Source organism: Mizuhopecten yessoensis, unplaced genomic scaffold (assembly GCF_002113885.1).
Source record: "Mizuhopecten yessoensis strain PY_sf001 unplaced genomic scaffold, ASM211388v2 scaffold2461, whole genome shotgun sequence".
Taxonomy (NCBI): domain Eukaryota; kingdom Metazoa; phylum Mollusca; class Bivalvia; order Pectinida; family Pectinidae; genus Mizuhopecten; species Mizuhopecten yessoensis.
Window position 1 is genome coordinate 198,535 of NW_018404557.1, and position 72,089 is coordinate 270,623.

The following is a 72,089-nucleotide window of genomic DNA, read 5'->3' on the forward strand; positions in this document are numbered from 1 at the left end:
TGCAATAAGCTACTTATACCAGTTGTACCCCACCAATACGAGTTTAAGATCAGTTGTACCCTTCTTACATCTGTAATAAGCTACTCATACCAGTTGTACCCCACCAATACGAGTTTAAGATCAGTTGTACCCCTCTTACACCAGAGCTAGACCATTCACAGCTTCCATACCAGTGAAGCGCCATTCTACCCCTCTGGCATCAGAAATAGACCAATAGCTCGGTAAACCCGTCTCAAACATGTTGTTTGTGGGAGTTCTCTCTCGTAGTTCTATGATGCCACGGTTAGGCCTGCGCTGTGCCTGGCATTGATCCACGAGATACCAGCGAGAAGTGTGCTTCGATCTCAGTCTGTCACAAACTCGACGTAAACACCGCAACGTGATAAAATGTGAATTACGGCTGATCTTGGAGACTTACTTTTCCCCACCCCCGGGCGAGGAGTGTGTACCGCCCTTCCATGAACTACATATATATGATGCAAGCTGTCCCTATGCACACGCTCACGCGAGTTAATTCCGAACGCTCAGGATATAGACATCCACGGCGTTGGTCCCTCAAAAAGTGCCGGAAGTACCAAATTAACCCGGAGGAGGTACAGGGGCAGGCCGATGAAATGTTGGTGGCTGGGATAAGTTCTGTCAAGGTAGGCCTCTCTCGACGAAATGAACCATTTTATTTGCAGGATTTGGACACGTGTGACACTGGTCAGTTTTGAGGCTGACCAGTTATCTATATTAGAACTAGTTGAACACGATATTTCTTCACAAAATTGTGCAAACTTGAATGCCATAAACTACGATGTACTTGTAGGTACATGCTTTAAGGAAATGGCTTGATACCTTTCGCTGTGAAAGCTCCCCTAAAAACTTTAATTACCAAGAGTTAGATACCAGGACGTATTATGGTATCTACACTAATAGACAACTGAATACTCCCCTTATAGACGCAAGCCAGTTCTTATCAAGGTCCTGAATTTTGCTATCCAATATTTTGTCAGCACAAAAAAAATAACATACTGAATTCTGAAAAACGTAATAGATTTGTTGGATTTGCTTCTGAACATAAGTCCAGAAAGTAGATTTAGGTACTCGGTAGACGGACCACGTCAGAATTCGGCCCGACTCGGATCCTGATTAAGGTTTAGTTGTAGTTTTGTTTTGTTTTAGATTTAAACATCCTTACAATATCCAAGGTCATATGACGAAGGATACTCAGGCAAACATAATGAAGTGTTACCAGGGAAACGCTTCCAACGGTACACAGGGAATCATTACAACGGGAAGCCAGGGAAACATAAAGAAGGGTGTCCAGGGAAGCATAACCACTAATACCAAGGGAAACGTAACGAAGGGTAGCCAGGGAAACTTTAACAAGGGTAACCAGGGAAACTTTACCAAGGGTAGCCAGGGCAACTTTACCAAGGGTAGCCAGGGAAACTTTCTCAAGGGTAACCAGGGAAACTTTACCAAGGGTAGCCATGGAAACTTTACCAAGGGTAGCCAGGGAAACTTTACCAAGGGTAGTCAGGGAAACATAACGAAGGGTAGCCAGGGAAACTTTACAAAGGGTAGCCAGGGAAACATAACGAAGGGTAGCCAGGGAAACTTTACCAATGGTAGCCAAGGAAACATAACGAAGGGTAGCCAGGGAAACTTTACTAAGGGTAGCCAGGAAAACTTTACCAAGGGTAGCCAGGGAAACATAACGAAGGGTAGCCAGAGAAACTTTACCAAGGGTAGCCAGGGGAACATAACGAAGGGGAGCCAGGGAAACTTTATCAATCGTAGCCAGGGAAACATAACGAAGAGTAGCCAGGGAAACATAACGAAAGGTAGCCGGGGAAACTTTACCAGGGGTAGCCAGGGAAACTTTACTAAGGGTGGCCAGGAAAACTTTACCAAGGGTAGCCAAGGAAACATAACGAAGGGTAGCCAGGGAAACTTTACCAAGGGTAGCCAGGGGAACATAACGAAGGGTAGCCAGGGAAACTTTACCAGGGGTAGCCAGGGAAACTTTACCAAGGGTAGCCAGGGAAACATAACGAAGGGTAGCCAGGGAAACTTAACGAAGGGCTTCCAGGGAAACATTACCAATAATACAAAGGGAAACATTACCAAGGGTAGCCAGGAAACTTTACCAAGGGTAGCCAGGGAAACATAACGAACGGTAGCCAGAGAAACTTTACCAAGGGTAGCCAGGGAAACTTTACCAAGGGTAGCCAGGGAAACATAGCGAAGGGTAGCCATGGAAACATAATGAAGGGTAGCCAGAGAAACATAACGAAGGGCTCCCAGGGAAACATTACCAATAATACAAAGGGAAACATTACCAATAATACAAAGGGAAACATTACTACGGGTAGCCAGGGAAACATAACCAATGGCTTCCATGGAAACTTTACCAATAATACAAAGGGAATCGTACCGAAGGGTACCCAGGGAAACTTTACCAAGGGTAGCCAGGGAAACTTTACCAAGGGTAGCCAGGGAAACACGGTCCTTAAGCAGGAATAGGTATATACAGTTGTGGGACCGCACAACGCACCAAAAATAGCGTGCGCACACCGTGCATGCATCGTTCACACACCGTCCGCACATCGTCCACACATGGTGCGCACAACTGTGCGATTTAGCAATCATTCGCCCCGTTGTGCGCTTCTTTCCGCACAACTGTGCGATTTGGTATCATTTGTAGATCAAAATTGCGGAATGTCAAAAATACGGAAGGCTTGTATGCGATAATGTACACTGTGTATATATCTGTAATTTCTCATCACAATAATCAAGATTATACAATTTCACAATGCGTGTTACACAGTATTACAGCGACCGTTAGGCTGTCAAGAATGGGTTTGGCTCCAAGGTAACAGGACAGGTAAATAACAATCCGGAGTTTTACCTGACCAGTGCCTGACACACAGAGCTGCTATGCGATACCGTTTGACCGTAATGAATAGTATTTGTTATTTGCATTCGTTTGCCTATAGCTCCCCTTCACCTGGATTTTCACCCCCGCCCCCGGCCTTACTCGGCGAGTTACGTAAGTGCCCCAGGCGGGGGGAAGGGGGGGGGGACTACGGTCCAGGTACATGTACAAAGTGGTTATGTTTACCTTATACGGGATTGTGTTGTAATTTTACATGCGTCGATTAAGTTTGTTTAAATACACAGAAAACACAATTTCTAAATATAAGAATGTATAGACAGAAAGATAAGTTTATAGATGTTGCTAGAATATCGAATTATACATTGTATGTAAACATCAAGTGTATATGTGTTAACACGAAACCGTATAAATTGTTAAGGCATTCCTCAATTTACACCAACCACGATTGTTATCGCACAACGTCCGTCCATCGTGCGCACAGATGTGCGCAAGCAATGATCGTCCAGCTTTTTATTGTTCGCCCATCGTGCACACACCGTTCACACACCGTTCACACATCGTGCGCACACTGCACATCGTGTAACGTTGTGCGATCCCACAACTGTATGTACGAGAGTAAATTTAAGATAGAGACCACACGTGCATGTTCCGATTGGGCGGCTGATCGATTCTAGGTTTTTCAATGTCCCCTACTCAAGAGACACGGAAGAAAAAAACCAATCTTCAGTGAGCCCAGCATTAGTCGACTCTTACATACGATAACACACGGTTAAATACCGAATACCTTGTCTTTCCCAAAACGTACAGGGGGGGGGGGGGGGGGGGGGGAGGGGGGGGGGTAAGGTAAGATAAGGAAAGGTAAGGTAAGGCGTGTATACTAGCATACTAAACTATTGTATACCTATACTGTACATATAAGGTAAGGCGTGTATACTAGTATACTTAACCATTCCATATCTATACTGTACATATAAGGTAAGGCGTGTATACTAGTATACTAAACCATTCTATATCTATACTGTACACATAAGGTAAGGCGTGTATACTAGTATACTAAACAATCCTGTATATATATATATATGGTTTTACAATATCACAGCAACTCAGTTTCTTCACTTTTTTTAATATTTCTTGAACAGATGGCTCGTGTTGTCTTTGCAATAATAACCAACATCAACTGAACGTGTGTACCTGGTCTTGGGACGCATGGCTGTTACACAGGTTAAAATATAAAGACGTATGATTGTCATTTAATAATGCGTCTATCTTGTACTGACATGGATGTATTTTAAAGCGAATTATGTATAGTCTATCATATTGACATATTGTTATTTTATTATACCTACTGAAGAGTCTGAGTCTGCCCACAGACTTTCCGTTTGGTGTATGAATACATCAGAAAGTTAGTGCGGGAAGTAGGCCCGAAAAGGATAGTATTCTGTTCAGTTCAGGTTTATGGAGGTCATACTTGTAACATTTATCTCAAGGTGTTAATAACCCGATACACCACAACAGACCAAGGTTAAATCTTACAATTAGGTCATTATATAAATATAAATATGTGTGTGTGTACCATATAGTGACGTATATGTTTATTGTACTATACAGTTTGGTGGTATATTATATAGTAACGTGGTTATCTTATATAAATACGTGATGATATTAATATAAAGACGTGTGAATTGTAATGAGGATTATGTATTACTTTGCTGACAGGTGTATCTTATACCATAGTTACGTTTGTGTATTATACAGTGGCGTGTGTGTATTACATGATGACGAGTGTAAACTATAAAGCAACATTTTTATACAGTATAGTGAAGTGTGTATTGAAGAACGTTTGTGATATGTGATGTTATATTAACCACTTTATGATATTACCCTTATGTCAACGATTGTTGATGTCATCTCTATAATAACGTTGTGATAGTAACGTCGGATACTATACTGACCCTTACACGTCCTTAAAAGACCTTAGCTGTTGATAGGACGTTAAACAAAATAAAAACAAACCCCGATACAAACTGTTACTTGACCCAAATTCTATTTAATTCTATTTTTTATGACATTCAATGTTTATACGTGTGTGTATTGCATAGCGGAAGCGTATACACATGTATATGGTGATAAAGCGAGCATTCTGTATTAGCCCTGAATAAAGCTGAAAGCGGTGTAACAGTTATGTCGCTATACGAAATATTAGGTTTTTGGGCATATGCCCCAGGAGTGAGGCCATATAGAAACAGCGTATGATTAAATGTTAGCCGCAAAGAAATACTTAACGATTTATTCGAGAAAAGTGGAAACCCCAGAACGATTAATATATATGCAAAGCGTAGCATATGTTTCTGTGATATACATGCTGATGTTAAACACATATCCTGAACCGTCTCAGATCACGATACAAACACCCACTCCAATGTCCGAGCAATATCTGAGCATTGGTAAGACACGGAAATGCAGAAGATTTGGAAGAATAATTCATGTTTAACCCAGACAGATCCATCAACGTCCGGACAGACCGCCGTGCTCGCTGTATTAAGTCATTGGTGCTGTTTCCTACGTTCGTCTTGCCGGAATCAACTTGTCCGTCCCTTCCTCGGATCTATATATTAAGTTATAGCTTGGTTAATGTGCGTCGACTCCACTTTGATTTTACATTATGAAATAACACTGGTAATAAGTTGGAATTCTGCACTAGGATTGTATGTCCAAATACCATTGTTAGATGTCGGTTAGAGTAAGCTCATCATGCTGGCCATTTTCTTACTATTTACTATATACAGATGCACAAATGTAACAGGAAGTATGGCAAGCCAAGTTGTCATTTACTTAACCAAATTATATAAGATATCTTATATAATAATATAAGATATCTTACATACTTTATGATATATCTTATATACTTTATAAGATATCTTATAAAAAAAATATATGAGATATCTTATATAATTCGGTTATAAGATATCTTATAAAGAACGAGATTGGTTTGAGATAATAACACCCCACACTCGCCAACGAAAACGGATGTGACCTTACAACGGGAGCAGTCATTTTCAAACATTTCTTCTGTGTCGGTCTCGCGAGAGTCTCATCCTTTATAAGATATCTCATATCTTTTATGAGCTATATTATATAATAAATAAGATATATTATAAAGAAAAGTTTATGAGATATCTTTTATCTTTTATGAGATATCTTATAAAGTATATAAGATATCTTATAAAAGATATAAGATATCTCATAAACTTTAAATAAGATATCTTATATGTTTATAAGATATTATATATGTTAATAAGATATCTTCTATAATTTGGTTAAGTCCTGGATCAACATTGCTCCATGGATAAATGACAACTTGGCTTGCCATAAGGAAATATGGGAACATGGTGCATCGGTGGTTGTTTTTTAGTGAATACACATTAACTACAGGGTATATCGTCACAGCTTTGTGATAAGTACGTTTTAATTACAGGGTATATCGTCACAGCTTTGTGATAAGTACACATTAACTACAGGGTATATCGCCACAGCTTTGTGATAAGTACACATTAACTACAGGGTGTATCGTCACAGCTTTGTGATAAGTACGTTTTAATTTCAGGGTATATCGTCACAGCTTTGTGATAAGTACACATTAACTACAGGGTATATCGTCACAGCTTTGTGATAAGTACGTTTTAATTACAGGGTATATCGTCACAGCTTTGTGATAAGTACGTTTTAACTACAGGGTATATTGTCACAAATGTGTGAATACTACGTGATTGTTACTTGGTGCATCGTCACAGTTTTAGTGATTACTACAAATGTACCTGTTATAACTATAGGGTACATCGTCACAGCTTTGTGACAAGTACGTATTAACCACAGAGTACATTGTCATAGCTTTATAATTACTACGTGTTGGGTACACGGTACGCCGTCAAAGCTTTGTGATAAGTGCGTATTAACAACAGTGTGCATTGTCAGAGATTTATAATTACTACGTGATAGGTACACGGTACGTCGTCACAGCTTTGTGATTAACACGTGTGATGATTTACATTTGTCGCAAATATATCGTTTTTAATGTTAAATTTTCTCCCCGCTAAGTATGTATAATATTCCCAATAACTACAGTAATTAATCGTCAGTAACATGGACTGACTGTATGTAACATCCCATAGTCCCTATACACGCCTATAGATGGAGTCGTTAATATATATTCACCATTACACGCCATTGTCACTATATACATAACCAATTGGAATTACACTCATATCAGGTATGAATAGCATAGACAAATTTTCGATTTATATAAGTATTTGAATGCTTTCAGTTGTCATTCGCGCTATTTGGAATTAGCCACTTTTAGTTGGTATTCATATCGACTATGAATGACAACGCATAGCAGTTCAATGTTTATGCAGCGACCCGAGTGCTCCCCTTTATGTTCAAGGGACATCATAGTTCTTCCGTCGGCATACATTGCCATATGTCTGTTCAAATATTTTGGGGTAAATAGAAGATTTCGTTAAATATCATACTACAATATCTCTGGCTGTCGACTCTGTTATGTAATGTAATTGGTCTGTTTTCTCGTGAACGGTTCCCCACAGGGAGGCGTTTTCAATGTGTCGGCTGCTCGTGTTGTGTTTTCGGGAGGCAACATCAGTAGGCCGGCCACGTTGTCGGCCCCACTCATCCCCACTGTCTGACGTAATTTGGTTTACTCCGACATTTCACAGAACTGGTTACACCGACAGTCCGGACAGTCAATGACCACTATCCTCATATTTACAACCGAGCTGACCTCTGTCTGCAAACCAATGACAATCATTGACGCAATTCTCTGTTAATAGATAGCAATAAAGCAATCCGTCTCCAAAATGAGGCATGAGTACCGAGCGGAAGTCCTGTTCCTCTGAATCTCGTGGTTACATGAGAAGCATATTGCGAACAGGAGCTGTGTCTAACGAACAGTTGGTAGAACTTGGATGTGTCTCACGAACAGTTGGTAGAACTTGAGCTGTGTCTCACGAACAGTTGGTAGAACTTGAACTGTCTTTGTTGATAGACGCAACGGCGCAAGCAATTTTGGCACCGAGTAGAAATGAGTTTATTTGCAGCGAGAAAGATACGTTGGGTTCACTACGTCCACATGTCTCTCACTCGTCGTACACTGTACCGTTAGGGGAAAGCATTCATCAAAGTTATCCAAACCCTTTAAACGTCTAAAATAACTATTTCATATCAGGAGAAGTCTAAACATAAATACTTTGATTAATTCTCTGGCTTTTGTGACCAAATGTGACACGAGGGCAAGCACTGCCTGGAGATATGATGTTTTGTTTCCTGGTCATGTGGTGTGGTTAAACCAATCAGACGCAATGTAACATTACATGACGTATATGAATGATCCTGTGCAGCACCAGACGTTCTTTAGTGATATTAAGATTAAGGTACTACAACTCCAGCACAAGGGTTACTAATACACGCACTAAGCACGAGGGTTATGTAGTATAAATATCAAGAACAAGGGTTATCTTGAATAGGGTTCTAGAATGAGGGCTACGTACTAGGGTTACTAATACACGCATCTAGCCATAGGGTTACTTAAATGGATTTCTATCACGATAATATAGATTGCCCAAAAAATGAAAGCGCAAGAGAGTATCGTATAATGGGTTTTGAACACGAGTGCAACAAATATATGCATCTAGCATGAGGGTAATGTAAGAAAAACATCTAGAACGAAGGTTGTGTCATATAGATTTCAAGCACGAGGGTTACATTATATAGGATTCTAGCATGAGGGTAACGTAATTAAGGTTCTTACAACCAGGGTTACGTAACATAGGCTCTAGCACGAGACGTTCCATAACCTTGGTATCCACATGGAACACCAGACATTCTGAGTTCTGGTGATTTTTTAACTATGTCGTGAAATTATAGTCCTGACGTTTTCACTACCGGTAGATGCTATAGTAACGCTGATCGCCATTAGATTTGAGAAAGAAAATAACGTGACGTCACGCTGGACACAATTCCAATATAGAAATAGACATTTCTTCATAAAGAATTGCCTCTGAGTGTTCTACTAAAGATCTGTGTGGTCTTAACAAACTACATTGTGTGAAGTGTCTAGAGCGGGTCTATATAGCTAATCAGAGGATCGGTCATACCCCAATTACACAGTTGTAGCCGCTGCTTGTCTCTTGACGAAAGGTTCTATTGAACCGTACCCATACTTGTAGTGGCCTAAGTAATGGCAAATATATATGATTTTGTTGCGCCGTAATTGTTACTGGTTATATTACAGTTTGTCTACATTTTTTCTAGATAATCGTGATCTACGAGTGAACAGCGTTACCATATGATGCCTAGGTGAAGCGATAAGCATAAGGCACTTACTCCAAGACAGTGGCTAAAGCAGTCGACGCCTTCCCTGATCCGATCTTACGCTATAATGTGCTTGTCTCACACTCTTTCCAGTCTGGTGTGCCCACCGGAAACCAAAAACAGCATCGAGCAGCTCTGACACCACGCAATTTCTAATAACAACGCAGTTTATATTATTGAGAGAAAAAAACCTTTATATATATTTCGGCTCAACTTAATTATTGTATACATGTTAGCTCCAACATTGTAAAACTTTAGCCGATACCTGTTAACGTATGGGGCTTAGAAAATATTTACAATGTTGCGAAAATTCATATGCAATTTTTAAAGCACATTTTGACTTTAGATCTGATACAACTTATGTTATGGTAGATGATTAGATAGGTAGATATCCGCTAATGATTGAATGCAAGTGTAGAGATTATGCATTGACTTAAATTTATGTGTTGTTATTCGATGTCAAAATAAAGTGTACAAGTCAATGTATAATCGAATGAATCAACGCTATAAATACATTATCAAGAAGACATGCATATTTATTTATTTATTTTTTATCAAAATGTCACATAGAAGTTTAGCTCCTAAAATTCGTTCAACAGATACCTATTCCATTGTTGTATTTCGTTCAGTCGGTACAGATCCTCGGGATCGAGGTTGTTCTTTGTGTCTAATACAATAGCGGTGAATATCATCATCAGGTTGTGTGAACACGAACCAATATGATGACTTACACATTTGCATACCACAAACTATAATTGTACGAATCCAAATATAACAGTGATGAAATGGTCGTTTTCTGTGTGTAATGTCCGTGTTCCGTCACATATTTTCTTAGAATAAAAACATTAGAACGTGTTAACTTCACAAGTACGAATAGGCTAAAGGCAAGCCAATACAGAGTGTTCACGTCCGAGACAAAACTAGACAAGAGCCGCTAGAGGGTGCTTACTTCGCAAGTAAGAGTAGGCTAAAACCATTATAGAGAGTGCTTACTTCGCAAGTAAGAGTAGGCTAAAACCATTATAGAGGGTGCTTACTTCGCTAGTACGAGTAAGCTACGGCCATTATAGAGGGTGCTTACTTCGCAAGTAAGAGTAGGCTAAAACCATTATAGAGGGTTCTTACTTCGCTAGTACGAGTAAGCTACGGCCATTATAGAGGGTGTTTACTTCGCTAGTACGAGTAGGCTACATCCATTATAGAGGGTGCTTACTTCGCTAGTACGAGTAGGCTACATCCATTATAGAGGGTGCTTACAACAGAAGAGTAAAGTAAGCTAGCCGCTAGAAGGGGCTTATTCCAGGGGTTATGCTACAATCGTTATAGGACGGTTCGGCTTGACAAGTGGAATTTTCTCACTTCAGAAGACAGAGTAGGCCAAAGACCACCAAATAGTTCTTCATCAACGGTCTATAGAGATAGAGCTTACTATGTATGTTGAAGTTATATTCAAAACTAGATTGATTCTACGCCTCGTTAGACTCTACACAAATGATACATGTACAATACTTCAATCCAAAGGCAAACAAATACGCTCTCCATTCCTATGGCTTTTTCTATTTTAACCCACAAAATACGTATTGCAAACATATCACTATGAATGACATTTCTCGATTGACCATGATGTCATTACCATTTTAGTATTGCTAAGAAAGACGTTATCAATACTCAGTGTGTTCCCTCGCTTACGTTTATTGTCATCAGTATGCGTTGTTTTAGTTAATATTATACATAATGTTATGTCAACAATAAACGGTCTTTTACTAAAGAGATCATTTAAAAGAAACAGAAAAAATGCACGGACGCTATCTTTCTTACTTTAATATGTAACAACTGTTTGAAGTTAACGTTTAGTTTTTGTAAGTATATATTGAACTGCTCTGATATAGAGAAGTTATCGCTAATAACAATGCCAACTAATTACAAGAAAACTAAACACGTTCTATTTCAAATATACTTGACATTCATTTCAGAATAGAAATACCAATGTTTCACATCTACGATGTTATGAAACCCGGTTTCTTACAAACATATCCAAGATCAGCGCAAACGTCTGACGTCAGGACATAAATGGTCCCGAGTAGACATACATGTGTAGATTCGGTTTTATGGTGTTTATTCGCAGTTTGTATATTGTATGTAAATGGCCAATAAAGGCCGAAAGCTGTTTAACGCTTACTTTTAACATGAATTTGCACTTTCGTATGTTTTGTGTACATCTTAATGTTCATTTTTGTAACAGTTGGTGTGTTTCCAAAACACCGGGTTTATTTTTGTCCCTAAACATCGATTGCCCGTAAATAGAGATGACTCACGGAGGTTGGTAGCTCCGACTATGGTTTTATGTTATACTTTGTGGGAGACATACATGTCATACCAAGTAGGTTCTTAAAGATTTTACCTTTTATCTTCCACTCAAAGTTTCGGCTTCGTCCAAACTTGGACAAATGAGAGCCAGAGTGATCTGCTGTCAGCGTCTGCGGCTGTGTGGAGTACACCACGTCTTACTGATAAAGTATACATTTTAGTGAGCTGTATATCACGTCTTACTGATAAAGTATACATTTTAGTGAGCTGTATATTTCCGGTAACACTGTCTGTGGGAGGGTGTGGCATAAGTGCACATCTTCCTATTATGGTCACGTATTGTATTTTCTTTCCAATATTTAGATTTTAGAGATTTTTTGTAAGTAGAATTCATTAAATTATTACAAGGTTTTGCATTATATATCGGAGAACTCTATAGGTATATTAGCAGAAATGTTCTCTGTAATACGTTTGTGTTCTGTGAGAATAGGAAGTGAGTGTTGTTGTTATGCATACGGAGTTCTGAGGGAAAAAATGAAGTGTGGACTATAGTGTATTGCTACTTGTGACAATAGCTGGGTGGTTTACAGACAGATTACAAGATTTTATTCATATTGTTGCACATCAAAAATACATGGATTGACCTGCTGAAATCATATTTAGCGAGCAGTCTATTTCTGTGTGAAAAGAAGGATGCGTTTAGGTGTTTAAGAACACATTAAGTTTTACTGAAGTTTTTATAATATAAGCGAGAAGCTCATTTTCTTTGACAAAGTGTCTGTAAGTGTGTAAATAATCCAACCATTTGTTTACCCAACTTATTTAATGCTTTCTTTATACTGTGACGTCGCAATCAAAATGGTTTTAATATTTATGAAGTATGTAGTCAAATTTTAAAAATGATTTTACTGTTGAGAAATTATCAACTATGTTTTCATCATCCACTCAATATTTCACTCGAATACTAAACGAACTATTTGTCCAATGACAATCAACAGCGCTTTAACATCTCAACTTGGCAGTCCGGAGACATTCCGTATACTGTTAAAATTGGAAATTTTCGCGGTGTAGATATTATCTTGTTTTCTCGTTGATTAAATATGTGCGAGAAAATATCAACACGCGAATATAAATTGATAGAGTAAAGATTATAGAAATATATAGCGCACGTATATAACGATTTCAGAACATTTTCCACAACACGATCAGTTGAAAGAATCTAAACGGAAACATTTCCTCACGCGAGAAGTTCCACTTTTACGGAAATTCCTGGTACGTCCGAAATAGACCAACGTCTCTGCGTGGTGTGTATAACTTTCAACCAATGTAAGAAATAACGGAGATGCATAATTTGTCCAGACAATGAACATATATAGGTGTTGGGGAAAGAGGGGAGGGGATTATGTAAGGAAGCGCCCTGTGTTAGTACATGTACATGTAAACCGTTGAAATCTCAATAGCACGGATTGGTTCCAAAGTCTACATGCAATTGGTGATAAACAAAATATACGTAAAAGTCAAGGATATGTTAGAATCGGAAAGATTGGAACAAATGTGTCTGATTTTGTAAATAGCCCAGAGGAATTGTCAGTTACCGTACTAACTAGGTAATTCCGTCAACCAATCGACGCGGTTTTTACCGGACGCTCTGTAAGCACTATTACGTGGAGACTAAGTGAAGGTCTGATAGATTTTATGTAAAATTTGATTGGTACTATAACGTTTTGTACAAGTCGGTGATTCACCCGCGCTAGGATACAGACACAGATGTAGGCGATCTACAATATGGTGTCCGATGTCCTGAGGTTTATATATATAATGCTGTCATTTGAATGGCGTTCGGCTTCTATTCAATTGTTATATACATGGAGAACTCGGTTTCCTCTTACTTTACCTGTCATGCTTTGCGAAATACCATTTTCTTTATATATGCCAATAAATGTTTTTAAAACGACAGTCAACTGCCCAATATTACATAGAGAAACCTATGTACTGAACTATTTACTCGTATAAACTTACCCCCTTATCTGCTAGTAAGTTTGCTATTTACATGTGATACTGTGTAAGTACGACGATAGACGAAAGGATGGAAGCTGTCGGAAACAGGTCGACGGGATGTTGAACGAATTGGCAGACCTATGTATGTTACACACAAAAAAATGTAGTTAATATAAAAGTTGATAAGAATAATTCCGATGATTGAAACAATTTTTTTAACAGCAATTCTCAAAATATCTCACTCACATATAGCGGACTTGCTATACCCACGGAATTAGATTAATTTGTTATCTAAGTCCGTGCTATACCAGAGCATTTCCGACCTCATGAGAAATAGGTTCTTGTGCACGTAAGATTGTGACACTCATCTGATTATGTAACCTTTGTACCGCATAATGTTATTTTTATTGACAAAATGTTGCTGTTGTATCAGCGTTAATAATGAAATAACACTTACAAATGTACGTACAATAAGCAATGTCTACCTAATTACTATTTTTTTCTCTTATTTTGTGTGTGTTTATGTGTGGGTAAGCCTGAGAGGACCTTGCTGGTAGGGCTTTCCCCAACCCTTGGAAACCTCAGGATTCCCAGGCATTCTAATTATTTTGAATGATATGCTGTTAACGAGATCATTCTTTCTGTATTTAATAAACTAATTCAAGATTTATTAACTTCTCTCTTCATCTCTGTAGTTAACTGATGTATTTATGTGCATTTAAGTATCAATTAATAATTTGATTTGTATTTTGCCTACACTGTACATTTTTGTAACTCTTCAATTTGGAGGAAATAAAGAAATAATAATAGTTATAGCTATAAGCATACCCTCACAGTTGTACAAAATACAGAATTTATTTCTGCTAATGTTTACTACCAGAAACATTACATTCTCTAGAGACGTTGAACATGGAGACATTGCCATCAATGCGCGTTCCGATCTGCATCACCAAGGTCACACAGGTTATGCTATCAAACAAACTTTGTCGATACTTTAAACTGCAGTAATAATATTGAAGAATGATTTAATGACATACGGAAACAAAGCGAGCGCAATCTGTCAAGTATTAGGAGGTAAACCGATTATACTGCAACCAAGACACGTTGTATGGAGGCCCAGTAGAGTGAGCAATCCTTTTGGGAATGGTGTACGGAGGCTGGGATCAGCCAACGTGCATGAGACAACTGATTTCTTTGTACGGGAAAAGATTGATATGGTTTAACATGTGGACCGTTACTGTTCACGGAACTTTGAAATTGTAACGAAGTATAAGTTAGTATGCTGTACAGATTTGGGAGAGTTTGTAAGCGGGACAAGAGAGAGAATCTATTATCAAAACAGATTGGAAAAGAAAAAGGCACAAAGAACACATTTTAATAAAGACATAATAGGAATAAGATTATATGTAAACATGTTCATGACATGTGTAAAGTTTAAGGCTTGGAAGACTATTGATTTAAAAAAAAAAATATCGTGCATAGAGGTCGGGAATTGTGCATCGGATAGGGAGAGAATGGTATGTATAGGAGACCGGGGACAGTCTAACTTATACACACCTGGTCAGATAGTTTATGGAGACATATTTTCCTCGGTATGCAATTAGAAGTACATGTATCATCTACGTTATTTCAAAATGTCTGTAATAAATAGGTTTTGACGAAAATTCTCGATTTCTACAGTTACTGGAATCCATCTTCAACGGCTGTGAAGATAATTTCATACCTGTTAAGGTTTTCGACACAATATTATTTTATTCAAATATGTTTGTAAATCTCTAAATCACACAAAAGATTATTTGCGTGAATATAGATATTTTTGCACCTTACCAAATACATCCAAATAAAACACAATGATTCAAATTACTTTATATTACAAGGATTATGCGGATATATTTACATTTGCATGGCATTGTCACTATATAGCCTCTTTGAAAGCTGTGTCGTTGATGGGACTTTAATTACCATGCATCACGAGACACAATTCTTAGCGTGTTAATAAAACACTGACCGGAACTACAATATCTAATATAAATAAACATGACGGCTGCTGAAATATCGCTGGGCATTGTGAGATTTGACAATGTCATTGTAAATGTATGTGCAAAATAAAAAATAAAATAAAAAAACACTTTTATTACAACGAAAACAAATCCAAGGTCTGCAATATCGTACAAAATGCACATCGGTTGAAATCACCAATGCCGGCAATGGAAACAATTTTAACGCTCGTGCAATTTATCAGAAATATCGTGTGTTACACTGCACTGGTCAACAGGGGTTCGTTACAAATGTCTGAAATACACATATTCTATAGACCTACTGACACATATGTTACAGACCTACTGATATGAGTCACAGCACACATAAACATTTCAGACATTTGTAACGAACCTGTGCTCCGTCGCAAGATCACTCACTTCAAAAGTTATCAGTTTCACGCGTCTCGCATCTACGGTTCCTCAGTTTAATTCTGACGACATGTCAAATAACGAGGCTGTTATAGAATCTACCGACTGTTGTTAGGTTCCCATACAATCAACAAATAAATTCACGCCTGGACTCTTCACAAAAACTTCCAAAAATAACTCCCTCTTGGAGGGCAAGGTCGCATTTACGGTGTTCACTGTATTTGTCCATGCGCGAAATTTGTTCCGGGGGAAAATCGAAACAATTTAAAATATACATATCATACGATTGATACTGAATTGTGGAATGAAATTGAAGTGTTTGTTAAAATTTCAAAGTACTACTTTGTTTGCCAATCAGCACGCGACAATACGCTGTTCAAACTATTGAACGAAATTGTGTGGACTGTCGATAAGGCGGGCATTTTTAATTTTAAATATAAATTGTAAGTTAAAAAAAAGAACATAAGAGGCAGAGAAAACGTAAATATAAGTATTGAACTGTTTTTGTATGGTATTTATGATCTATTTGAATGACACAGCTTTGCAAGCAAACAAATCATAATGCGCTAGCGCGCATTATGTTGTTTGCTTGCAAAGCTGTGTCATTCAAATAGATCATAAATACCATACAAAAACAGTTCAATGCTTAAATAAGGGTGTTGTTTCTTCGTATTGTGTGACGTCATAATAAATGTGACGTTAGGATTACGTCGTTGACTACGACACCATTTCTGTCGACGTCATCAATATTTGGTAGCAACAGGACGTCGCCATTTTTAGTCTTGCTGATGATGGCAAGCATCCGAATGATTGAAGATTTGAAACGTTTTAGCCATGGCTCAGTATGTTATGGCCCCTATGAGAAGGCGAACGTCATTAATGACGGACGATCGGCCATATGCGAGAAGTAATGCATCTGCACTCCATGTTAAAATCAAACTAGATGATGAAGATTTGGGAGAAGATGACAAGTTGGAAGAAGATGAAAGCAATGAGTATGTAAATCTTAACGTTGGTGGTGTTTTGTTTCGTACAAGTCAACGAACGTTATCTAATATATCGGATACGAAATTGTCAAATTTACAAAAGTCAGATCCAAATTACAATGCAGCAAAAGACGAATATTTCTTTGATAGAAATTCTGCAATTTTCCCGTGGATACTTGATTGTTTTCGCCATAGAGAAATGCATATCCCTCGATCATTTTGCGCCGTTGTAGTACAAGACGAACTTTTGTATTGGGGACTGAAAGACAGTCGTTTAAGTGATTGTTGTATGAAGACGTATTTAGATAGCCTTGATGAAATTGCTACCAATGAAATTCTTCTTCGAGAGTTTAATGAAATACCCATGGATGTTTATGCTGTTGAAAGTAGCATCAATGGAAAGTCATCCTGCAGAACAATCATATGGAACTTCATGGACAAACCGCAGTCCTCTCGATGGGCTCAGGTAAGCGGTACTTGCTCTTTTTTCACCATAATTATTTTATTTTTTCAATTTATCAACTATCTGTTATAACAGGCTCATGCACTGTAACGTCACACTGCGAAAATTGACACTATGGCACCATACTTCGAGAATTTTTTAAGCAGATTACGTTTAGTCCGCGAAAATAGACCATACGAACAGGCTTCAATTTTTTCATCAAATCAGCATGCTCAATAATATGCACTCAATAATCAGCATGCTCAATGTACTTAATAAGTATACTCAGTTATCATTTACTAAGTAATCATTTAATTCATTCATCAGTATAGTCAGTATATTCGGCTTTCACTAGGCCTAACGCTACCCCAATAGGTCAGAAAATGGTTCGAATAATACTTTAAAATTAAATCTGTGTAATCTTATGATTCTAAACATTTTCTTCAGGTTGGTATTTACACAACCGATACGATTTGTACATGTGACGTTTCGATGAATAGTACGATATGCACACTGTCACCTAAGGTACAGCACATATCGTACTGTCATCGAAACTTAACATAGAAAATCGTATTGGTTGTGTAAAAAACAACTTCTCATAATAAATCGATGTATGCTTTTATATGAATAAAAATAAGTTTCATAGCTAAATAGGGTCTGCTCATGGCCGACAAACGGACGAAATCTCACTGCGAGTTAGCATTCTGTCTAAAAACAAATTACCTAGAATATTTGTTCCTGTAATTGAACCACCACGAATAGTCTTTGTCAAGAATCAAGACACATTCCAATTACAAGATCTGGATATTTAAATATCACTGAAAAACTGTCGAAATTTTATTAATTTTGATGGTGTGATGTTATGCTCAAATCCCAAACCACGAAATGATATGATGGAACATGTACTTCGTATATCAACAAAGTTTACAATATATTTCAGTATTTAAGTTCTCTATAACTTTATATTTGCCCATTATTACTATCACTCAATAGTGTTTGCTTCTCTCTTGCGTGGTAAACGTTACATACTAATTATAGTAGTATTGTGTAAAATTACAGAATAATCGTAGTAGTAAATCGTAAAGGTTACATAATAATTGTCGTGGTATAGAGCACAGAGCTATGACGAGGATCTAACACTAGGCACTGTTAAAGGCGAAAAAGGCCGCTTCTTTTATAACTTAAAAAAAAAATCCTTTTCTTTACAATCTGACCATACCAAAAGTATTTAATGGAAATAAAGCGCATATGATAAATAATACATGTTTACGTCTATAGGGCCATTATATTTTGTTACACAAATTTAACCTCGATTTCAATATACCTTTGGGAGATGATAACCCGGAAAGTATTTTTCATACAAAATCAAGATTACTACTTATTTGAAAAGAAATAAGTTATACGGTAACGCTTCAGTGTAACGTGAGGATACACAAAATGAAATACATTTTAAAGAGACGTGTTTATATTTCCTATCTAGTTTCTGGGATATCCTTTTTTACTGTAATTGTTATTTCTTTTTTTTATCACCAACGCATGTGTCTATTTATAGAGCTGATTTAGTTGAGTCAGGTTCCCTTGTTTTAGCTGGCCGGGTACCCAAAATGGAACGCCTCATCATATGAGTCCGGTTCTGAAACAATAAACAGCTTCAGATACTTTTCTTCATTTCAAGAACGTTTTGGTACTTTCTGACTTTTAGTCGTTTACTTATTTAAAACATTTATTTGAACAAATATTGTCTATGTTTAGAAATGTGATAGGATATTTATGTTGTCGTACTGTACGCTTTCCCGGTATTTTTATTTTCAGCTGAATTTATGAACAACATTTAAGAGGTAGGCAGATGAAATTTGCCCCACTTGCTTGAAACTACATCAAATTTGATTTAAAAAAGACAACAATCATTTGTGTTGCAAAATAAAAGTGCTCCATCATCTTTATGAAAAGTGTTCCATTTTCGGTACCGTTCCTTTCTGGGTACCCTCACGTTAGCTAGTCCTTTTGAATTTGATCGTTGACGCATATTCTGTAGCTATTTTTACGATATGAAGCTGGATGGGTGTTTGTGTTTCTACAGGTGTGGTCCTATGCCTACTTGACGCTCACGGCCTTGTCTATATTGACTTTCTTCATTGAAACGCTGCCTGAAGGACGGGTGAGGATAACCCACGACAACGGAACTTTTGTAGACACAGACATCAGCAACCATAAGATCAGGCTTCTCGTCACCACCGAACCTCATCCCGCTCTCATGGTCATCGATGTGTTTTGCATGATATTTTTCTCCATAGAGTTCATTGTACGTCTGATCGTCTGTCCCCGGAGGAGGCGACTGATGGGAAGAGCGATGACAGTATTTGACCTTCTTTACCTGATTCCAGTCTGGCTGACCACTACGATCTACTGGATAGACCGTGATTTCTGGCGATATTCCAGTCGTATCTTAGGATTCCTTGTCTTACAAGCGTTCAAGGTGTTGAGAGTGTTTCGTATTTTCCGGGTGATGCAGTACTTCCGGGGCTTGAGGATTCTGTGGCTAGCAGTGAAAGCTAGCGTCCGAGAGCTGATTCTGTTGGCGATGTTCATCTTGTTAGCTATAACCATATTTGCTTGTTTCATCTACTGCGCAGAGATCTTTAACGAGAATAGCTTTGACAACGCTGTAATCGGACTTTGGTGGGCTCTCATTACCATGACTACGGTAGGATATGGCGACTTCTTTCCGGAGAGTTGGCCAGGTTATATTGTTGGCGGTGTATGCGCACTAACCGGCATCATTCTGATCGGAATGCCTGTTCCAATCATTGCCAGTAACTTCCATGCATACTACGGACTGCGGATACCGGTGGAACAGGATAAGGAGGTACCTCAACAAAAGCATATTCCAATACGGAAACGGAAAGTGTCCCCAATCAGACCCGTTTAGCTATTTAGTGTTAATTCCAGTGAACGTGGCAATACATACATCACAAAAATTAAGTTTACCGTTTTATAAGAAAGGTGTGATATGTGTACAGAAGACAAGTTTATGATGTTGTGAATACCATGGCCAGGCCACATGGATACTGTATTGGTATAATTTGGTTTGGAATCATGTCGAATTTTGGTGAATTCATTATCATATGACTTCAGCTATAGATCTTATATTATTTAGTACAGAAATATTCATCGGAGAGTTTGGGGTGGAATTTCAAAACGTTTAAATCGTTTATAACAACAAGCCTTCCTCAACATGGATATATATATATATGCATTTCATGATGTATTACCAGTTGAATTTAGTATTGTCTGTTTGTACAGCTTGTATAAGTGAAGATACCTATAGACCACTGTTGCTCATTTATTGATACTGTAAATGCAAAATTTGTTGTATTTGTGAATCTTACGTTATGTATATGTACATGTAAAGGACACTCTGTCTTGGTCGAGCACTCCATGGTTGACCGTGATTAGTTGAAATTTGTGATACCTGATACTGATTTTATATAAACTGTCGAATTGTAAACACCATATAATAAATGTTGGCTTACACTTCCAATACCGAATGTACGGGATTTTTGTATCTATTATTTTTGGCCTTTGTTCGAATATCGTATACTACTACACCATTTCTATCAAATCTTCTTCGGTGATATCACAAAAGTCAAATTAAATTAATACATAGCTGTGATGATTCTTATTCTATGCCCATGTACTGACGGTTACTATGAACAACACTTACTATCACAGACAGTTATTATCCTGACGGTTACTATTAACAACACTTACTATCACAGACAGTTACAATCACCAACATTTACTATCACATACGGCTATACTCACTGTCGGTTACTATCATCAACGCTTACTATCACAGACAGTTATAACCCCTGACAGTTACTGCCACCAACGCTTAATTTAACATACGGTTATTATCACTGACGGTTACTATCAACAACGTTTACGATAACATACGGGTATTATCACTGACGGTTGCTATCAACAACGCTTACTATCACAGACAGTTATTACCCCTGACAGTTACTGCCACCAACGCTTAATTTAACATACGATTATTATCACTGACGGTTACTATCAACAACGTTTACGATAACATACGGGTATTATCACTGACGGTTGCTATCAACAACGCTTACTATCACAGACAGTTATCACGACTGACGGTTACTATCACCAACATTTACTTTCACATACGGTTATTATGACTGTCGGTTACTATCATCAACGCTTACTATTACAGACAATTATTACCACTGATAGTTACTATCACCAACGCTTACTATCACATACGGTTGTTATCACTGACGGTTAATATCACCAACGTTTACTATCACAAACGGTTATCATGACTGTCGGCTACTATCATCAACGCTTACTATTACTATCACCAACGTTTACTATCACAGACAGTAATTATCACTGACGGTTACTATCACCAACGCTTACTATCACAAACGGTTATCGTGACTTTCGATTACAATCATCAACGCTTACTATCACAGACAGTTGTTACCATTGACGGTTACTATCAACAACGCTTACTATCACAGACAGTTATTACCACTGACGGTTACTATCAACAACGCTTACTATCATATACGGTTATTATCACCGACGGTTACTATCATCAACGTGTATTATCACATACGGTTGTTATCACTGACGTTTACTATCAGTATCACCAACGTTTACTAACACAAACGGTTATCATAACTGTCGGTTACTTTCATCAACGCTTACTATCACAGACAGTAATCAACACTGACGGTTACTATCAACAACGCTTACCATTGCATACGGTTGTTATCACTGACGGTTACTATCGCCAACATTTATGATCACAAACGGTTATTATGACTGTCGGATATTATCATCAACGCTTATTATCACAGACAGTTATTACCATTGACGGTTACTATCACATACGGTTATTATGACTGTCGGTTTTTATCATCAACGCTTTATATCATAGACAGTTATTATCATTAACGGTTGCAGTCAACAACGCTTACTATCACAGACGGTTACTAATAACAACGCTTACAATCACAGACGGTTACTAATAACAACGCTTACTCTCACAGACGGCTATTATGACGGAATGTTACTACCCCCTACGCTTACTATCACTAACAGATATTATCATGGACGGTTGACATAACTGACGCTTACTATCACAGACGGTTATTATCACTGTGTATTATTATCACAGTGTATTATTATCACGGACGCTTGCAATCACCAAAAATGACAGTCTCAAACGGTCATTATCAGACTTTAACTATCACCAACGGTTACTATCACAAACCGTTACTTTCACCATCAGTTCTTATCATGTATGGTTATAATCACCAACGATACGTAGCACATACAGTTACTATCACCAACGGTTGTCATTGTTCACTACATATGGCATTCTCACAACTAGTGATCTACACCCAATATCCCCACACACTGATTCACAACACGCCGAATCTTCACACACTGGTTCACTACAGTCCATATCCTCATACACTGGTTTACAAAATGTGTATTCACACAGTGGTTCACAACACACCGATACCTCCACACTGGTTCACAACACACCGATTCCTCTCACACTGGTTCACAACACACTGATACCTCCACACTGGTTCACAACACACCAATTCCTCTCACACTGCTTCACAACACACCGATACCTCCACACTGGTTCACAACACACCGATACATCCACACTGGTTCACAACACACCGAATCCTCTCACACTGATTCACAACACGCCGAATCTTCACACACTGGTTCACTACAGTCCATATCCTGATACACTGGTTTACAAAATGTGTATTCACACAGTGGTTCACAACACACCGATACCTCCACACTGGTTGACAACACACCGATACCTCCACACTGGTTCAAAACACACCGATTCCTCTCACACTGGTTCACAACACACCAATACCTCCACACTGGTTCACAACACACCGATCCCTCCACACTGGTTCAAAACACACCGATTCCTCTCACACTGGTTCACAACACACCGATACCTCCATACTGGTTCACAACACACCGATTCCTCTCACACTAGTTCCCAACACACCGATTCCTCTCACACTGGTTCATAACACCCCGATACCTCCACACTGGTTCACAACACACCGATACATCCACACTGGATCACAACACACCGAATCCTCTCACACTGATTCACAACACGCCGAATCTTCACACACTGGCTCACTACAGTCCATATCCTGATACACTGGTTTACAAAATGTGTATTCACCCAGTGGTTCACAACACACCGATACCTCCACACTGGTTCTCAACACACCGATTCCTCTCACACTGGTTCACAACACACCAATACCTCCACACTGGTTCACAACACACCGATACCCCCACACTGGTTCACAACATTCCGATTCCTCTCACACTGGTTCACAACACACCGATACCTCCACACTGGTTCACAACACACCGATACCTCCACACTGGTTCAAAACACACCGATTCCTGTCACACTGGTTCACAACACACCGATACCTCCACACTGGTTCACAACACACCGATTCCTCTCACACTGGTTCACAACACACCGATTCCTCTCACACGGTTCTAATTCAAAGTGAGTATCTTGATGCACCATATGATCTGCCTGACCAGCCTTGTCAAGGTAATAGCTCTAATTGCCCAGAGTCGTCAGTACTTCCCTACTCGAAGAAGGTGTTAGCATATTCTGTTGGCACGTATAAAAATGCAAACGAGTCTGATATATAGTTCCAAAAAAATCTTTTCCGAGCAGATTAATAGCTTAAGTTTCTAAAAATCGTTGACGTTCTGGTCGAAAAACGACTCTTTGAATTCCAGGGCTACGATGCTTAAATCAATATGTTGTTCACACGTTATAAGTTTCCTTGAGCTGACTGTTTGAAAACGTTGCGATTTTTCTATATTTTGCAGTGTTTAATGGTTTATCGGGTTTAGGGATCTGTGGCTGTCGTGAGTGTGACACCTACAGAGGCGCGCCAGTCGGTGATCTTCAACAGATACTGGTAATACGTAACGGGACGGGCCTCGCTGCATCGTCTCATCCATGTCAGGGGACCGCCAAACACTGTTTACAAATGCTTTGGTAGGGGATCCATCATTAATTGAAGTTGTATTAGGGGGGTCATCATTGTAGTCAGATTATTAATTAGATCTCTGTGCACCATATAAGAAATGGCTACTGACGAGTCTGTGGTAAAGACCTTATCGTAAATAAGACTTGGGAAGCTACTTTTCTGTTTTAGTTGCTTTGAACTTTGAATTAATCAATGTAACATGTCGATACTCAGCTTGTCTTATCGATCACAATGTACACAGAAACAGCATCCGTACCCATCGTCTTTACACCGGGAACCAGCTGACGAGACGGAGGTTATACCCTCAGCAACCTCACTCATTCAAAATCATCAAAAACATTCTAGATACCTGCATGAACTTTTGATACAAGTAACTTAATATAAAACAGAATCTCTATAATACTGTAAGCGTCTTTGGGGCAAAAACATAAATTAAAATACAGAGATCGGAATATACGTGATCCTGGAATTTTTGCTACGATAATTTGATCGAAACTGAAACCATGTATCCCGTAATTCCGTGCTTAGTATAAACATGTATCCCATAAGTCCGTGTTAACTATAGACATGTACCCCATAAAACCGTGTTAAGTACAGACATGCACCCCGTAAATCCGTGCTAAGTACAGACATGTACCCCGTAAATCCGTGCTAGGTATAGACATGTACCCCGTAAATCCGTGCTAAGTACAGACATGTCCCCCATAAATCCGTGTTAAGTACAGACATGCACCCCATAAATCCGGGCTAAGTACAGACATGAACCCCGTAAATCGGTGTTAAGCATAGACATGCACCCCGTAAATCCGTGCTAAGTACAGCCATGTATCCCGTAAATCCGTGCTAAGTACAGCCATGTATCCCGTAAATCTGTGTAAACTATAAACATGTACCCCGTAAATCCGTGTTACAATGTAAGTACAGATATGCACCCCGTGAATTCGTGCTAAGTACAGACATGTACACCATATTCCGTGTTAAGTATAGGCATGTACCCCGTAAATCCGTGTTAAGTATTGGCATGTACCCCGTAAATCCGTGTTAAGTATAGACATGTACCCCATATTCCGTGTTAAGCATAGACATGTATCCCATAAGTCGGCGTTAAGTATAGACATGCATCCCGTAAATCTGTGTTCACTATAAACATGTACCCCGTAAATCCGTGCTAGGTATAGACATGTACCCCGTAAATCGGTGTTAAGCATAGACATGCACCCCGTAAAACCGTGCTAAGTACAGCCATGTATCCCGTAAATCCGTGCAAAGTACAGCCATGTATCCCGTAAATCTGTGTAAACTATAAACATGTGCCCCGTAAATCCGTGTTACAATGTAATTACAGATATGACCCCGTAAATTCGTGCTAAGTACAGACATGTACCCCATATTCCGTGTTAAGTATAGACATGTATCCCATAAGTCGGCGTTAAGTATAGACATGCACCCCGTAAATCTGTGTTCACTATAAACATGTACCCCGTAAATCCGTGCTAGGTATAGACATGTACCCCGTAAATCCGTGTTAAGTATAGACATGTACCCCGTAAATCTGTGTTAAGTATAGACATGTACCCCATATTCCGTGTTAAGTATAGACATGTATCCCATAAGTCGGCGTTAAGTATAGATATGCACCCCGTAAATCTGTGTTCACTATAAACATGTACCCCGTAAATCCGTGCTAGGTGTAGACATGTACCCTGTAAATCCGTGTTACAATGAAAGTATAGACATGTACCCCGTAAATGATTGTTAAGGATAGACATGTACCCGATAAGTCAGTGTAAAGTATAGACATGTACCCCATAAGTCCGTGTTAAGTATAGACATGTTCCCCGTAAAACCGTGTTAAGTTTAACCATGTACCCCATAAGTCCGTGTAAAATACAGACATGTACCCATAATACGGTTTAAGTATAAACATGTGCCACATACGTCCGTGTTAAGTACAGCCATGTATCCCGTAAAACCGTGTTAAGTATAGACATGTATCCCGTAAAACCGTGTTAAGTATAGACATGTACCCCATAAGTACGTGTTAAGTATAGACATGTACCCCATAAGTCTGTGTTAAGTATAGACATGTACCCCATAAGTCCGTGTTAAGTATAGACATGTACCCCATAAGACCGTGTTAAGTATAGACATGTACCCCATAAGTCCGTGTTAAGTATAGACATGTTCCCCATAAGTCCGTGTATAGACATGTTCCCCGTAAAACCGTGTTAAGTAGAGCCATGTATCCCGTAGATATGTGTTAAGCCCATAACTCCATGTTAAGTATAGACATGTTCCCCGTAAAACCGTGTTAAATTTAACCATGTACCCCATAAGTCCGTGTAAAATACAGACATGTACCCCATAATACGGTTTAAGTATAAACATGTGCCACATAAGTCCGTGTTAAGTATAGACATGTACCCCATAAAACCGTGTTGAATATAGAAAATTCCTCATCAGTCCGTGTTAAGTATAAACATGTGCCACATAAGTCCGTGTTAAGTATAGATATGTACCCTGTAAATGGGTGTTAAGTACAGACATGTACCCCATAAGTCCGTGTTAAATATAGAAAAATACCCCACCAGTCCGTGTTAAGTATAAACATGTGTCACATAGGTCCGTTTTAAGTATAGACATGTACCCAATAAATCCGGGTTAAATGTAGACATGTGCCCCATAGGTCCGTTTTAAGTATATATATGCACCCAATAAGTCCAAACGTGAACCAAATAAGTCCGTGTTAAGGTTTTATGCTATTTTGCTTGTTGTTGTCGTCTTATATTGTCATTTTATGTTATTATAGCGTCTCTGTGCGTCCAAAAGGATACATTGTCGTCATATGTTATTATAGTGACTCTGTGCGTCCAAATAGGATACATTGTCGTCATATGTTATCATAGTGTCTCTGTGCGTCCAAATAGGATACATTGTCGATATATGTTATTATAGTGTCCTTGTGCGTCCAAATAGAATACATTGTCGTAATATGTTATTATAGTGTCCATGTGCGTCCAAATTGGATACATTGTCGTCATATGTTATTATAGCGTCTCTATGCGTCCAAATAGGATACATTGCAATCATATGTTATTATAGTGTCTCTGTGCGTCCAAATAAGATACATTGTCGTCATATGTTATTATAGTGTCTCTATGCGTCCAAATAGGATACATTGCAATCATATGTTATTATAGTGTCTCTGTGCGTCCAAACAGGATACATTGCAATCATATGTTATTATAGCGTCTCTGTGCGTCCAAATAGGATACATTGTCGTCATATGTTATTATAGTGTCCATGTGCGTCCAAATAGGATACATTGTCGTCATATGTTATTATAGTGTCTCTGTGCGTCCAAATAGGATACATTGTCGTCATATGTTATTATAGTGTCCATGTGCGTCCAAATAGGATACATTGTCGTCAAATGTTATTATAGTGTCCTTGTGCGTCCAAATAGGATACATTGTCGTAATATGTTATTATAGTGTCCATGTGCGTCCAAATAGGATACATTGTCGTCATATGTTATTATACCATCTCTGTGCGTCCAAATAGGATACATTGCAATCATATGTTATTATAGTGTCTCTGTGCGTCCAAATAGGATACATTGTCGTCATATGTTATTATAGTGTCTCTGTGCGTCCAAATAGAATACATTGTCGTCAAATGTTATTATAGTGTCCATGTGCGTCCAAATAAGATACATTGTCGTCATATGTTATTATAGTGCCCATGTGCGTCCAAATAGGATACATTGTCGTCAAATGTTATTTTAGTGTCCCTGTGCGTCCAAATAGGATACATTGTCGTCAAATGTTATTATAGTGTCCTTGTGCGTCCAAATAGGATACATTGTCGTCAAATGTTATTATACTGTCTCTGTGCGTCCAAATAGGATACATTGTCTTCATATGTTATTATAGTCTCCCTGTGCGTCCAAATAAGATACATTGTCGTCATATGTTATTTAAGTGTCCTTGTGCGTCCAAATAGGATACATTGTCGTCATATGTTATTATAGTGTCTCTGTGCGTCCAAATAAGATACATTGGTTTAAACAATATTTATTACTTAAATTCATTTACAATACAATATAATCACATCAATTGAAAGGATCTGGCGACAAGATATAAAATCTTATATTAGGCCATCTCCTTCAGGTAACATTTAACAAACATTTATATTCTCTGACTGACCATAATTGTTTAACATATATAACACACATTTTAATCTAATTAGTATAATTATTAAGAAAGAAAGAAATGGGAAATAAAGAGTTATTTTTTTAGAGAGATAGAAGATAGAGATTTAGAAATTTGAGAGAGTGATGAGATTCTACAACAACACCTAGAATATGCCTGATGTCATAATGTACCTCTGAACTTGATAAACAATTTCAATATTTTCTATTTGAGACAAATTTGGGTCACCTTGAAGCAATATATCAATATTTATGTTTATATTTAGCTCATATATTGTATTAAGTCTATTTTGTCTATAGTTTGTACATTCTAATAAGAAATGAGATGCTGTCTCAATACTACCACATTGACATAGGTTTGACTCAGCAACATGGTTTTTGCACAGATCATAATTTAAAGAGCTACACCCAAGACGAAGTCTTGTATGGAGTACCTGGGCTTTACGGTGGCCATTGAAATAATAGGACGGATTTTTGATTTTATTCCGGTTTAAATATCTTACAAAAAAAGGTTTAGACGGTGAATTTCTGGTTTCATCAGGAATTGCATTCCATTCTCGTATGGCTGTAGGTAGGAATGAAGACTGGTAGGTATTAGTTTTACTGGATGGGGGATGCATATTTGAGTTTGACCTTAGTCTATAACCTTGAGAGGCACCAATACTTGGGGGTAGTATGCTCTGTAGATATGCAGGGGCGCGCTTATGATACATATTGTACAATGCTATCATCCTATGTTTATAACGTCTATATGATAAAGATTCCCATCCAGTTTCTCAAGTTATAAAATTAGTTGATGCAGATTTTGTTGCTCCTGTAGCAATCCGGCCTGCTTCCATCTGCAGTTTTTCAATATCTTGATTATCCTGTTGATTGCAATTTCCCCATACTATATCAGCATATTCTAACAACGGACGTATGTATGAAAAGTACATGATTTCAAGTGACTTCCTATCTAGTTGAAATGTAAGTGCTCGCAAAATGTCTATTCTCTTCCACGCTTTAGTAAGTTAATTTGTGATATGCAGATGAAATTTACAATTTTCATGTATTGTTAGTCCAAGATGTGTGTGTTGTGTGAATCGCTGTATTTGGACATTGTTCATTAGAAGAGGTGGATGGTCAGTTGTCATTCGTTTCTTGGAAAGAACCATGCTTTCAGTTTTCTCAGGATTAAAATTTACTAGCAACTGTTCAGCCCAGGTACTGATTTTAGATAGGTCTGAGTTTAGGATCTCTGCCGACCTCACAGGATCATCAACAATTAAAAATAACGAAGTATCATCCGCAAATAGAGGTATATTGGCATTAATTTCAGTTACTATATCATTAATAAATAAAATAAAAAGTAGAGGTCCAAGTATCGAAGCCTGTGGCACGCCAGCATGGATTAATTCTAGTTTTGATGTACTTCCTTCAATGATAACCTCTTGTGATCTTCCTGAAAGGTAACTCTCAAACCACGATAATAAATTTCCTGATTTTCCATTTTGTCTTAGCTTAAACAATAAACCCTTGTGCCACACTCTGTCAAAGGCCTTGCTTATGTCACAAAACACAACCCGAACCTCCTTACCATTATCAACAGCCTGGAAAATAGTGTTTATTATATCAGTTAATTGATAGGCTGAAGAATCTTTTGGAGTGAACCCAGACTGATGTATAGTAATACAATTATTTTCATGGAGATAGTTATAAACGTGTTTAAATACGCACTTTTCAAAAACTTTTGCTACACAACTTAAAAGAGATATTGGTCTATAATTTGAGACTAAGGATCTATCACCTTTCTTGAATACAGGAATAATTTGTTATTTCCCATGATGAAGGGAATATATTTGATACTAAACACTCGTTGAATAAGTTTGAAAGTGGAACAGACAATTGGTGACTAGCTTCTTTTAGTAGCTTAGGGCTTACCTGATCAGGACCACTAGTTTTATTAACATTAATTAGTTTAAGAGCATCTTCTACATCAGTTGGGGATATATGTATGTTTTCTAAAATGTATGGTGGTATTTGATGTTGTGGAAGTGTTGTATTTGTATCATCAATATTTGTTTGTTCACAGAAGAAGTTGTTAAATATATCTGCCTTTTCACTAGCCAAGCAATGCATTGTATTGTTATGTGTAATGGGTGAATATTGACTGACTGTAGTTTGCTTAAAAAACTGTTTCGCGATTTTCCACCAGCCACGTGGACTCAAATTACCCTAGCGCAGTTTGTTGCTGAGTTTGTTCATATAATCAATCTTTGCCTTACGAATTAGAGAAGTCACTTCATTTCTTTTTGTTCTGAATTCTGCCAAATATGCTGCCGTGTTGTTGATTTTAGCTGATTTGTGTGTATGATTTCTGTTTCTTATTTGTTTTCGTATTTCATTGTGCATCCATGGCTTATCGTTTGATCGTATGGTTACAGCTTTGTTGGGTGTTGATAACCTGGCTGCATCTACAATATTTGTTGTTATTTTTGTTACCTGTTGGTCAATACTTAAATTAGTCATATTCATGTTGCTGTCCCCAATTGTCTGCCTATACAGATTATAGTCTCCTTCTTCATACTTCCAAAGTCTTCTTTTGTATGTGTTACTAGGATATTTAAATTGCTTTAAGCTTACATAAACTGGGCAATGATCACTATAGATTGGGTCTAGAACACCAGCTGAGGAATTTTGGATATAGTTACTGATAATTATCAAATCAATTAAGGTACTTGAGTTCTCTGTAATGCGAGTTGGTTCTTTTATTAGTTGAGTTAGATTGAAGTTATTAAGCAAATTCTTAACATTTCTAGATTTATCTGGAATTAATATATCTTCATTAAAATCTCCTAAAATAACAAGATTTTTTATTAATATTTAGTGCTTGTTCAATTGACAATTGAAGTAGATCCCAGTCTTTAAAACGTGGATGAATATAGTATGTACCTATTCGTAAATACCTGATTCCTTGTTTAATTTCTATCCACAGAATTTCAAGATTATTAACCTTTAAGTCATTTCTAACTGTATATGGTATATGATTTTTTACATAAATTAGGACTCCGCCACCATGACGATTTCTATCCACTCTACTTGGCAGTTGAAAACCATCTATATATAATGTACCGTTGTCTATTGTATCATCTAACCAGGTTTGCTGATTGAGAATATGTCAAAACCATCCATTTCTATGGATATATGATCTAATTTATTAACAATACTTCGTACATTTAGGTGACATATTTTTAGTTCTCCGACAGAGCTTGGCACAGGGTTATTTGTGCTTGGTCCTGGATTGGTTTCAATATCATTAGCTAAAATGAGAAGAAGGAATGTGATAATAACAATATACAAGGAAAAAATCACAGCTATTAAGCAGCGATTGCTAGAATCATTCCAACCTTGATTTTGTTTAGTATTAGGTTGTTCAATGGTTCTTTTCCTCATTATAATAGTAATGTACAAAAAGCATAGCATATAAAGAGATTACAAAAATACATATCAAGCAGTGTAAACAAATGTTTCCCATTATGCCTCAGGGATTTTATATAGAACAGCCCAATCCTCTTTCGATGATTTACGATGTCACTACCCATTGTTAAAAGCAAACATATAAGAACGTCTGAGGATAAGGGCATACTAATTTAAAGGATAACATTTGGAGGCATCAGTTTGACCTAACAGACTTTTTATCGTTTAGGCCCTCGCACTCTCTCAAAGTGGAACATAAGAAATAAAGTAAAGAAAGAGTAGAGAAAAGAAATGTATTAATAGAAATACCAGACTCGGAGTTAGATTTAGAAACCGTTTTAAACAATATGAAATAAAGTATCTGTATGCAGGAATAAATATAACTAATTAATGTAATGCATCTATCTTTATGCAGTATAAAACAAACAAAAAAGAAAGGGAAAAAAAAGAAAAATAATCAGTGTAAAACATTATATACAATATTTCAAAAAATTCTATCAATTTTACTATAAATCCAGATCTACATCATATATGTCTTTAACTTATATATACCTAGATTCTATGTAATAAAATATTTCAATAACTATTGTCAATTTTACACCATGTTAAATTTACTGTGAGTATACATATACTTTAGAATAGCTGTCATTTGTACTCATTTACACCAAGCTACTAAATGACTTTAGTCAATTTTTTATTTGTTCACCTCATACTTCAGGGTATACGTACTACAGTACACTTTTTTAACAGATTTTGGAAGCCTTAATTGTTGCCATTTGCTATGTAGGATAGAACGTTATAAAATTCTCTGCCTCTATACTAAAACAATAAATCAAGGCAGCACATCATGTATGCAATATCATATGATATATATTCATATATAATATATCAATAGAAGGCAGCTGTCATAACTCGTGTGAAGGAGCAAAACAAAACTAAAAACACAGAACAAAAACCGTCCGATTCTGTTACGAGATGAGTATTTACTTGGTAAAAGGTCACCACGTGGAAAATCATTTCACAATTATTTGGCAATATGATATTAACATTTTGTGCGGTTTAAGGTTGTAATATCTCATTTTATAGTTTGTTTATACCTAATTTGCTTACCGTCAATCATTCCTTGTTATTGAAAAAATGGAGTAAAGTGTAACTCTTCAGAGATGGAGTTAAGAAATATGCGATCTGTCATCAATATCATCAAAACTCTTGGTTATAACGGTACATGTTTACGCGAGTGAAAAAATATCGGAAAGTTAAAAACCATTTGATGCTTTTTACGAGACTAATTCTTGGAGTAATGCAGATCATCATTCGAGTTTGACTTTAGATGGGCTAATTGTAATTTCATCGTATTGGTAATATAAAGAAATGAACATAGATCTATTCATAATATAAACTAACATGGAAAAACGTGGGTATGCTGCAGCACTGACAGTTACCGTCAGACTACGTATACAATGCTACATGCTCCGGAGTAATCATACATACTACTAGTCTGTTGTTATTTTACCTGAAAATTTTATTATTATTATTCATAACTCGTAATTGAATCGTTCATTTTATATATAGTACATACATTCTAAAAAAAAAGGTTGTGTCAGCAGCGCCATTACATATAACTAGTAATAAACATATCGACACTATTAGGTCACCATAATTCGACTATCTTGCATAGTATTCAGAGATTGATGCACCAGTGATTAGGTAGTTGATGAACAAAATGAGTGAGGTAAGTATTACCGGAATAATATCAAGTAGGCATATGCAATTAAAATGATGAGGATTTAAATTATAGTTTTTTCCACAGTGCATTTAAGAATGTAATAATATTTGTTCACAATAATGATTTAGGAACCACCAAGGTTTTTTTCTCTAACTGTTCCAGGGTTGTTTCAGAGTTTATACGATGAATCCGTGTTTCTGACTCCTTGATAAAAATGATACCATCCCTTGTCCAGGTGTCAGAACATTTACCGTCCTTTTTTAATTTTCGTGCTCGTTGAGCCCACTCGCCTCTTGTTTTTGTCAAGTCCTCATTTATGAAGATCATCCTGGACCCTTCTACTATTTGTCCTGGGTTGATGCCTTTTTCTTTTTCCTCATCATTTCCACTTTTAGATTATGGGAAATGAATTTGACAATAATTGGGCGAGGAAAGTTTTGCTTCTTTTGTCCTACCCGGTGACTACGTCCTAGTCCTAACTCTGGAATGTTTGCACCAATTTCCCTTGCAATGTCTAGGACAATTTTGTCAGTGTTTTCTTGGTTTTTTCTTTTATACCAAATATTATTATGCCATTCTTACGGCGGTACATTTCCAGATCTTCTACTTTGACTTCAAGTTCAGTTATCTTCCTGTCTTTATTTTTTATTTCATCCTGCAATTCTTCAATTTTATTTTGTAATTTACTGCTTCCAGCATTAGCAATGTTCTCAATGACATTTGGGTTTTGGAGTGCTGCAATTATGGCATTGACTAGGTCTGATTCACTTTTACCATTGGCGGCCATGATGACAGAGCTATCTTCTAATTCACAGTCTGTGTAGTCTGATTCACCTACACTTTCTGTGTCACCTTCTATATCACTTTCTTGGGGCTTTTGCCTTTTAGATTCTGGTTTTGATATTGGAGAGTCAATAATTGCCTCACTGCCTCTATTTTTCCTTTTACTTGGTTTGGTTTTTTCTTAGGCATATCACCTTGGAGGATATGATTAAGGTGTAATTTAAATCCAGTCCAATCCTGTGGATTATTTCTTCTTTATCAATCACAGACTATACCAAAGTGTTCCTTAGCTTACATTATTTTTTTACAAACACATACTATTTCTTCAGGATACAGACCAATTTCTGAGAGCCTAGCTCAGTGATGTGCACAAGTCGGCCATTTTTTCCAACCTGTGCGTCCAAATAGGATACATTGTTGTTTTATGTTATTATAGTGTCCTTGTGCGTCCAAATAGGACAAATTATCGTCATATATATTTTTTTAGTGTCTCTGTGCGTCCAAATAGGAATACTTTGTCGTCAAATGTTATTTTAGTGTCCTTGTCCGTTCAAATAGGATATAGTGTCGTCATATGTTATTATAGTGTCTCTGTGCGTTAAAATAGGATACATTGCAGTAATATGTTATTATAGTGACCTTGTGCGTCCAAATAGGAATACTTTGTCGTCATATGTTATTATAGTGACCTTGTGCGTTCAAATAAGATACATTGTCGTCATATGTTATTATAGTGTCCTTGTGGGTCCAAAGAGGATACATTGTCGTCAAATGTTATTATAGTTCCATGTGTGTCCAATTAGGACACATTGTCGTCAAATGTTATTATAGTGCCTCTGTGCGTCCAAATAGGATACATTGTCGTCATATGTTATTATAGTGTCCTTGTGCATCCAAATAGGATACAGTGTCGTCAAATGTTATTAAAGTGTCCTTGTGCGTCCAAATAGGATATAGTGTCGTCATATGTTATTATAGTGTCTCTGTGCGTTCAAATAGGATACATTGCCGTAATATGTTATTATAGGGTCCTTGTGCGTCCAAATAGGAATACTTTGTCGTCAAATGTTATTTTAGTGTCCTTGTCCGTTCAAATAGGATATAGTGTCGTCATATGTTATTATAGTGTCTCTGTGCGTTCAAATAGGATACATTGCCGTAATATGTTATTATAGTGTCCTTGTGCGTCCAAATAGGAAGACTTTGTCGTCAAATGTTATTTTAGTGTCCTTGTCCGTTCAAATAGGATATAGTGTCGTCATATGTTATTATAGTATCTCTGTGCGTTCAAATAGGATATAGTGTCGTCATATGTTATTAAAGTGTCTCTGTGCGTTAAAATAGGATACATTGCCGTAATATGTTATTATAGTGACCTTGTGCGTCCAAATAAGAATACTTTGTCGTCATATGTTATTATAGTGACCTTGTGCGTTCAAATAAGATACATTGTCGTCATATGTTATTCTAGTGTCCTTGTGCGTCCAAATTGGATACATTGTCGTCATATGTTATTATACTGTCTCTGTGCGTTCAAATAGGATACATTGACGTCAAATGGTATTTTAGTGTCCTTGTCCGTTCAAATAGGATACATTGTCATCAAATGGTATTTTAGTGTCCTTGTCCGTTCAAATAGGATACATTGTCGTCAAATGTTATTATAGTGTCTCTGTGCGTCCAAATAGAATTATAGTGTCCTTGTGCGTCCAACTAGGATACATTGTCGTCATATGTATACATTGCCATCATATGTTATTATAGTGTCCGTGTGCGTCCAAATAAGATACATTGTCGTCATATGTTATTTTAGTGTCCTTGTACGTCCAAATAGGATACATTGCCATCATATGTTAATATAGTGTCCTTGTGCGTCCAAATAGGATACATTGTCGTCATATGTTATTATAGTGTCCTTGTGCGTCAAAATAGAATACATTGTCGTCATATGTTATTATAGTGTCCTTGTGCGTCCAAATAGAATACATTGTCGTCATATGTTATTATAGTGTCCTTGTGCTTCCAAATAGAATACATTGTCGTCATATGTTATTATAGTTTCCCTGTGCGTTCAAATAGGATACTTTGCCGTAATATGTTATTATAGTGTCTTTATGCGTTCAAATAGGATACATTGTCGCCATATGTTATTATAGTGTTCCTGTGCGTCCAAATAAGATACATTGCCATCATATGTTATTATAGTGTCCCTGTGCGTTCAATTAGGAATACATTGTCGTCAAATGTTATTATAGTGTCCTTGTGCGTCCAAATAAGATACATTGTCGTCATATGCTATTATAGTGTCTTTGTGCGTTCAAATAAGATACATTGTCGTCATATGTTATTATAGTTTCCCTGTGCGTTAAAATAGGATACATTGCCGTAATATGTTATTATAGTGTCTCTGTGCGTTCAATTAGGAATACATTGTCGTCAAATGTTATTATAGTGTCCTTGTGCGTCCAAATAGGATACATTGTCGTCAAATGTTATTATAGTGTCCCTGTGTGTTCAATTAGGAATACATTGTCGTCAAATGTTATTATATAATGTCCTTGTGCGTCCAAATAAGATACATTGCCGTCATATGCTATTATAGTGTCTCTGTGCGTTCAAATAGGATACATTGTCGTCAAACGGTATTTTAGTGTCCTTGTCCGTTCAAATAGGATACATTGTCGTCATATGTTATTATAGTGTCTCTGTGCGTTCAAATAGGATACATTGCCGTAATATGTTATTATAATGACCTTGTGCGTTCAAATAAGATACATTGTCGTCATATGTTATTAAAGTGTCCTTGTGAGTCCAAATAGGATACATTGCCATCATATGTTATTATAGTGTCCGTGTGCGTCGAAATAGGATACATTGTCGTCATGTGTTATTATAGTGTCCGTGTGCGTCCAAATAACATACATTGTCGTCATATGTAATTATAGTGTCCATGTGCGTCCAAATAGGATACATTGTCGTCATATGGTATTATAGTGTCCTTGTGCGTCCAAATAGAATACATTGTCGTCATATGTTATTATAGTTTCCCTGTGCGTTCAAATAGGATACTTTGCCGTAATATGTTATTATAGAGTCTTTGTGCGTTCAAATAGGATACATTGTCGTCATATGTTATTATAGTGTCCGTGTGCGTTCAAATAGGATGCATTGCCGTAATATGTTATAATAGTGTCCTTGTGCGTCCAAATAGGATACATTGTCGTCAAATGTTATTTTAGTGTCCCTGTGGGTCCAAATAGGATACATTGTCGTCATATAGTATTATAGTGTCCTTGTGCGTCCAAATAGAATACATTGTCGTCATGTGTTATTATAGTGTATTGCCATCATATGTTATTATAGTGTCCTTGTGCGTCAAAATAGGATACATTTTCGTCATATGTTATTATGGTTTCCCTGTGCGTTCAAATAGGATACATTGCCGTAATATGTTATTATAGTTTCCCTGTGCGTTCAAATAGGATACATTGTCGTCATATGTTATTATAGTGTCCTTGTGCGTCCAAATAGGATACATTTTCGTCATATGTTATTATAGTTTCCCTGTGCGTTCAAATAGGATACATTGCCATCATATGTTATTATAGTGTCCGTGTGCGTCCAAATAATATACATTGTCGTCATATGTTATTATAGTGTCTCTGTGCGTTCAAATAGGATACATTGTCGTCATATGTTATTATAGGGTCCCTGTGCGTTCAATTAGGAATACATTGTCGTCAAATGTTATTTTAGTGTCCTTGTGCGTCCAAGTAGGATACATTGTCGTCATATGTTATTATAGTGTCCGTGTGCGTCCAAATAGAATACATTGTCGTCATGTGTTATTATAGTGTCCGTGTGCGTCCAAATAGAATACATTGTCGTCATATGTTATTATAGTGTCTCTGTGCGTCCAAATAGGATACATTGTCGATATATGTTATTATAGTGTCTCTGTGCGTCCAAATAGGATACATTGTCGTCATATGTTATTATAGTGTCCCTGTGCGTTCAATTAGGAATACATTGTCGTCATATGTTATTTTAGTGTCCTTGTGCGTTCAAATAGGATACATTGCCGTAATATGTCATTATAGTTTCCCTGTGCGTTCAAATAGGATACATTGCCGTCAAATGTTATTATAGTGTCTCTGTGCGTCCAAATAGAATACATTGTCGTCATAAGTTATTATAGTGTCTCTGTGCGTCTAAATAGGATACATTGTCGTCATATGTTATTATAGTGTCCTTGTGCGTCCAATTAGGAATACATTGTCGTCAAATGTTATTTTAGTGTCCTTGTCCGTTCGAAAAGGAATACATTGTCGTCATATGTTATTATAGTGTCCTTGTGCGTCCAGTTAGGAATACATTGTCGTCAAATGTTATTTTAGTGTCCTTGTCCGTTCGAAAAGGAATACATTGTCGTCGATACATTATCGTCATATGTTATTAAAGTGTCCTTGTGCGTCCAAATAGGTAGTGTCCGTGTGCGTTCAAATAGGATGCATTGCCGTAATATGTTATGATAGTGTCCTTGTGCGTCCAAATAGGATACATTATCGTCATATGTTATTAAAGTGTCCTTGTGCGTCCAAATAGGATACATTGTCGTCAAATGTTATTATAGTGTCCTTGTGCGTCCAAATAGAATACATTGTCGTCATATGATATTATAGTGTCCTTGTGCGTCCAAATAGGATACATTGTCGTCAAATGTTATTTTAGTGTCCTTGTGCGTCCAAATAGAATACATTGTCGTCATATGATATTATAGTGTCCTTGTGCGTCCAAATAGGATACATTATCGTCATATGTTATTAAAGTGTCCTTGTGCGTCCAAATAAGATACATTGCCATCATATGTTATTATAGTGTCCTTGTGCGTCCAAATAGGATACAATGTCGTCAAATGTTATTTTAGTGTCCTTGTGCGTCCAAGTAGGATACATTGTCGTCATATGTTATTATAGTGTCCCTGTGCGTTCAATTAGGAATACATTGTCATTATATGTTATTATAGTGTCCATGTGCGTCCAAATAGGATACATTGTCGTCATATCTTATGATAGTTTCCCTGTGCGTTCAAATAGGATACATTGCCGTAATATGTTATTATAGTGTCTTTGTGCGTTCAAATAGGATACATTGTCGTCATATGTTATTATACTGTCCCTGTGCGTCGAAATAAGATACATTGCCATCATATGTTATTATAGTGTCCCTGTGCGTTCAATTAGGAATACATTGTCGTCAAATGTTATTATAGTGTCCTTGTGCGTCCAAATAAGATACATTGTCGTCATATGCTATTATAGTGTCTTTGTGTGTTCAAATAGGATACATTGTCGTCAGATGTTATTATAGTTTCCCTGTGCGTTAAAATAGGATACATTGCCGTAATATGTTATTATAGTTTCCCTGTGCGTTCAAATAGGATACATTGCCGTAATATGTTATGATAGTGTCCTTGTGCGTCCAAATAGGATACATTGTCGTCAAATGTTAGTATAGTGTCCCTGTGCGTTCTGTTATTATAGTGTCCTTGTGCGTCCAAATAGGATACATTGTCGTCATATGTTATTATAGTGTCCTTGTGCGTCCAAATAAGATACATTGTCGTCATATGCTATTATAGTGTCTTTGTGCGTTCAAGTGGGATACATTGTCGATATATGTTTTTATAGTTTCTCTGTGCGTTCAAATAGGATACATTGCCGTCAAATGTTATTATAGTGTCTCTGTGCGTCCAAATAGGATACATTGTCGTCATATGTTATTATACTGTCCTTGTGCGTTCAAATAGGATACATTGCCGTAATATGTTATGATAGTGTCCTTGTGCGTCCAAATAAGATACATTGTCGACATATGTTATTATAGTGTACTTGTGCGTCCAAATAAGATACATTGTCGACATATGTTATTATAGTGTACTTGTGCGTCCAAATAAGATACATTGCCATCATATGTTATTATAGTGTCCTTGCGCGTCCAAATAAGATACATTGCCATCATATGTTTGTCGTCATATGTTATTATAGTGTCTCTGTGCGTTAAAATAGGATACATTGCCGTAATATGTTATTATAGTGTCTCTGTGCGTTCAATTAGGAATACATTGTCGTCAAATGTTATTTTAGTGTCCTTGTCCGTTAAAATAGGAATACATTGTCGTCATATGTTATTATAGTGTCCTTGTGCGTTCAAATAAGATACATTGCCATCATATGTTATTATCGTGTCCTTGTGCGTCCAAATAGGATACATTGTCGTCATATGTTATTATAGCGTCCTTGTGCGTTCAAATAGGATACATTGCCGTAATATGTTATTATAGTGTCTCTGTGCGTTCAAATAGGATACATTGCCGTCAAAATGTTATTATAGTGTCTCTGTGCGTCCAAATAGGATACATTGTCGTCATATGTTATTAAAGTGTCCTTGTGCGTCCAAATAAGATACATTGTCGTCATATGCTATTATAGTGTCCTTGTGCGTTCAAATAGGATTCATTGCCGTAATATGTTATTATAGTGACCTTGTGCGTCCAAAAAGGAAGACTTTGTCGTCAAATGTTATTTTAGTGTCCATTGTCGTCAAATGTTATTATAGTGTCCTTGTGCGTCCAATTAGGAATACATTGTCGTCAAATGTTATTTTAGTGTCCTTGTCCGTTCAAATAGGAATACCTTGTCGTCATATGTTATTATAGTATCCTTGTGCGTCCAAATAAGATACATTGCCATCATATGTTATTATCTGTCCTTGTGCGTCCAAATAGGATACATTGTCGTCAAAGGTTATTGTCATGTCTCTGTGTGTCCTACTTTGTAGTATTATCGCCGGACGACCTTTTGATAGTTCATTAAAAGGTCTCTTGTACATGTAGTTTCCCTTTGCATATTTCACATGGAAGTTGATTAAAATCAGAACGTTGCAGCCATATTTATATGACAATTGTGCTTGCTGTAAGAAATAGGCGCCTCCTCCTCCTTTAGGATTTGATGCGTTCTCCACTACTCTATGTGACTATCCGTGCAGCGCCTGTTTGGCTTCGAGTTAACATAGATCAACTGTGTTTGCATAACACATTCACATATGTCATCAAGTTATAAGAAGCTGGTGAGCTTTGCCGACTACATCAGACCGCCTGCCTATAGAGAGGTTCACACATACAGAGTATCTACACATAATTAACATCTCAAACAGGTTACAAGTCGTCTAACTGAATCGTACAACCGTCGGGTGTTACAAGCGAACATTAAGGCGACGTGTTTTCAACGAAGCCGAACGTTTTACTATTTATAATCACTTACATATTTTGAGAGAATTCTGTTTGGTGCCACACGATATGAGTGATAAGTGAACCCACTGTGTCAATGGTAATCCGACCCGAATTATCTCAACTTTGTGTTCTTTATAACATGATGATTAACATGGAATTTGTCCTATACAATATAGCATTTTGTAAGTAACATTTCCTTAACGCTGACGGTCGTGTCGGCACGATATGGGCCCACTTGTATAACACATCTCAACTCTTGAGATTTCCTCAAGTCTAAGATTTCCCATAGACAATACATTGCTTGAGATTTTCCTTAACTTTGAGATGTTTTATACAAGTGGGCCCATATCGTGGGCACGTAAACCTGTGGAATTACAAATTCGAAGAAAATTTTAACTAATTTTGAGCGTGTGCCCCTTTAATGATTGGTTATGTAACAGCCTGAGATCGATCACCAAGTCAGAAGTGTATACAGCTCGTCCTAACACAGTTCACGTTCATGTCAATTTTTTGCTTTTTCTCCGTTTTTGGTTGTGTATCCCTGCGGAAGATCGTGTATTGGCAGAGCTTTGAGAGTCTGCAGCAGACCCCAATCTTTGGACGATTCTCAAAACACACAATTTCCGAGAGTAGCTGTGCCATATGCCCTATATACCCTACCCGTCATGTGTCTTCATTAAGGACGATGAAAACTTGGACTGTTGTCAAAAATAAATATCATTATAATGGGAAACATTTAGGATCATAACGGTACACACTTATCGATAGAGTCTACATACACCAGTTACAACACACACCGAAAACAGTCCTTACATCACCAGTTGTACTACACACACCCTAGTTAACAGTCCTAACATCACCAGTTATAGTACACACACCCTAGTAAACAGTCCTAACATCACCAGTTATACTACACACACCCAAGTAAACAGTCCTAACATCACCAGTTATACTACACATACCCTAGTAAACAGTCCTTACATTACCAGTTACACTAAACACATCCTAGTAAACAGTCCTAACATCACTAGTTACGATACACACCCTAGTAAACAGTCCTAACATCACCAGTTATACTGCACACACCCTAGTAAACAGTCCTTACATCACCAGTTACACTACACCACACACCCAAGTAAACAATCCCTACATCACCAGTTACACTACACACACCCTAGTAAACAGTACTAACATCACCAGTTATACTACACATACCCTAGTAAACAGTCCTTACATTACCAGTTACACTAAACACATCCTAGTAAACAGTCCTAACATCACCAGTTATACTACACACAACCTAGTAAACAGTTCTTACATTACCAGTTACACTACACACATTCTAGTAAACAGTCCTAACATCACCAGTTACACCACACACCCAAGTAAACAATCCCTACATCACCAGTTACACTACACACACCCTAGTAAACAGTCCTAAAATCACCAATTATACTATACACACCCTAGTGAACAGTCCTTACATCACCAGTTACACTACACACACACCCTAGTAAACAGTCCTAACATCACCCGTTACACTATACACATCCTAGTAAACAATCCTTACATCACCAATTACACTACACACACCCTAGTAAACAGGCCTAACATCACTAGTTACACTACACACCCTAGTAAACAGTACTAACATCACCAGTTATACTACACATACCCTAGTAAACAGTCCTAACATCACTAGTTACACTACACACCCTAGTAAACAGTACTAACATCACCAGTTATACTACACATTCCCTGGTAAACAGTCCTTACATCACCAGTTATACTACACACACCCTAGTAAACAGTCATAACATCACCAGTTACACTACACACCCTAGTAAACAGTCTTAACATCACCAGTTACACTACACACACCCTCGGAAACAATCCTTACATCACCAGTTACACTACACACACCCTAGTAAACAATCCTTACATCACCAGTTACACTACACACACCCTAGTAAACAGTACTAACATCACCAGTTATACTACACATACCCTAGTAAACAGTCATAACATCACCAGTTACACCACACACACCCTAGTAAACAGTCCTTACATCACCAGTTACACTATACACACCCTGGTAAACAGTCCTTACATCACCAGTTATACTACACACACCCTAGTAAACAGTCATAACATCACCAGTTACACCACACACACCCTAGTAAACAGTACTAACATCACCGGTTACACTATACACATCCTATTAAACAATCCTTACATCACCAGTTACACTACACACACCCTAGTAAACAATCCTTACATCACCAGTTACACTATACACACGCTAGTAAACAGTCCTTACATCACCAGTTACACTACACCCACCCTAGTAAACAGTCATAACATCACCAGTTACACTATACACACGATAGTAAACAGTCCTTACACCACCCGTTACACTACACCCACCCTAGTAAACAATCGTTACATCACCAGTTACGCTACACACACCCAAGTAAACAGTCCTAAAATCACCAATTATACTATACACACCCTAGTGAACAGTCCTTACATCACCCGTTACACTACACCCACCCTAGTAAACAATCCTTACGTAAACAATTCTTACATCCCCAGTCACACTACACACCCTAGTAAACACTCCTTACATCACCAGTTACACTACACACCCTAGTAAACAGTACGAACATCACCAGTTATACTACAAATACCCTAGTAAACAGTCCTTACATCACCAGTTACACTACACACACACACCCTAGTAAACAGACCTTACATCACCAGTTATACTACTTACCAGTTACACTAAACACACCCTAGTAAACAGTCATAACATCACCAGTTTCACTATACACATCCTAGTAAACAGTCCTTACATCACCAGTTACACTACACACACCCTAGTAAACAGTCCTCCTAACATCACCAGTTACGCCACACACTCTAGTAAACAGTCCTTACATCACCAGTTACACTACACACACCCTAGTATACAGTCCTCCTAACATCACTAGTTACGCAACACACTCTAGTAAACAGTCCTTACATCACCAGTTACACCACACACCCTAGTAAACAGTCCTTACATCACCAGTTACACCACACACCCAAGTAAACAATCCCTACATCACCAGTTACACTACAAACACCCTAGTAAACAGTCCTAAAATCACCAATTATACTATACACACCTTAGTGAACAGTCCTTACATCACCAGTTACACCACACTCCCAAGTAAACAATCCCTACATCACCAGTTACACTACACACATCCTAGTAAACAGTCCTTACATCACCAGTTTCTCTTCACACTTCCTATTAAACAATCCTTACATCACCAGTTATACTACACACACCCTAGTAAACAGTCCTTACATCACCCTAACATCACCAGTTACACTACACACACCCTAGTAAACTGTCCTAACATCACCAGTTACACCACACACCCTAGTTAACAGTCCTTACATCACCAGTTACACTACACACACTAGTAAACAGTACTAACATCACCAGTTATACTACACATACCCTGGTAAACAGTCCTTACATCACCAGTTACACTACACACACCCTAGTAAACAATCCTTACATCACCAGTTATACTACACACACCCTAGTAAACAGTCCTAACATCACCGGTCACACTACACACACCCTAGTAAACAATCCTTACATCACCAGTTACGCTACACACACCCTAGTAAACGGTCTTAACATCACCAGTTACACTACACACACCCTCGGAAACAATCCTTACATCACCAGTTACACTACACACATCCTAGTAAACAATCCTTACATCACCAGTTACACTATACACATCCTAGGAAACAATCCTTACATCACAAGTTATACTACACACACCCGAGTAAACAGTCATAACATCACCAGTTACACTATACACATCCTAGTAAACAATCCTTACATCACCAGTTACACTACACACATCCTAGTAAACAGTCCTTACATCACCAGTTACACTACACACACCCTAGTAAACAATCCTTACATCACCAGTTACACTACACACATCCTAGTAAACAGTCCTTACATCACCAGTTACACTACACACACCCTAGTAAACAATCCTTACATCACCAGTTACACTACACACACCCTAGTAAACAGTCCTTACATCACCAGTTACACTACACACCCTAGTAAACAGTACTAACATCACCAGTTATACTACACATACCCTAGTAAACAGTCCTTACATCACCAGTTACACTACACACACCCTAGTAAACAATCCTTACATCACCAGTTACACTACACACACCCTAGTAAACAGTCCTTACATCACCAGTTACACTACACACCCTAGTAAACAGTACTAACATCACCAGTTATACTACACATACCCTAGTAAACAGTCCTTACATCACCAGTTACACTACACACACCCTAGTAAACAATCCTTACATCACCAGTTACACTACACACACCCTAGTAAACAGTCCTTACATCACCAGTTACACTACACACCCTAGTAAACAGTACTAACATCACCAGTTATACTACACATACCCTAGTAAACAGTCCTTACATCACCAGTTACACTACACACACCCTAGTAAACAATCCTTACATCACCAGTTACACTACACACACCCTCGTAAACAGTCCTTACATCACCAGTTACACCACACACACCCTAGTAAACAATTCTTACATCACCAGTTACACTACACACACCCTAGTAAACTGTCCTAACATCACCAGTTACACCACACACCTTAGTAAACAGTCCTTACATCACCAGTTACACTACACACCCTAGTAAACAGTACTAACATCACCAGTTATACTACACATACCCTAGTAAACAGTCCTTACATCACCAGTTACACTACACACACCCTAGTAAACAATCCTTACATCACCAGTTACACTACACACATCCTAGTAAACAGTCCTTACATCACCAGTTATGCTACACACCCCCTAGTAAACAGTACTAACATCACCAGTTACCCTATACACATCCTAGTAAACAGTCCTAACATCACCAGTTACACTACACACATCCTAGTAAACAATCCTTACATCACCAGTTACACTATACACCCCCTAGTAAACAGTACTAACATCACCAGTTACACTACACAAATCCTAGTAAACAGTCCTTACATCACCAGTTACACCACACACACCCTAGTAAACAGTACTAACATCACCAGTATCCTTACATCACCAGTTACACTACACACATCCTAGTAAACAATAGTTACATCACCAGTTACACTTCACACATCCTAGTAAACAGTCCTTACATCACCAGTTACCCTACACACACCCTAGTAAACAGTCCTTACATCACCGGTTACGCTACACACACCCTAGTAAACAATTCTTACATCACCAGTTGCACTACACACATCCTAGTAAACCGTCCTTACATCACCAGTTACGCTCCACACACCCAAGTAAACAGTCCTAACATCACCAGTTACACCACACACACCCATGTAAACAATCGTTACATCACCAGTTACGCTACACACACCCAAGTAAACAGTCCTAACATCACCAGTTACACTATACACATCCTAGTAAACAGTCCTAACATCACCAGTTATACTACACACACCCTAGTAAACAATCCTCACCAGTTACACTACATATCCTAGTAAACAATCCTTACATCACCAGTTACACTACACACTTCCTAGTAAACAATCCTTACATCACCAGTTACGCTACACACACCCTAGTAAACAATCCTAACATCACCAGTTACACTACACACATCCTAGTTAACAGTCCTAACATCACCAGTTATACTACACATACCCTAGTAAACAGTCATTACAACACCAGTTACACTACACACCCTATTAAACAGTCTTAACATCACTAGTTACACTACACACACTAATAAACAGTACTAACATCACCAGTTATACTACACATACCCTAGTAAACAGTAACATCACCAGTTACACTACACAAATCCTAGTGAACAGTCCTTACATCACCAGTTACACTACACATATCCTAGTAAACAATCCTTACATCACCAGTTACACTATACACACCCTAGTAAACAGTCCTAACATCACCGGTCACACTACACACACCCTAGTAAACAATCCTTACATGACCAGTTACACTACACACATCCTAGTAAACAGTCCTAACATCACCAGTTATACTACACATACCCTAGTAAACAATCGTTACATCACCAGTTACACTACACACATTCTAGTAAACAATCCTTACATCACCAGTTACACCACACCCCCCCTAGTAAACAATTCTTACATCACCAGTTAAACTACACACACCCTAGTAAACAGTCCTTACACCCCTAGTAAACAGTACTAACATCACCAGTTATGTCCTTACATCACCAGTTACACTACACACACCCTCGTAAACAGTCCTTACATCATCAGTTACACCACACACACCCTAGTAAACAATCCTTACATCACCAGTTATACTACACACACCCTAGTAAACAATCCTCACATCACCAGTTACACTACACACACCCTAGTTAACAGTCCTAACATCACCAGTTATACTAACATATCCTAGTAAACGATCCTTACATCACCAGTTATACTACACATACCCTAGTAAACAATCCTTACATCACCAGTTGCACTATACTCACCCTAGTAAACAGTCCTAACATCACCAGTTATACTACACACACCCTAGTAAACAATCCTTACATGACCAGTTACACTACACACATCCTAGTAAACAATCCTTACATCACCAGTTACGCTACACACACCCAAGTAAACACACACCCCCTAGTAAACAGTACTAACATCACCAGTTACACTACACACATCCTAGTTAACAGTCCTAACATCACCAGTTATACTACACACACCCTAGTAAACAGTCCTTACATCACCGGTTACGCTACACACACCCTAGTAAACAATTCTTACATCACCAGTTACACTACACAAGTAAACAGTCCTAACATCACCAGTTATACTACACATACCCTAGTAAACAGTACTAACATCACAGGTTATACTACACATACCCTAGTAAACAGTACTAACATCACAGGTTATACTATACACACCCTAGTAAACAGTACTTACATAACCAGTTACACTATACACACCCTAGTAAACAGTACTAACATCCCAAGTTATACTACACATACCCTAGTAAACAGTCATAACCTCACCAGTTACACTACACACCCTAGTAAACAGTCTTAACATCACCAGTTACACTACACACACCCTCGGGAACAATCCTTACATCACCAGTTACACTACACACCCCCTAGTAAATAGTCCTTACATCACCAGTTATACTACACATACCCTAGTAAACAATCGTTACATCACCAGTTACGCTACACACACCCAAGTAAACAGTCCTAACATCACCAGTTACACCACACACACCCTTGTAAACAATCGTTACATCACCAGTTACGCTACACACACCCAAGTAAACACACACCCCCTAGTAAACAGTACTAACATCACCAGTTACCCTATACACATCCTAGTAAACAGTCCTAACATCACCAGTTACACTATACACACCAAACAGTCCTTACATCACCAGTTACACTACACATATCCTAGTAAACAGTCCTTACATCACCAGTTATACTACAGAACCCTAGTAAACAATCCTTACATCACCAGTTGCACTATACTCACCCTAGTAAACAGTCCTAACATCACCAGTTTCACTACACACATCCTAGTAAACAGTCCTAACACCACCAGTTATACTACACACACCCTAGTAAACAATCCTTACATGACCAGTTACACTACACACATCCTAGTAAACAATCGTTACATCACCAGTTACACTACACACATTCTAGTAAACAGTCCTAACATCACAAGTTACACCACACACACCCAACAGTCCTAACATCACCAGTTACACTACACATACCCTAGTAAACAGTCATAACATCATTTACACTATACACATCCTATTAAACAATCCTTACATCACCAGTTACACTACACACATCCTAGTAAACAGTCCTTGCATCACCAGTTACGCTACACACACCCTAGTAAACAATTCTTACATCACCAGTTAAACTACACACACCCTAGTAAACAGTCCTTACATCACCAGTTACGCTACACACACCCTAGTAAACAATTCTTACATCACCAGTTGCACTACACACACCCTAGTAAACCGTCCTTACATCACCAGTTACGCTACACACACCCAAGTAAACAGTCCTAACATCACCAGGTATACTACACATACCCTAGTAAACAGTCATAACAACACCAGCTACACTAAACACGCTAGTAAACAGTCTTAACATCACCAGTTCCACTACACACACCCTAGTAAACAGTCCTAACATCACCAGTTATACTACACACACCCCAGTTACACTACACACACCCTAGTAAACAGTCGTTACATCACCAGTTACACTACACACATCCTAGTAAACAAGCCTTACATCACCAGTTACACTACACACACCCCAGTAAACAATCATTACATCACCAGTTACACTACACACACCCCCGTAAACAGTCCTTACATCACCAGTTATACTACAGAACCCTAGTAAACAATCCTTACATCACCAGTTACACTACACACACCGTAGTAAACAATTCTTACATCACCAGTTACACTACACACACCCTAGTGAACAATCCTTACATCACCAGTTACACTACACACACCCCAGTAAACAATCATTACATCACCAGTTACACTACACACACCCTCGTAAACAGTCCTTACATCACCAGTTATACTACAGAACCCTAGTAAACAATCCTTACATCACCAGTTACACTACACACACCCTAGTAAATAGTCCTTACATCACCAGTTATACTACACATACCCTAGTAAACAGTCATAACAACACCAGCTACACTAAACACGCTAGTAAACAGTCTTAACATCACCAGTTACACTACACACACCCTAGTAAACAGTCCTAACATCACCAGTTATACTACACACACCCTAGTAAACAGTCCTAACATCACTAGTCACACTACACACCCTAGTAAACAGTACTAACATCACCAGTTATACTACACATACCCTAGTAAACAGTCATAACATCACCAGTTACACTACACACCCTAGTAAACAGTCTTAACATCACTAGTTACACTACACACACCCTAGTAAACAGTTTGAACATCAACTGTTATACTACACATACCCTAGTAAACAGTCCAAACATCACCAGTTACACTACACATCCTAGTAAACGATCCTTACATCACCAATTACACTACACACACCCTAGTAAACAGTCCTAAAATCACCAATTATACTATACACACCCTAGTGAACAGTCCTTACATCACCAGTTACACTACACACACACACCGTAGTAAACTGTCCTTACATCACCAGTTATACTACACACACCCTAGTAAACAGTCCTTACATCACCAGTTACACCACACACCCTAGTAAACAATCCTTACATCACCAGTTATACTACACACACCCTAGTGAACAATCCTTACATCACCAGTTACACTTCACACATCCTAGTAAACAGTCCTAACATCACCAGTTATACTACACACACCCTATTAAACAGTCCTAACATCACTAGTTACACTACACACCCTAGTTAACAGTACTAACCTCACCAGTTATACTATAAATACCCTAGTAAACAGTCATTACATCACCAATTACACTACACACCCTAGTAAACAGTCAGAACATCACCAGTTACACTACACACACCCTTGTAAACAGTCTTAACATCACCAGTTTGACTACACACACCCTAGTAAACAGTCCTAACATCACTAGTTACACTACACACATCCTAGTAAACAGTCCTTACATCACCAGTTCCACTACACACATCCTTGTAAACAGTCCTTACATCACCAGTTTCACTACACACATCCTAGTAAACAGTCCTAACATCACCAGTTATACTACACACACCCTAGTAAACAGTACTTACATCACAAATTACACCACACACCCTAGTAAACAATCCACACATCACCAGTTACACTTCACACATCCTAGTAAACAATCCTTACATCACCAGTTACACTACACATACCCTCGTAAACAGTCCTTACATCACCAGTTACACTACACGCACCCTAGTAAACAATTCTTACATCACCAGTTACACTACACACACCCTAGTAAACAATTCTTACATCACCAGTTACACTACACATACCCTAGTAAACAGTACTAACATCACCAGTTATACTACACACACCCTAGTAAACAGTACTAACATCACCAGTTATACTACACATACCCTAGTAAACAGTCCTTACATCACCAGTTTCACTACACACACCCTAGAAAACAGTCCTATCATCACTAGTTACACTACACACCCTAGTAAACAGTACCAACATCACCAGTTACACTACACACACCCTAGTAAACAGTCTGAACATCACCAGTTATACTACACATACCCTAGTAAACAGTCCTAACATCACCAGTTACACTACACATCCTAGTAAACAGTACTAACATCACCAGTTACACTACACACACCCTAGTTAACAGTCCTAACATCACCAGTTATACTACACACACCCTAGTAAACAATCATTACATCACCAGTTACACTGCACACACCTTAGTAAACAGTCCTTACATCACCAGTTACACTACACACACCCTAGTAAACAGTACTAACATCACCAGTTACATTACACACACCCTAGTAAACAGTCTGAACATCACCAGTTATACTACACACACCCTAGTAAAAAATCCTTACATCACCAGTTACACTACACACACCCTAGTTAACAATCCTTACATCACCAGTTACACTACACACACCCTAGTAAACAATCCTAACATCACCAGTTACACTACACACATCCTAGTTAACAGTCCTAACATCACCAGTTATACTACACACACCCTAGTAAACAGTTCTTACATTACCAGTTACTCTACACACATTATAGTAAACAGTCCTAACATCACCAGTTACACTAGTAAACAGTCTGAACAACGACAGCATATATTTCCTGGTAAAATGTTTGTGTATTACCGCGTACACACAGATGTAAAATGTTTGTGTATTACCACGTACACACAGATGTAAAATGTTTGTGCATTACCACGTGCACACAGATGTAAAATGTTTGTGTATTACCACGTACACATAGATGTAAAATGTTTGTGTATTACCACGTACACACAGATGTTAAATGTTTGTGTATTACCACGTACACACAGATGTAAAATGTTTGTGTATTACCACGCACACACAGATGTAAAATGTTTGTGTATTACCAGGCACACACAGATGTAAAATGTTTGTGTATTACCACGTACACACAGATGTAAAATGCTTGTGTATTTCCACGTACACACAGATGTAAAATGTTTGTATATTACCACGTACACACAGATGTAACATGTTTGTGTATTACCACGTACACATAGATGTAAAATGTTTGTGTATTACCGCGTACACAGAGATGTAAAATGTTTGTGTATTACAACGTGCACACAGATGTAAAATGTTTGTGTATTACCACGTAAACACAGATGTAAAATGTTTGTGTATTACCACGTGCACACAGATGTAAAATGCTTGTGTATACCACGTACACAATGATGTAAAATGCTTGTGTATACCACGTACACACAGGTGTAAAATGTTTGTGTATTCCCACGTACACACAGATTTAAAATGTTTGTGTATTACCGCGTACACAGAGATGTAAAATGTTTGTGTACTACCACGTACACACAGATGGAAAATGTTTGTGTATTTCCACGTACACACAGATTTAAAATGTTTGTGTATGACCTCGTAGATAAAGATGTAAAATGTTTGTGCATTACCACGTGCACACAGATGTAAAGTGTTTGTGTATTACCACGCACACACAGATTTAAAATGTTTGTGCATTACCACGTGCACACAGATTTAAAATGTTTGTGCATTACCACGTACACACAGACTTAAAATGTTTGTGTATTACTACGTACACAATGATGTAAAATGCTTGTGTATACCACGTACACACAAACATTTTACATCTGGGTGCACGTTGTAATACACAAACATTTTAGATCTGTATGTACGTGGTAATACACAAGCATTTTACATCTGTGTGTATTTCCACGTACACACAGATGTAAAATGTTTGTGTATTACCACGTACACAATGATGTAAAATGTTTGTGTATACCACGTACACACAGATGTAAAATGTTTGTGTATACCACGTACACAATGATGTAAAATGTTTTGGTATTACCACGTACACACAGATGTAAAACGTATTTGATATCTCTAATCTTAACACGGACTTTTGAGACATACTTACGGAATCAGTCGATCTTAACACGGATGTTTGAGACATACTTACTGAATTAGTCGTTTAGAAGGATTTCTCATTATCTTCGATAAAAAAAAATATGCTTATGAAGTGTACCTATATCTGACGATCGTCTTTTTTGATATTCAACAACAAAGCACCATTCTTCTTACAATACTTGTGTGGTCAATTACAGACCGTGAATACCAATAACGATTTTTCTAAGATTGTCATGGACCGATATGTTTCTTTAATGGTTTCGGTCACGCAACGTTAGCAGTTGCCCGGTAAAGGTCCCAGCGACGTGTCAGATCTACTCTCTGTCATTTTGTTTTCGTTTTCTTTTAAGTTTGAATGACTCAGATATACATATTGCCAATGAACAACAGCCCTGGTCACGTTCCTCCATTTAAGTTGATATACACATTATTGACATTTATGATCATATGCAAAAGAAGTTCTTACAAAATCAAATATTAAATAAAAATTAAAGAATATTTTTGTTTTCAAAATGCTTACATAACACTATTGTTTGTATTTTTTCTGTCTGCATATGTCTGTTCTGAATTCTAAATCATCAATTTCTTTATTCTAGCTGTATCATAGGTTGCAAATTCTCCATGCCTTGAATTCTTACCTATGTTTGTCTCATTATAGGGTTAAACATAATACAATACACCCCGACTAATGTCTCGTTATAGGGTTAACCATAGCACAATACACCCCGACTGTTGTCTCAGTATAGGGTTGAACATAGTACAATACACCCCAACTATTGTCTCAGTATAGGGTTGAACATAATACAATACACCCCGACTATTGTCTCATTATAGGGTTACACATAATACAATACACCCAACAATTGTCTCAGTATAGGGTTAAACATAATACAATACACCCCGACTATTGTCTCGATATAGGGTTAAACATAGTACAATACTTCCCGACTATTGTCTCAGTATAGGGTTAAACATAGTACAATGCACCCCGACTATTGTCTCAGTATAGGGTTGAACATAGTACAATACTTCCCGACTATTGTCTCAGTATAGGGTTAAACATAGTACAATGCACCCCGACTATTGTCTCAGTATAGGGTTGAACATAGTACAATACTTCCCGACTATTGTCTCAGTATAGGGTTAAACATAGTACAATGCACCCCGACTATTGTCTCAGTATAGGGTTGAACATAGTACAATACTTCCCGACTATTGTCTCAGTATAGGGTTAAACATAGTACAATGCACCCCGACTATTGTCTCAGTATAGGGTTGAACATAGTACAATACTTCCCGACTATTGTCTCAGTATAGGGTTAAACATAGTACAATGCACCCCGACTATTGTCTCAGTATAGGGTTGAACATAGTACAATACACCCCAACAATTGTCTCAGTATAGGGTTGAACATAGTACAATACTTCCCGACTATTGTCTCAGTATAGGGTTAAACATCATACAATACACCCAACAATTGTCTCATTATAGGGTTAAACATATTACAATACTTCCCGACTATTGTCTCAGTATAGGGTTGAACATAGTACAATACTTCCAGACTATTGTCTCAGTATAGGGTTGAACATAGTACAATACTTCCCGACTATTGTCTCAGTATAGGGTAAAACAAAGTACAATACTTCCCGACTATTGTCTCAGTATAGGGTTGAACATAGTACAATGCACCCCGACCAATGTCTCAGTATCGGGTGAAACATAATACAATACACCCCAACAATTGTCTCAGTATAGGGTTGAACATAGCACAATACACCCCGTCTATTGTCTCAGTATAGGGTTAAACATCATACAATACACCCAACATTTGTCTCATTATAGGGTTAAACATAGTACAATACTCCCCAACTATTGTCTCAGTATAGGGTTAAACATAGTACAATACTCCCCAACTATTGTCTCAGTATAGGGTTGAACATAGTACAATACTTCCAGACTATTGTCTCAGTATAGGGTTGAACATAGCACAATACACCCCGACTATTGTCTCAGTATAGGGTTAAACATCATACAATACACCCAACAATTGTCTCATTATAGGGTTAAACATAGTACAATACTCCCCAACTATTGTCTCAGTATAGGGTTGAACATAATACAATATACCCCAACAATTGTCTCAGTATAGGGTTCAACATCATACAATACACCCACCAATTGTCTCAATATAGGTTGAACATAGTACAATATACCCCGACTATTGTCTCATTATATGGTTAAACATAATACAATACACCCCAACAATTGTCTCAGTATAGGGTTGAACATAGTACAATATTTCCCGACTATTGTCTCAGTATAGGGTTGAACATAGAACAATATTTCCCGACTATTGTCTCAGTATAGGGTTGAACATAGTACAATACTTCCCGACTATTGTCTCAGTATAGGGTTGAACATAGTACAATATTTCCCGACTATTGTCTCAGTATAGGGTTGAACATAGTACAATACACCCCGACTATTGTCTCAGTATAGGGTTAAACATATTACAATACACCCCGACTATTGTCTCACTATAGGGTTAAACATAATACAATACACCCCATGAATTGTCTCGGTATAGGGTTAAACATAATACAATACACCCCAACAATTGTCTCAATATAGGGTTAAACATAGTACAATACACTCCGACTATTGTCTCAGTATAGGGTTGAACATGATACAATATACCCTAACAATTGTCTGAGTATAGGGTTAAACATCATACAATACACCCAACAATTGTCTCATTATAGGGTTAAACATAGTACAATACACCCCGACTATTGTCTAAGTATAGGGTTAAACATTATACAACACACCCCGACTATTGTCTCATTATAGGGTTAAACATAGTACAATACTCCCCGACTATTGTCTCAATATAGGGTTAAACATAATACAATACACCCAAACTATTGTCTCGGTATAGGGTTAAACATAATACAATACACCCCATGAATTGTCTCGGTATAGGGTTAAACATAATACAATACACCCCGACTATTGTCTCAGTATAGGGTTAAACATTATACAATACACCCCGACTATTGTCTCATTATAGGGTTAAACATAGTACAATACTCCCCGACTATTGTCCCAGTATAGGGTTAAACATAGTACAATACTCCCCGACTATTGTCCCAGTATAGGGTTAAACATAGTACAATACTCCCCGACTATTGTCCCAGTATAGGGTTAAACATAGTACAATACTCCCCGACTATTGTCTCAAAATAGGGTTAAACATAATACAATGCACCCCAACAATTGTCTCATTATAGGGTTAAACATAGTACAATACTCCCCGACTATTGTCTCAGAATAGGGTTAAACATAATACAATACACCCAAAGTATTGTCTCGGTATAGGGTTAAACATAATACAATACACCCCGACTATTGTCTCAGTGTAGGGTTAAACATAGTACAATACTCGCCGACTATTGTCTCAGTATAGGGTTAAACATTATACAATACACCCCGACTATTGTCTCATTATAGGGTTAAACATAGTACAATACCCCCCGACTATTGTCTCAGTATAGGGTTAAACATAATACAATACACCCCAACTATTGTCTCGATTTAGGGTTAAACATAATATAATACATCCCGACTATCGTCTCATTATAGGGTTAAACATAGTACAATACACCCCGACTATTGTCTCAGTATAGGGTTAAACATTATACAACACACCCCGACTATTGTCTCATTATAGGGTTAAACATAGTACAATACACCCCGACTATTATCTCAGTATAGGGTTAAACATTATACAATTCACCCCGACTATTGTCTCAGTATAGGGTTAAACATAATACAATACTCCCCGACTATTGTTTCATTATAGGGGTAAACATAGTACAATACACCCCGACTATTATCTCAGTATAGGGTTAAACATTATACAACACACCCCGACTATTGTCTCATTATAGGGTTAAACATAGTACAATACACCCCGACTATTGTCTCAGTATAGGTTTGGACATAGTACAATACTCCCCGACTATTGTCTCAAAATAGTGTTAAACATAGTACCATACACCCCAACTATTGTCTCATTATAGGGTTAAACATAGTACAATACACCCCGACTATTGTCTCAGTATAGGGTTAAACATAGTACAATACTCCCCGACTATTGTCTCAAAATAGGGTTAAACATCATACAATTCACCCCGACTATTGTCTCATTATAGGGTTAAACATAGTACAATACGCCCCGACTATTGTCTCATTATAGGGTTAAACATTATACAATACACCCCAACAATTGTCTCAGTATAGGGTTGAACATAGTACAATACTCCCCGACTTTTGTCTCATTATAGGGTTAAACATAATACAATGCACCCCAACTATTGTCTCATTATAGGGTTAAACATAGTACAATACACCCCGACTATTGTCTCAGTATAGGGTTAAACATAATACAATGCACCCCAACAATTGTCTCATTATAGGGTTAAACATTATACAATACACCCCAACAATTGTCTCAGTATAGGGTTAAACATAATACAATACTCCCCGACTATTGTCTCATTATAGGGTTAAACATAATACAATGCACCCCAACTATTGTCTCAGTATAGGGTTGAACATAGTACAATACTCCCCGACTTTTGTCTCATTATAGGGTTAAACATAATACAATGCACCCCAACTATTGTCTCATTATATGGTTGAACATAGTACAATATTCCCCGATTATTGTCTCAAAATAGGGTTAAACATAATACAATGCACCCCAACTATTGTCCCAGTATAGGGTTGAACATAGTACAATACTCCCCGACTTTTGTCTCATTATAGGGTTAAACATAATACAATACACCCCGACTATTGTCTCAATATAGGGTTGAACATAGTACAATACTCCCCGACTATTGTCTCAAAATAGGGTTAAACATAGTACAATACACCCCAACTATTGTCTCAAAATAGGGTTCAACATAATACAATGCTACCCAACTATTGTCTCAGTATAGGGTTGAACAAAGTACAATACTTCCCGACTATTGTCTCAAAATAGGGTTAAACATAGTACAATACACCCCAACTATTGTCTCAAAATAGGGTTAAACATAGTACAATACACCCCAACAATTGTCTCAAAATAGTGCTAAACATAATACAATACACCCCAACTATTGTCTCATTATAGGGTTAAACATAATACAATACACCCCGACTATTGTCTCAATATAGGGTTGAACATTGTACAACACACCCCGACTATTGTCTCATAATAGGGTTAAACATAATACAATACACCCCGACTATTGTCTCATTATAGGGTTAAACATAATACAATACACCCCGACTATTGTCTTATTATAGGGTTAACCATATTACAATACACCCCAACTATTGTCTCATTATAGGGTTAAACATAATACAATAGTATAGGGTTAAACATAATACAATACTCCCCGACTATTGTCTCAATATAGGGTTGAACATAGTACAATACACCCCGACTATTGTCTCAATATAGGGTTGAACATAGTACAATACTCCCCGACTATTGTCTCAAAATAGTGTTAAACATAATACAATACACCCCGACTATTGTCTCAATATAGGGTTGAGCATAGTACAATACTCCCCGACTATTGTCCCAAAATAGTGTTAAACATAATACAATACTCCCCGACTATTGTCTCATTATAGGGTTGACAATAGTACAATACTCACCGACTATTGTCTCAGTATAGGATTGAACATAGTACAATACTCCCCGAGTATTGTCTCAGTATAGGGTTAACCATAATACAATACACCACGACTATTGTCTCAAAATAGTGTTGAACATAATGCAATACGCCCCGACTATTGGCTCAGTATAGGGTTCAACATCATACAATACCCCCCGACTATTGTCTCATTATAGGGTTAAACATAATACAATACACCCATACTATTGTCTCAGTATAGGGTTAAACATAATACAATACTCCCCGACTATTGTCTCAAAATAGTGTTGAACATAATACAATACACCCCGACTATTGTCTCAGTATAGGGTTCAACATCATACAATACACCCCGACTATTGTCTCAGTATAGGGTTAACCATAATACAATACACCCCGACTATTGTCTCAAAATAGTGTTGAACATAGTACAATACTCCCCGATTACTGTCTCAGTATAGGGTTGAACATGGTACAATACTCCCCGACTATTGTCTCAAAATAGGGTTGAACATGGTATAATACTCCCCGACTATTGTCTCAATATAGGGTTGAACATAGTACAATACTCCCCGACTATTGTCTCAATATAGGGTTGAGCATGGTACAATACTCCCCGACTATTGTCTCAGTATAGGTTTGAACACAGTACAATACTCCCCGACTACCTAGTGGTCTATAAGTACACATTGTATCTTTATGTAATTTACATTGAGCACCCAGTGAAATCAAAACTTCAAATTGTATTTTTTTGAGATTCCATGTCTATGAGATTATGTGATACAGAAAAAATGGACGAATCACGCTAGTAAATGCGATTTAGCTAGGTTTGTCATTTGCCATGTGTTCAATGCAACAGAGAGACCTTGAACATTCAATTATTAATTATATAACCCTGAAATTCGTATGGCGGTGTTTATGGATGATGAGGCTTCCCAAGGGCCACTTTATAGCGTCATCTCACTGAAATGTCTTAACCTGAAGACAGTAGCGTGACACTCCAACAGGTCAAACTATTCTGACAACGCGCTAACTAGTGGCACCTAGGGAGGCTAAGCGCTGCAGAGAGAGAGAGAGAGAACCAGAAGAATAAGATGCAGTTCAATGTGTATAAGGTGACCAACGCGAAGCTGCCATTTCAGCAGAAAGGCAGATGCATGCACATAGAAATAATAATAACTATTTGCTTTTATTGTGTTTGGTCCAAAATATTGATTGAATGATTGTGGAGCTAAAGGTATCGGTCGTTCGATATGTACGTCACTTGATGCTTTGTTGGAGAAATCCATTGCAGTCAAACGTCGAAAGGATCACTCCGGACTCTGAACGACTCTGAAAAGTTCCGCTTATCTGTCAAATTTTGGAGAAGGATAACAGGAAAACAGTTATTTAAAGTAAGATTTGCATGGGTAAATGTGCACATCATAAAAAGGAGATATGAATCAAATTACATTACAGTCGCGAGTAACATGCATTTTTAATGTAAATTTCTTGAAAATAATGTTCCCTCGGTCCCTTTTAGGGCAGTTTAGGGCCAGCTATCCTTGGGTACTCAGCCAATCAGTGTGATCCGTTACACTTATCCTTGGGTACTCAGCCAATCAGTGTGATCCGTTTGATATTGTTTCAAAGGAGTCGACTGCCACGAGTAAAATTCGTTCAGGAGAAAACGCACTGAACTGCCAAACAATCGTCACTATTATATCGATTACATGTGAAACGATTGCTTATCGACGACAAAAAAAATCAAAAAAACGGATGATAAATTTTAAATAATACAAAACATTGCACTTGGGAGCTGTCTGAAAGGTGGATTTAAGTAATAGTACTATGTCTGTCTTATCTAACATCCAAACCAACCCATGTAATGGGGCTGTCGTCCCTCCTGATGGAGACCATGTTACTGGCTCAGTCTTTTGAAACGGAATTTAGATTTAGATTTTCTATTCATATTCCAGCTGTTATCCTGTACAGTAACGTGAGACTGTATTGTCGAGTTGGACCACTTTAGTTTGAAGCTTACACGTCACAGTGTGTTTTGATGAACCTGTTGCGACCAGTCTGGTAACAATTATGTGTAATTTTGTCTGTAAGTAAATACGCTGTCCACTCTACGTCATACGTGTTGTGCTGCGACCTTTCCTTCATCTCAAGGTTATCGATTAGTACCAATAATACAGTCCCTGTAAGCTACAGGGACTGAGGTTAAACACTCGCCTTATCTCCGATAAAAGTCAGAACTCTCACCAACCAGGAAAGAAAGCGATCCAAACTTGACATTTATGTAAAATGACATCATTTTATCGACCAAGACATAAAAACGTACTCAAGTCGGTGTTTGGTTTGCCCTTAAATATAATAACTTGTCTAGGGCATCGGGACGCTACGGAGCCATTCAACGTACAACTTTGTACAATTGAACTGCCGGTTATCCGTCTTTGCGTATTGCCGAGTTATCTGCTCTTGTGAGCAGGTATTGATTGTTACGTCATTTTTTTGTGAGAGTAACGTCATCAATGTTTGAGAAAACGACGTAATTTTCTCACACAAACCAATGGCGTAACAATCAATACCTGCTCACAAGAGAAGATAACTATGCAATACGTAAAGACGGAATACACACCCGGTCTATACCATACGTCACTTACTGGCAGGCCTATTTAAGACAACCTAACACAGCCTATTACACGTAGGTATATTGCTTAAAAGAATAAAATAAACACACTGTTTATGTTAATGTATAACCATCTTTATCAAACACAGAACTTACATACAAAGTACTGACAGAGAATTCCTGTGGTCGTCTGGGCGTTGAATAATAAACTGCATAACTGTAATAAGGTCAATACAAAATATAAAATATTAATGTAAAAATTATTGTTAAGTGTGGCACCGATAATAAGCCCTCACGGAGACACATCTATTGGGCCCCTCAGTTGTAATTATATCGTCTAATATTTCCACCCAGCTGCAACAACGTAGCGTACATATTAGTTAAGTAATCGGTCTTAAAATTTCTTCATCACATAATGTAGTATACCTGATTAACAAACCGAACACCAAACCGAGTAAAGTATTGGTTTTGTGCATACAAGTAGCATGTATATATATTTGAGTTATGAGATTTGATATCTTTAACGGTCAGGCATATTTACCATCATAAGGCATTGCCCTACCACAGTTAGATGGCATTCATATCAGCTATAACTGTTGCCATGATTGTAGGCTGCATCATTATTATGACGTCATCTTGATAACATAAGATACCATTGATCTGCTCTGGATAGCTGGTTGTTCTACTCATTAACACTAACACTAAATGCTGAGTTTTGAAAAGTTAATTTGTTTTTCTGTGAAATAAACAAATTCCAGAAATGGTAAAAAAATAATTCAACTACTCTCAATTGTCATTCATAGGCAATACGGATACCAACTGAACATAGTTCATTACTTAATGGCCTGGCGGGTGTCTTAAACAGTCTGGCGATACTTCTAATGGCCTAGCGTTATCTATATATATAACAGTCTGGCGATACTTCTAATAGCCTGGCGTTATCTATATATATAACAGTCTGGCGATTCTTCTAATAGCCTAGCGTTTTCTATATATATAACAGTCTGACGATACTTCTAATAGCCTGGCATTATCTATATATATAACAGTCTTGCGATACTTCTAATAGCCTGGCGTTATCTATATATATAACAGTATGGCGATACTTCTAATGGCCTGGTGTTGTCTATATATATAACAGTATGGCGATACTTCTAATAGCCTGGCGATATCTATATATATAACAGTCTTGCGATACTTCTAATAGCGTTATCTATATATATAACAGTCTGACGATACTTCTAATAGCCTGGTGTTGTCTATATATATAACAGTCTTGCGATACTTCTAATAGCGTTATCTATATATATAACAGTCTGACGATACTTCTAATAGCCTCGTGTTGTTTATATATATAACAGTATGGCGATACTTCTAATAGCTTGGTGTTTTCTATATATATAACAGTCTGACGATACTTCTAATAGCGTGGTGTTGTCTATATATATAACAGTCTTTCGATACTTCTAATAGCGTTATCTATATATATAACAGTCTGGCGATACTTCTAATAGCCTGGTGTTAACTATATATATAACAGTCTGACGATACTTCTAATAGCCTGGTGTTATCTATATATATAACAGTATGGCGATCCTTCTAATGGCCTGGCGTTATCTATATATATATAAAAGTCTGACGATACTTATAATAGCCTGGTGTTGTCTATATATATAATAGTATGGCGATACTTCTAATAGCCTGGCGTTGTCTATATATATAACAGTATGGCGATACTTCTAATGGCCTGGCGTTATCTATATATATATAAAAGTCTGACGATACTTCTAATAGCCTGGTGTTGTTTATATATATAACAGTATGGCGATACTTCTAATAGCCTGGCGTTGTCCATATATATAACAGTATGGCGATCCTTCTAATGGCCTGGCGTTATCTATATATATATAAAAGTCTGACGATACTTCTCATAGCCTGGTGTTGTTTATATATATAATAGTATGGCGATACTTCTAATAGCCTGGGGTTATCTATATATAACAGTCTGACGATACTTCTAATAGCCTGGGGTTATCTATATATAACAGTCTGACGATACTTCTATTAGCCTGGTGTTGTCTATATATATAACAGTTTTGCGATACTTCTAATAGCCTAGCGTTATCTATATATATAACAGTATGGCGATACTTCTAATAGCCTGGTGTTATCTATATATAACAGTCTGACGATACTTCTAATAGCCTGGTGTACGTTATTCCTGATAGTCTGGGGTTAACTCTACCAGTGTAGCACTTCCTCTAATTTCTACAATGCACATCACACGTGTTCACTGTGAGAGAACCATGTGTGATTAATATAATCTCACACCTGGAGCATTTTGGGTACATCTGCCCAGTGCCCAGGGAAAAACATAATATTTCACTCCCAAGGAATGAGATAGGAGAATCTCAACCCGAGGGGTTTACAAGATTCTGAAATTGCCAAACAAGATTCTTGCCGAGCTTTTGGCAAATTAAGAAACTTTCCAGGAAGTGCAGCATACGTTTCCCCGCTCTTCACAAATGCGTTCTTGGTTAACTTGGTTAGCATGTACGTTATCTGTTATTTTCTATAGGTTTTTATGCATTCGCAACAACTTTTCAGATTTCTTCAAAATTCTGTGATAAGAATTGTTAAAAAAATAGTCAACTATGTGGGTATTGGAGATATGGAAATTGTAGCTTCGGGTGTTGAATGCATGATCAGAACCACGGCAAAGTTTCGGTTCTAACCTGACTTTCTACACCTCCGGGTAGAATTGTCCTATATCATGCTTACAAACGAAACCATGACACAGTCTCTAAAAATATCACACGTGGTCTTTCGGTAAACATAATTCCCGTAGTGTGGCACATAACTTATAATACAACACAAAACAGCTACTGAAAACATCAAACTAGAATATTTAATAAACCCATTTGTACATGTATATACCGGAGTCTACATGCCAATCCTAGTGTACACTATGGTTGAGTCATTTATGTATAGGTAGATGATAAACAAAATATTATGTCCACGTCACACAGGAGATTATGATGGCCGTGTCAAGTTTGGGCGCGGTGCTCCCTGTAGATTCACAGCCGAACTGTCCAGTCTTCCAGGCCTTCGATATACCTTGTAGTGAGGTCACACTGACGTAGTACTGGCCGGTAGTTACTGACAACGCCTCAAGGGGGAGCGAGTTGTCAACACTGGACAAAACATTAGAGTACCCGAGAGAAAACTGAGGATTACTCGCAGTCGCGACACAGCTGCCTTCATACACCCGGAAGTTGTAGTTTATGTCCCCTAACGGTGTAGCGCTGCTCGGGACCTGGTAGACAAACTTCAACACGACTGAAGTAGTGACAGCTGTTGCAGGCAAGTCGGTCGAACATGACGTCACGACCGTGAACGGCGTCGTGGATGTATCGTAACAAGTGGACTTCTCTGCCGCGGTTAGATCAGACAACGTGGTGGATTGGATCCAGATTCTGGTGTTAGGACTTGAATTATATTTCACACTTGCAACAACTGACTGAGACGTACCGGAAGTGGCATCCGTTATATCCGCTAATTTTATCCATTGGCCTGGGTTCATTGTAACAATGGTGCTTTGACCAGAATCAAAATGCATGTTGATGCCGGACCTATTGAGATACTTGTGCGAATCATATTTGCCACTATAAAAACTTTGGGGACTGTAAAACTGTACAACTTTATCCGAGTCCAAATAGAAATGGGTCAAGCCGAACACCATTATTGACCCTACTAACATCACTGTAAGACCGATACCGATGAAGACCTTCAGAAATATTCCATTCCGCTCAGTTTTCTTGCTCTTGAACTTGATGTAACACGACTTGGCGAAGGCAAAACCTATGTTGGTGAGAACCTCCACGAGCGTTGCTATGGCCTTGGCCATCTGTAGGATACTGATCGCCTCCTCCCTACAGCCCGCTATGTACACATTAATTAATATCTGGGGCACGTCCGCGAACCATATCGACACGACGTTAACGCCATCTAGTAGCCATGCAGGGAGATAATCCTCGTGATTAAGGTCCACCAGACCTAGGATTACATCCAGGATGTAGACAGCGCTCCCAATACCACAGAACACTAGGAGGGATATCTCGAGGCCTGTAGAAAAGGGGCCGAAAACGAGACCTTGTTCGAGACCGCTTACCTCGTAATAGATCAACCAATCACATGCAAGGTCAAATGTCCTTGACAGTATGCTGACTATAAAAATCACGAGCTTACATTTATTTATAGCCATTATTAATACCGATTTTCGTTTGATTTGATTTGATTTGAATTCCGAATATAGTATTTACGAGGCCTTTCCACTGGTATATGAACAAGCAGTGTATTTCCGAATGGTCGCTTATGAAAATGATGTTTCTCGGGACAATTTAGGAGGTATCCGCCTCCTTCCATGCATGTATATCACTGTAACGAACCAAGAAAACAAGGCGTTCCGAATGTACATCAGCAACATCGAGAGGTCCTCATTCTACATATTCCTATGATATGTCATTCAAACGCATTGTCGATCTAGTTCACATGTCGTTTCCAGCACAACAACTCCTTTGTACGGTTAGCAGTTTTGGAAAGATCACTCTTCTGTAAATAAAGAAAGTATTTAAAACCGTTTATAGTTTTAGGTAAGGAGTAGTACCGTACAGAAAACATTAATCTTACGGTCTGCTGGGTACGAGTTACAGACCATGGACCGTTTTTCTTGTCCGTTTAAACGCAAACGCAACGCAAACGGAACGCAAACGCAACGCAAATGCAACGGAAATTCAACGCAAACGCACACAAACAGTTTAATTGAACACGCTCCTAACACGCCGTTCATAGTAGACCAATAACGGACTTCAATTTAGATGTACAAATGTACTTACTCGCGGAAGCGTGTCGGTCTCTGACCCTTACTCTGACCTGTATTTGCAGAGCGGCAGATGCAGATGTACTTTTAGGCAACATTTTCCCTGTCAGCACCAAAAAAATAATTTGGAATGATGATTTGTCCGCCGATTTTTGGAGAATATTGATAATTCGTTTTGAAATGGAATTAAACTTCTAATGGCATCCGTTTGTAACTCAACAGTACATTACATTTAACATCTTATCAATAAACCTACACGACGCCTAAACACATCCGTTTTTATGAATTGATAAGATTAAAAGTATATTTTATGTTGGTGGTTTCTCACTTATCTTTTTTTTTAATTTCTATATTTTCAAGGTGAAGTTACGGGAATAGTCTTGAAAAATGGTTCTTCGACATCAACAATACATATGGATACGTCTAGTGGGTAGTTTATTTTTTTAGTCTCAAATTCTGAATTTGTTGCTAAAATATATTTGATCAATTTGTCGAAAAATGATAAACAACCCAAACTAAATTACGTACGTGTAATTGCTTGTTTTTATTTAAACTAGGCGATAGCAAATGTCCAAAAGGAGATAAAATATGAAACTTGTGTTTGGAAAATATTGGATATGAATATCATTATAATTATAAAACAAGTGAAGTGATGTGTTTGCATAGAGTATCATTCCTGTATTATTTTACAAATCCAACTAAAATGCTGCAAGCGAATTCCGTGTGATTATTGTTTTTTCTTAAAATCGTTCTCTACTTATATCTCAAACAGGTATAATTCTTATGATATTCTCTTTATTGGTATTATTTGATAATTATAATCAGTATTTATATGAATGATATTGAAGCCGGAGCGTAAGTTATAGGTATCTTATCTATACATCTTACAACACAAAATACATGTATACATTCTATGCACCCTGTTACGCTTAATCATATTTTTTTGCTCACGGTACCTCAAGTTACACATTTGCATTTGTCCGAGTGGTGAAAACGTCAACTGAAATCTGAATTACTTATGTCATTCCCTCCTTAAAACAGCCTTGCTTTCTCCTGACCGTCATTTTGGAAAATATATTGTACAAACAACACTGATTTCATTATCCTAAACAATAGTGAATTAATTCCAACTATCAACTGGTCTTTGCTTTTACCTGGCCTTACCTTTATTATTGTTTAAACGTGTGGTCACCTCTGCTACCTGCGGAAATTGTTATTTCGAAGGTAAAGACCACAAGGTTACTAACTGTGGTTTAAGTCACAGGGATCCGGGAATTTGCTACAGTTGGTTTGTTTGGACCTATCCCGCTGTGTAGTAATATTAGATGTTCTTCTTGTTGTTATTGTGATAAGGCGTTACGTAGATTAACTTAATCTGAGAATTTATGAAGTATACATTAGATGTTTTAGTGGTTAACACTTTTGCTCGAAATAAGTACCGCCCCTCCTTCCATCCGCACCCAAGGAATGATTTAGACTCTCGGGTCCCTGTGGACGCAGATACGTCCTTTGTCGACGTATCTAGATTAAATTTCTCCAACGAAATCTGAGAATTTAGGAAGTATAAATTAGATGTATCTCAACCAAAACTTGGGGAGAATGATTACTCCGACATATCAGGATAAGTCCAAACAAACATTATTGTAACTTATTAAATAGCTTATACTACTTTGTATACGTCTCTGATTGAATTTTACTTATCGTTTTAATTTAATTGAAATATTAAAAAGGAAAAGTATAAAGACGACCAACGTGCACGGGGTTGTGTAACTTCGGGTATATAATAATGAAGAATGAAGATGAGTAACACTTAATGCCCTTTTCATTATGCGTCGGAAACGTATGGTTGTGAGGTATAGATAACAAAGGACTTCAAGGGATTAGGTGGTTAGATTAGTGTTTATTAATTTGAAGTTACGCTATAATTATATCTGAATGTGCTTTATGTATTTTATATCAATTGAATTCAAATGTTTTAGATCACTAGTACCGTAATTTTTTTTAAATGTGTAGGAGAGGGTTTGAGCGGTCAGTATCTGACGAATGACAGCAACCTTTCTTTTAAAATATTTTTCTAACATACAGAAAACTTTTATTTTTTCAGAATTTCATTTCTTAAATCTGCCACAAATAGGTATTTTGATAGGAAATAAAATATATCATTTATAAGAGCGTAGCTCTCGGGCGCAAAAGGCGCCGGAACCACGGAATCAGATTGTTATCTAAGTCCGTGCCCGAACGAAGCTCTTTAATTGCGTAAACAGAGTTGCTTCCCCTTTCATTCTACTCGTTGCCTTTAAAAAAAAAATCGTCCGGAAGTAGACGTCCAGTGGGGAAACCGGAGGTATATCCTTGAAGCAAAGACAAATGTGTTTCAACCCAAACATGAACATCTTCATATAGTGAAAACAATACCGATATTTTATTACTTGTTTATTTAGATAAAAACTAATATACATTCTGAGTGAAAAAAATCTATCACATAAATGTTGATACTAGCAGACATGAAACGTCGTTAAGAGAATACAATTTTCATATTTTTCATGTTTTTTTATATCTCTAAGCACATTTTATTCTACTTAAAAATCATATATTTATTTTTTTAGTTGTAACTATTTTATGATAATTTCAGCAAAATCACAATGTAAATCCACGGACTTAGATAGCATCTAATTCCGTGGTAAATCATAACGTGTGAAGTCATCTTATATCAAAATCCTTTTGCTAATTTACCTGGATATGTAAACCAGAACAGACCGGTGTGTTAGTTACGATGACCATGATCGCTATCATGGGTGGCCTTAGCTCAGTGGGGGTGCACTACCCCTCACCGGTACTTCACGTTTAGACCCCTGGACATCCCCATTTCAGTAAAGCCAGAGCACACGCCTGTACTGGAAGGTCGTCTACTGAAAGGCCGCAAGGCCGTACGTAATAGCAGACGTAAAACCATCAAAATCAATCTGTATTGGCTCTTATAAAAGTGTACCCTGAACGAAAATAGAAATTAATTTATTATTATTTTATATGATCCAAACACAAAAATGTCGAAAACCGCATAAAATATCGGCCATACCGAGATATTGACGTGTTAATTGTACGATTTTCACATGTCCTTCTTCTCCCAATTGGCATAATCGTGACTTGTGGTGATTTGGCTCCTATCGGCTGTGACGTCACAAGTTCAACGCCTGTAGCTGTCACCATCGAAGGAATAGGCGATTATCAAGAACAGCCAAGGTCATATAGCGTCAGATTGCGAATTAATATTTTTTTAGTTTTGAAGAATCAGATTATGCTTAAGTTAACATTATGTATATGGTATCCAGCAATATAAAATTTGCAAGAATTTCCAGACAGTGAGTTTAATTGAAACCAAACTGACGACTCTGAATAGGGTAACATAGACTGGTAGCATTGCATGTCCCGATCCTGAGCACTGATGAGATTTGTTTTTCAAATGAACGAGTTTGAGGGAAATTAAACAGAAATAGTCTTAATGTTATCGATCAAAGATATTTCTTAATTTTAGCTGTAAAGTCAGTTTGCAATCATTTGTTTTACTCTACACAGAGACGTATATACTTTATATGTTTCTGCTCTACAGTGAGAACTTATCCAATCATGTCGTCATTGAACAGCACTACGTCGTGACCAGTTTCTGTGCCGGAATATTTATATTGGAAAAAGTTATATACTGTGGTACCTCTACTGTCCAAAAATACGGGGATATAAGTAAAAATGTTTACAATATAACTTCAACGTTGGTGTCTGCTGTTTTCAAATGTCAAGATTTTTAGTATCACCGTTTAATGACAAATCCACGACATTGTGTCTTCCTTATGTTAGGTCGACATTTCAAACATTTGACCGATACAATACAGTACCTGTGTTTGCGATGCTAAACTAGATCACGGACTTATATAATCTAATTCCAGAATTTTGTTTACCTCGAAAATATCCTTGAATTATGAGATTTGTTTTTGTTTATTTCTCCCTATACATGTAGCATACAGAAGTTTTAACTTAACATCTTGGTTAAATTATGAAAATCATCACGATCCGCTTCCTTAGCATACTTGGGTATGAAATTTGTGTACAGGTAAACAACACTAAACACCTGTACACAGCGCTGACAGCAGGAGGCCCACGATACACCTATATACCTGTGTATATCAAAGGGATGTCAGCAGATGGGCAAGGGGGGTCCTGAAGTTAGTATGTAGATTGGTGTAGATTATGTGTCTTCCAATTTTCAATTTAACAACAATGTCCTCAAGTGAGATAACGTGGAAAAAATGAGTCAAATGAACGTAGAGACGTATATATATTTATTACGTCTCTGGTATAAGGATCAATTTCAAGAAAAATATGAATAAATGAAATGAGTAAGTGCTGTCACAGAGTCACATTATATTCAAACCACAATCAGTACAACTGCATCATTCGACAGATGAAAGTCAGAAACGAGCCAATTAATGCTGGACCATGCTATATATCTGATCAGGTGTTTCATTGATAAATTACTAATCTTTGTGAGACTTGAACCGACAGGTTCTCCCTCTGTAATATTCTTAGAAGTGGTGTGCTTAATTCCTTGGATT

The 72,089-nt window shown here is 37.6% G+C and overlaps 3 protein-coding genes across 3 annotated transcripts; 2 read left to right on the top strand and 1 right to left on the bottom strand.

Moving 5' to 3' along the window:
• Positions 1-1,225: 1,225 nt before the first annotated feature.
• Positions 1,226-2,161, top strand: LOC110446032 (anti-sigma-I factor RsgI-like). The gene has a single exon (XM_021490976.1). The coding sequence runs from the start codon at positions 1,226-1,228 to the stop codon at positions 2,159-2,161; it is 936 nt and encodes a 311-aa protein (XP_021346651.1).
• A 14,571-nt stretch (positions 2,162-16,732) lies between these two features.
• Positions 16,733-20,985, top strand: LOC110446038 (potassium voltage-gated channel subfamily C member 3-like). The gene is made up of 2 exons (XM_021490989.1): positions 16,733-17,436; positions 19,493-20,985. Exons 1-2 carry the CDS (start codon positions 16,819-16,821, stop codon positions 20,339-20,341), a joined length of 1,467 nt encoding a protein of 488 aa, XP_021346664.1. The 5' UTR covers positions 16,733-16,818; the 3' UTR covers positions 20,342-20,985.
• Positions 20,986-65,522: 44,537 nt separating this feature from the next.
• On the bottom strand, positions 65,523-66,870 carry LOC110446033. Its single transcript, XM_021490978.1, has one exon. The coding sequence runs from the start codon at positions 66,868-66,870 to the stop codon at positions 65,617-65,619; it is 1,254 nt and encodes a 417-aa protein (XP_021346653.1). The 3' UTR covers positions 65,523-65,616.
• Between the last annotated feature and the right edge of the window lie 5,219 nt (positions 66,871-72,089).

Coding starts and splice junctions, on each gene's coding strand:
- LOC110446033 (XM_021490978.1), bottom strand. CDS start 66,870: ATGGCTATAAATAAATGTAAGCTCGTGATTTTTATAGTCAGCATACTG.
- LOC110446032 (XM_021490976.1), top strand. CDS start 1,226: ATGAAGTGTTACCAGGGAAACGCTTCCAACGGTACACAGGGAATCATT.
- LOC110446038 (XM_021490989.1), top strand. CDS start 16,819: ATGGCTCAGTATGTTATGGCCCCTATGAGAAGGCGAACGTCATTAATG. Junction 17,437..19,492: donor AGTCCTCTCGATGGGCTCAG/GTAAGCGGTACT, acceptor GTGTTTCTACAG/GTGTGGTCCTATGCCTACTT.